This window comes from Rhinolophus sinicus, chromosome 6 (assembly GCF_057876585.1).
Source record: "Rhinolophus sinicus isolate RSI-liver-muscle chromosome 6, RSI-T2T, whole genome shotgun sequence".
Taxonomy (NCBI): Eukaryota; Metazoa; Chordata; class Mammalia; order Chiroptera; family Rhinolophidae; genus Rhinolophus; species Rhinolophus sinicus.
In genome coordinates, this window is record NC_142506.1 from 25,951,719 (window position 1) to 26,023,807 (window position 72,089).

At 35.9% G+C, this 72,089-nt stretch overlaps 1 pseudogene; it reads right to left on the minus strand.

The window, feature by feature from the left end:
* Nucleotides 1-15,559: 15,559 nt before the first annotated feature.
* On the minus strand, nucleotides 15,560-36,872 carry LOC109457585 (eukaryotic translation initiation factor 3 subunit E pseudogene; annotated as a pseudogene).
* Nucleotides 36,873-72,089: the final 35,217 nt, after the last annotated feature.

Consider the following 72,089-nt stretch of genomic DNA (forward strand, 5'->3'; position numbering starts at 1 on the left):
TTCAAACAATGTCAAACTACAGTCATAAAGCTTACATAAACTGTCCTATAAAGATGCTGGGCCAACTGGATGCTAATGAACATCCTTTGTAGGAGCTTAATTTGTTGTATTTCCTGTGACTCAGTCAACGCTCCCACTCCTGTGTAAAAGACACATGGACCATTTTGGAATAGTTTGGAGTATGCACCCTTTATGCTTTGATGACATCAGAAATATTTATATTTAGTTACTGAAATGCAAACATTTGCCCACAGAACCAGCCACAACATTCCCTTTTACCGAAATAAAATACTGTCCACCAACAATAGCAGCTAACTTTTACTAAATATTCACTGTGGTCAGGCCCTTTTCTGAGCACATTTCATCCACTAACTCATTTAATCCTCTATATAACCCTAGTGAGAAGATATCACTACTTCATTTTCTTCAGATGAGTAAACTGAGGCACAGAAGGTTGAATAACTTGCCCAAGCTCTCACAAAGAAGCTGGGATTCGAAACCAGGTGATTTAGCACCAGATTCCCTATGAAAGAGTCTCAATTTCTCTTTGCCTTCTCTTGCCCTGGCCATCATCTTTTGGTGCTTTATATAATCCGTGCTCCTGTCAAACTGGACTACTTTGCATTTCTCCAAACATGTTCCTAGTCCTTCAATTCTAAATTAGATTCCTTTCCTGTGCACAGACATTGCTCCCCAAGCTTGCCAAACTCTATTGGTTCTCTATGAGGGAGGTATATGCCTGCCTACATTTAAATCAAGGCGTTACGTAGACCTTTGGAGAAATTTTGTAGTTGGAGGGAGGTGTTTGGAAGACATCCAGAAGGAAGAGCTATTTTTCTTTATCTTAGTGCTATTCTGCTTAGTTTGCAGTGGTTTGTTGAGAGGAAGGATAAAAGAGAGAAAAATTACAGTAGAAATAGGTAGGATCAGAGATCCCCTGCTGCCCTAGGCATTAACCCTTAGTTGCTGGGGAGGTATAGAGTATTATAGAAGGAGCCAGTGTAGGTAGGACAACTCTAGAGAAATTTCAGGCAGGATCTGTTTATCAATGTGTATGACATTATTTATTTTTAATTTTTTAAATTACTTATTTATTTATTTTTTTTTGTATGACGTTATTTAAATATTTACATTTTTACTTAGGGTCCTACCAATGTATCTTGGCTAAAGATTCTTTCTTGGAAGCATCTTATGTTAGTGGTCTAGATGGGATTCTAAACCCCCCAAATTCTCTTCTTATTCTTCTCCTTCCCCTCTTTTATCACAAGTGAAATATTATTTTGTTTAGTAACAATCCATTCATATCCTTGTCTCAAAGAAGTGGAATAATTCTTCCCTGTCTAGTTTTACTGAGCAGAACACATTGAACTCTTGATTATTTCATCTTGGAGCCAATATTTACAGGAACAAAGTTCACAATACATTTCAAAATCTATGTCTTCTGGTCTTATTTTAATCTCTCTCAGAATTATAATTTTCTTTTACTTTCTGTATTAGAAATATAGTGCCTTATCCTTCGGTTGATAGATGACTTGTCTAATGTCATCAGTTAGGGCTGGAAGGTTAAGAACTGAAATCCAGATTCCAGAGGATGGATAACCCTGGTGTACTGATTTCTGCTCTGTTTGCTGTGTTTTCCCGAAAATAAGACCTAGCTGGACAATCAGCTCTAATGCGTCCTTTGGAGCAAAAATTAATATAAGACGCAGTCTTATTTTACTGTAATATATGACTGGGTCTTATATAATATAATAATGTAATAATGATAATATATTAATGTACTATAATATACCACATATAATATAATGTAATGTAATGTAATGTAATGTAATGTAATATAATATATAGCAAATATAATACCGGGTATAATATAATACAATATAATATAATACCGGGTTTTATATTAATTTTTGCTCCAAAAGACACATGAGAGCTGATTGTCCTGCTAGGTCTTATTTTCAGGGAAACAGGGTAGCTGGTGCTCTATGTCCACACATTTTCACCTGCTTAACTTCTTCCTGCTGTCAGTTACCTGGCTGCCCTTTCATCACCCACATTACTTTAATAGGTGATTTCTACTGGCATTAAGCTATGTTTTTGTATCTTTGATCCTAAAACAAATAATCAAACATAAAACCCTCATCAGCCTCTAGCCTCAGAACATCACAGTAAAACATCTCAACAAGAATTGTTGTTTTTAGGACACAGAGAAAAGGAAAAGGGCTTCACGGCACTGTCCTGTGTTGGCACTCAAAAAACGACCTGCTGTTTAATCCTACAAGTTCAAGTCAGGGGTTTTTGTATAGAACAGCATTCAAGAAATACTAAATGATCAAATACAAAAAAAAAAAAAAAAAAAAAAAAGAAGAAGAAGTGTTGCTACACGTTGTGCTAATTTCCTCACCTCTCATTCATATTTTAATTTATTCCAAACTGTTGCTATTTCCTCCAGTTCTCTTGTCAGTAATCTCTATGATAACTACTTCATTGGCCTTTCCTCACTCATATTACTCTACCTTTCAGCAACATCCAAAGTAGTTTCTCTTGAAGCACTCTCTTCTCTGGGTTTACATGACACCCTCCAGGTTTTGTCTGGACTTCACTGGCTGGTCCTTCTCAGTCTCCTTGACTGTCGCTGCCTCTATTTTCACCTTAAAGTTCAGTGTGCCTCAGACAGGCTCTCTACTTGTTATTCTTATTTTCTCTCACCTAAACTTTCTTCTTGCCTGATTATAAAAGATACCTTGGATAGAACCATGTGGAACTGATGTCTCCGTAAGTGAAAATTAGGTGAATATCAGCAGGTTTTTGATTCAACCTAATATTTCTAACCTAAACCTCTCCTATGAGCTCCATATCCAACTGTCTACCTGACATCTCCATTGGATGTGTAATAGGCATCTCAAACATAAAACATGTCCAAAATGGAATTTTTGTATCTATCCATCTTGCTTAATTCCAAGTTTTCCCTATGTCATTGAATGCCACTACCTAAGAGTTATCTGTGATTTATGCATTTTCCTCATCTCTAAAATGCAGTCTGTCACCAAGTCCTTTCCCTTCTTCCATCAATTTATATGTAATATTTTTAGGTCTGCTCTAAGCTCCTCTATTCAAGCGATCTTATATCTTAGGTGAGCACTGTAATAATTCCCTGCTTTTTCTGCTTCTACTCTTGTCCCCCTGCTACCCAATTTCCATAAAGCACCAGAGTGATCAATTGAAAATGTATGCTAGACTGTCTTACTAAACACCAACAAGCAAACAAAAAAATATCAGCAAGAAAAATACCTCTTTAAGAATTCACAAATGCATTCTGACTAATCGAAATTATTGCCATGGATTATACCAGGGGTGGGTGAATTACCATGTTTCCGCGAAAATAAGACCTAACCGGAAAATAAGCCCTAGCATGATTTTTCAGGATGACATCCTCTGAGCATAAGCCCTAACACGTCATTTGGAGCAAACCTTAATATAAGACCCGGTCTTATTTTCGGGGAAACATGGTTTATAGCCTGCAGCCACATTGAGTACACTGCCTGTTTTTGTAACAGTCTATTGAAGCAGAGTCATACCTACTTGCTTACATATTATTTATGGTTGCTTTTGCTCTAAATGGCAAATTGACTCATTGCAACAGAAATAATTTGGCCTGCGAAGTTTATAATATTTACTATCTGAGCCTTTACAGAAAATATTTCCTGATCCTGGTTTATAGTTCCTACCTGACTCCGAACTTCTCTAGCCACTCTGACCTTAGTACTTACACCTCTTCCCCAGCAGGCCTTATACCTTATACCTGTTACAGGACTAGGGCTAGTATTTTACCACCACGAGGAATTTCTTTGTATTTATTCTTCCCTCTACAGGAAATGCTTTTTCCTGGGATCTTTGATTGGCTGGTACTTTCTCTTTATCTAGCTCTTGCTTCCTTAGACAGAAGTATTTCTTGAAATCCTATATAAAGTTGCCCCTAATTACTCTCTATCTCCTTAGACATTTTTAATTTTCTTCACTTATCACAGTAATTAGCAAACTGACACAAACCAAAAAAAACAAACCAAAACAAAACAAAAACCCGCTAGTAAAATAATATCAGACAAAGTAGACTTTAAGGTAATACATATTACTAGATAGAAAGAGAGAGGACATTTATTGTCTATCTATCGAGAAGATTGTTTCTTTGTGGGTATACAGATACTTAAGTAGGCTTTAGAGCAAGAGAGAGAGTTATACAGAAACTTGAGGGATATTTCACTATGATAAAATGTCAATGTAATATGAAGATAAAGTGTTAAGTGTACATGTATCTAATAACATAGCCTCAAAATATATAAAGCAACAACTGACAGATTATAAGGAGAAAAAGAAATATCCAAAATCACATGACTGGGGATTTGAACACCTTTCTTTCAGGAGCTCATACAAATGAACAGATAAAATATCAGCAGTAAACCCTATACATTCCTATAGAATTGCTACGTTTCTTGTTCAGAGTGTTTGGTAGCCTTCCCAATATACATCTACAGCATCAAATATCTACCATTATTAAGTAAACATTCTATATTTATTTGTTTATTTAATAACTTTCCACACTAGACAAATTGAAGGTAAATATTATTAAGCCTATGAACAGGTAGAGAAATTGAAACTCAGAACTCAGAGAATAATTTATAGTTGGTTATGCAGAGAATAATCAGGCCATGTGGCTAAAACATTCAAATCTTGGTATTTCTGACCTGTATCTTTTTCCCTAGATTCTACTACCTCCCTGATGAGTGAGTCAGCAATTTACTATTCCTTTTTCCTATAATTGCTATGAATCATTTTCTTCCTCATCATATAATACTCAGATAGGGACTGGCAGAGATTAATATCTCCATTACAAACCTAGACCTAGAAGATGCTGGGGTGGAGGTCCCTAGCTTATCTGTTTAATTTGCCAGCCTGGCTCTTGCAGAATGGATGGATCCTGGAGAATGACTAGAGTATAGACCACTGCTAGCTCAAACAAGAAGTAACCCTTTCCACAACTGCTGTGCTAGATGAAGTGTCAGTGCTAGAACAGATTTATAAACCCTCCAGCTCCTATGGAATGAAGTCACTGATTTAGTGAATATATTCCTTCCTATTCCGGTCAGATAAGAGGATCAGAAATAGTTTGCATTTACGTGACTGGCATAAACGCATTCATCTATGCTTTTGCTTCAGGGCTGTGTGAAGTTACCTGCCCACTGTCATAATATAGTCTGAATAAATTCAGACTGAGTCCCTCAGATCCATTATACATCAATCCATTACATCAATGACATCATGCTGATTAGACAGAAAAACAAGAGGTGGCTAGCATACTATTAGTCTTAGTAAATTATACGCGCTTCTAGTGGTAGAAGATACACACTGTGAATCATTTACTTTGGAACACTCGTAAATTCTTTCTCTGCCTTTGAAATGTAAATTTTCTCCCAGCCTCTTGGCAGCTTCACAACCCAGGAATATCTTTCTCAAGAAAGGGGAGTCATCTCTTAAGACATACAGATGGCGAACAGGGCATGAAAAGATACTGAACATCATTAATCATCAGGGAAATGCAAAACCAAAATGCAATATCATCTCACACTTGTTAGAATGGCTATTATCAAAAAGACAAAAAATAACAAGTGTTAGACAGGATTTGGAGAAAAGGTAACCCTCACGCACTGTTGGTAAGAATGTAAACTGGTGTAGCCACTGTTGTTGAGAACCGTATGGAGGTTCCCCCCAAAATTAAGAATAGGATTACAGGGCAGCTGGTGGCTCAGTTGCTTAGAGTACAGTGCTCATAACACCAAGGTCATTCAGTTCGATTCCCACATGGGCCAGTAAGCTGCGCTCTCCACAACTAGATTGAAAACAATCACTTGACTTGGAGCTGATGGGTCCTGGAAAGACACACTGGTCCCCAATATTCCCCAATAAAAAAAAATGGAATTACAATACGATCCTGTAATTGCTCTTCTGAATATTTGTACCCCTGTGTTCATTGCAGCATTGTTTACAATAGTCAAGATATGGAAACAAGCTAAGTGTCCATCAATAGATATATGAATGAAGATTATACATATATATATATATATATATATATATATATATATATGTTCATATTATACATATATATATATATAACAACATAGATCTTGAGGTTATTATGCTAAGTGAAATAAGTCAGACAGAATATGTGGAATATGAAGCAAAAAAACAAATGAACAAACAAAACAAAAACAAACTCATAGATATACGAGGTGTGACGATTAAGTTCATGAACTTGTTACAATGAAGTTGCTAACCTTTTTTGATATCAGAGGGACTATTCATTATGAAATTATACCAACTGGACAAACACTTAGCCAAATTTACTATTTGGAAGTACTGAAAAGGCTGCGTGAAAAAGTTAGACGAGGTAAACTTTTCACCAACAATTCATGGCTTTTGCATCACAACAATGTACCAATTCACATGGCACTGTCTGTGAGGGAGTTTTTACCCACTAAAAAAAAAAAACTGTATGGGAACACCCTCCCTACTCACCTGATCTGGCCCCCAATGACTTCCTTCCTTACCTGAAGATAAAGGAAATACTGAAAGGAAAACATTTTGATGACATTCAGAACATCAAGGTAATACAATGACAGCTCTGATGGCCATTCCAGAAAAAGAGTTCCAAAATTGCTTTGAAGGGTGGACCAGGAGCTGGGGTCGGTGCATAGCTTCCCAAGGGGAGTACTTTGAAGGTGACTGTAGTGATATTCAGCAATGAGGGATGGAGCACTTTTTCTAGGATGGGTTTGCAAACTTAATTGTATGACCTTGTAGACAGCAGATTGGAGGTTACCAGAGGGTAAGGATAGTGGGGGGAGGGTGAAATGGGTAAAGGGGGTCAAATATATGGTGACTGACAAAACTAGAGTTTGCTGGTGTGCACACTACAGTGTACACAGATTTCAAATTATAATCTACATCTGACACTTACATAATGATATTAACCAATATCAGCTCAATGAAAAAGAAATATTACCAAATCCAGAAAAAAAAAAGGAAAGGCTCTGCGGGAGGGTAGGAGTGTAACTTCACTCTAAAAGCACCGCTTAGTAAACACATATTGCCTAAGCATATTGATCCCACCCACAGTGCCTTCCAGTACTTTTCCACTAACTCACCCTGGCATCTAAAAATTCTCTCACTTTCAATCGCTCTCCCCTAAAATAGTCTTTCCTCCACCCCAGTTTTATTGACATATAATTAGCATATAATATTGCATAATTTTAAGGTATACAACATAATGATTTGATATATGTATGCATTGTGAAATGATTATCACAGTAAGTTTAGTTAATATTGTCATCTCTCATAATTATTTTCTTTTTAAAATTTTGTATTAAAATATGGCTAACATATAATATTATATTAGTTTCAGGTGCACACCATAGTGATTCAACATTTCTATACCGAAAGAAGAGATCACCATGATAAGTCCAGCAACCATCTGACACTGCAACACTCTATCACAATGTTATGATTGTATTCTCTATGCTGTACATTACGTCCACGTGACTTATTTGTTTTACACCTGGAAATTTGAACCTCTTATTCCTTTACACCTTTTCTCCTCTTTTTAAATTTTTCAAATGCTGTTGACATTCAATATTATTTTGTTTTAGTTTCAGGTGTACAGGAGAGTGGTTAGACATTACTATAATTTAAGAAGTGATCCCCCTGACTAGTCTAATACCCACCTGGCTCTATACACAGTTATTGCATATTATTCACTATATTCCCTATGCTATACCCTACATCCCCATGACTACTTTGTAACAACCAATTTGTACTTCTTTTTTTACCCACTTTTTTACCCACTTTTTACCCTTCCATTTATTTACCCACTTCCCAACCCCCTGTCATGTGGCAACCATTAAAATGTTCTCTGTATCTATGAGTTTCTTTCTGTTTTGTTTGTTCATTTATTTTGTTCTTTATATTCCACATAATCAAAATCACATTGCATCTGTCTTACTCTGCCTGACATACTCCACTCAGCACAGTACATTTCAGGTCTATCCATGCCGCTGCAGATGGAAAGAACACATTCACTTTCAGGGCTGAGCAATATTTCATTGTATATATGTACCACCTCCTCTTTATCCATTCTTCTATCAATGGACACCCAGGATGCTTCCACATTTAGCCATTATAAACAATGCTGCAATGAACATATACTTCAAGTCCCCTTGAGGTAGCATTTGTGGATTCTTTGAATAAATACCCAGATATGGGATTACTGGGTCTTTGTCTCTTGTTATAGCCTTTGTTTTAAAGTTCATTTTGTTTGATATAAGTACTGCTACCCAGCTGTTTGTTTCTATTTTCATAAAATATCTTTTTTATCCCTTTACTTTCAGTCTGTGTGTCTTTTGATCTGCAGTGAGTCTCTTGTATGCAACATATGCAATGGTCTTGTTTTCTTATCTTTTCAGCCATCCTACGTCTTTTGATTGGAGCATTTAATCCATTTATATTTAAAGTAACTGTTCATAGATACGTAGTTATTACCATTTTATTATTCATATTTTTGACCTCCTCCTCCTCCTCCTCCTTCTTCTTTTCTTCTTCTTCTGTCCCTTTAACATTTCTTGTAATACTGGTTTAGCGGTGATGAACTCCTTTAGCTCTTTCTTGTCTGGGGAGCTCTTCATCTCTCCTCCGATTCTAAATGATGGCTTTGCTGCATCTGGTGGATTGCTTGTTTCCATTTTGTTTAGTTCTTTCTCTGTTCTTTTACTTGGGACATGTTTACTTGTCTTCCCATTTTGGTTGCCTCCCTGTGTTTGTTTCTATGTATTAGGAAGGGTTGCTATGTCTCCCAGTATTAGTAAAGTGGTGTTATGTAGTAGGTATTCTGTTGGGCCCAGTGGTGCAATCTCACTGGTCACCTGAGCTGGGTCCTCCAGGTGTGTCCCTTGTGTGGTTGTGTTTGCCCTCCTGTTGTAGTTGAGTCTTGATTACTATTTGCAGGTGAATGGGCAGGATTGATCCTCGGGCTGATTTGTTGTGAGGACTGGTTGTGAATACAGTGGAGGAGCTGTTGTGTAGGGGTTGACTCCACAGAGCAGGAAGTGCTTTAGCAGCGGTCTGGTGCCTGCTCTTTGGGTGTGTCATCCTTGGAGGCACCTATGTGATGGTATGGCTGGGTCCAAAGCTGCCCACTAGGCATGCTTGCCCCGGGGCCTCCTGGGAGGGGCCCCAGCATAGGCCAAATAAGCTGCAGCCTGTGCCCTGACCAGAGCCACCTGGCATAAGCCACAAAGCAATGCACACATGGATGCCATCTACACTGGGCTCAGAGGTGCCTCGAGAGGCCAACCCTTGAACTGAGGCTGGCTTCTGCTAGTGTCTAGGTTAGGGCTCTCAGAAACAGGTACAGGACGTGGTGACGCCAGAAGCTGCTTGTTTGGGTTTTGTGAACCTTTGAGAGATTTTTAGGAAGGTCTGCAGCATGATCTCCTATAGGCTGTTTATATAGAAAAGCCACTGGAAATGGTTTGGGTGTGCCCATATGTTGGGTGGGGCAGGGTCTCCGGGAATTAGCAGGGTAGAGGGAACAGATGGTGTTAGCCTGGTTGGTGGCGATTCAGATATGGTGGCTGACTGAGTTTGTACAATGCAAGTGTTCAAAAGTTTTTTCTAATAAATGCAATTTTGGTCCTAGACTTAAAATAGCACATTCATTTATTTCATTTTTTTGTATCTGGACAAAAATTGCACTGTTGAAAAATAGGAAAACACAAAGAGATGAATCAATTTATATTTTAAGATTTTAATTGGCCAAATAATGCAGTGATTTGTTTATTAGAAAAACATGGTAGAAAATCTCCATTTTACTCAATATTTAGATTACTCAGAAAATGTGCATAAAGTAATATAAATATAAAATGAATTCTTCTCTGTGTTATTATGATCATGTATATTTATTTTCTGATTTGCTAATGAACTTGTTTTCCATGTCCATATTATAGTCTATTTGGAATAATGCTAATTTTCACTGTGGCATTCATTGATGGCATTCATTCTTCTTTCCCTTCCTCTCTTGATTTGTAGCTATTTTTTCATTAACTAAATTGATTCAATAAAAACTTTTGAGCACTTGCATTGTGCCTGGAGCTGTTTTATTAGATGCCAAACATAAAGTGCTAAAAAGAGCCTCAATGGGAGATGGACAATAAAATATGCACAAATCACATAAACAACAACAAAAATATTAGTTTGTGATAAATTGCAGGTTGGGCGGGAGAAGAAAATGGGATAGTGACAAGGAGACTAACTGGGTAGGAGAGAGAGAGATCTAGGTTAGATTAGCTGGCCAAGATATACCCTCCTGAGCAGAGTAAGGCTAGAGGATTATAGACCCTGTGAAATCAACGACCGTTGGGGAGGAGAGAGTTTGACCCCACAGAAGAGAAGGAGGCTATTGAAGCTATAATACGGTGTGCAAGGAAGACAGTGGAATGAGATGAGGCTGGAACTGGAGAGACCTGATTAGTGGAGGGACTTACAATACAGCTAAGGGGTAATATTTTGCTCTAAACACCATGTATGGTTTTAAGGGAAGAAGGAATAGGATTGGATCAGATTTATATTTTTCAAAGATCAATCTGGTCTTTGGTGATTCCTGGATTACAGTAGAGAGACTGCTTTACCTTTTACCATTGAGGTTACATGCTGTTGGGGATGGGGATTTGAGAAAGTAATGACTTCCCAGATTTGGGAATCTGTAGTGAAATTTCTGGATACCAGAGGTCATTTGCATTTAACAAATGATTGGTTTAAAAGGTTTCTTGTTTATATTCTGGTTAGACTTCCAGCCAGATGGCTTATGGCTGAAACTGAAACAAAAAAAAAATTCTACCCAGCTATGCACAGGTTGTTTTGTTATTTTATTTTGTTCCACTGCTTTTTAGTAGGGCCTGAAGATATCACTGGTAAGGATTAAGAGCCATAGGGCAGTTTGGCCTCTGTAACCCAATATGTGAGGGCTGAGAATAAGAGAATCTTGGATGATGATGTGGCTATTTCTTTGAGGCACCAAAAAATCAGCAAGCACCACGGCACAAATTCCCTTTAGTTCAACGTTAAGTCTGCATTGTGCTTTTATTAGTTATGCACCCATCTTCTCTATATCAGAATTTTAAAAAATGTTGCACTTAAAACTTCTCGTTCTTTACGAGTATTACCTTGAAGTTAAATGAATTGGAATTAAATCATTCATGCATTAATTTATATGTAGCAGAAAATCCGAAATAAATGCTCTAATACTTGGCAAATTATTATTTAGGAGATGAAGCATATTTGAATAATTTAAATAATTAACATACTTTAAGACTATTCATACAGTATTGACATTATGGGAGAAGGGATTTAATCATCTGGGAAAAACTGTATTGGACAAGTATGGTTGATGATGAGTGAAACTCAGTAACAATTTTATTTATTTGCTTTCTTTTATGAGAAGATAAATGCATCTCAAAAGTTTGCTTTATGACATCCAGAGATGCATATATACTTGTGAAATATGCAAATATTTACGAGGTACACAGTTTTAAATGTTGTTGAATTCAACTGAAGCACTGTGAAAAATGAAACTAACATACTCCCAAATTCCATTTTTCATTTTAACAACCTTGGCTAAACATTTTTTAAGAATTGAAATTTTTGAAGTCAGTTTTAGTGACTATGATCTCACTTCCCCAAGTTATTTCTGCCAGGTTTCATGGGGCACAACTACAATCCTCAGTTTCTAAATAGGACAAGAGCAGGAAACTGGAGCTGGCCCAGCAGCTACAAAATCTACACTTATATACTCATTCTTTTAAAAAAATAATTTAGTTTTTTAAAATTACAGTTGACATATAATATTATATTAGTTTCAAGTGTACAACATAGTGATTAGACATTTATATAACTTACAAAGTGATCTCCCCAATACATCTGATACCATACATATTTATTACAATATTATTGACTATATTCCCTACGCTGTCCTTTACATCATAGGGACTATGTTGTAACTACCATGACTATTTTGTAACTACCAATTTGTACTTAATTCTTTCCCCTTTTTCACTTATCCCACCCAAACTCCCTCCCATTTGGCAACCATCACAATGTTCTCTGGGGGCAGCTGGTTAGCTCAGTTGGTTAGAGAGTGGTGCTCTTAACAACAAGGTTACCGGTTTGATCCCCACATGAGCCACTGTGAGCTGCATCCTCCACAACTAGATTGAAGTGACTATTTGAGTTGGAGCTGTTGGGTCCTGGAAAAACACACTTAAATAAATAAAAAAAAAAATGTTCTCTGTATCTATGAGTTTGTTTCTGTTTTAATTGTTCATTTATTTTGTACTTTAGATTCTACATATAAGTGAAATCATATGGTATTTGTCTTATTCCACTCAACACAATACTCTCTAGGTCCATCCATGTTGTTGCAGATGGCAAGATTTCATCGTTTTGTAGGGTTGTGTAGTATTCCATTGTATATATGCAACACCTCCTCTCTATCCATGCCTCTGGTGATGGACACTCAGGTTGCCTCCATATCTTAGCTATTGTAAATAATGCTGCAGTGAACATGTGTATGCACACGTTCCTTTGAAGTAGTGTTTTGGGTTTCCTTAGATAAACACTGAGAAGTGGGATTACTGAGTCCTTCTTTGTCTCTTGCTAAAACCTTTGTTATAAAGTCTATTTTGTCTGGTATAAGTGTTGCTGTCCCAACTTTTTGTTTGTTTGTTTTTATTTTCATGAAATATATTTTTCATCCCTTTACTTTCAGTCTGTGTGTATCTTTCAATCTGAAATGAGTTTCTTCTAGGCAGCATATGTAAAGGTCTTCTTTCCTTATCCATTCAACCACCCTATCTTTTGATTGCAGCATTAAATCCATTTACATTTAAAGTTGATAGTTAATTGTTGACAGATATGTAGTTATTGTCATGTTATTATTCATGTCTTTGATCTTTTCTTTCTTCTTCTTAAAGTAGTCTCTTTAATATTTCTTGGAATACTGGTTTAATGGTGACGAATTCCTTTGGCTTTTTCTTATCTGTGAAGCTCTTTATCTGTCTTTTGATTCTAAATGAGAGCTGTCACCATATACCAAAATTAACTCAAAATGGAGCAAAGACCTAAACATAAGACCTGAAACAATAAATTGCATAGAAGAAAGCATAGGTACTAAACTTATGGACCTTGAGTTCAAACAGGACTTTATGATTTCACCTCAAAGGCAAGTGAAGTAACAGCAAAAATAAATGATTGGGACAATATCAAATTAAAATCTTCTGCACAGCAAAACAAACCATTAACAAAACAGAGCAATCACTAAATGGGAGAAGATATTTGTAAACAATGCCTCCTTTAAGGGGCTAATATCCAAAATATATGAAGAGCTCATACAACTCAACAACAAAACAACAACCCAATTTAAAAATGGGCAGAAGACCTGAAGAAACTCTTCTCCTAAGAAGACATACAAATGGCCAACAGATATATGAAAAAATGCTCAATTTCACTAGTTTTTAGGGAAATGCTAATCAAAACCACAATGAGATATCACCTCACACCAGTTAGAATGGCTGTCATCAGAAGACAAATAATAACAAGTGTTGGAGAGGATGTAGAGAAAAAGGAACCTTCATACACTGTTGGTGTAAATGTAAATTGATGCAGCCACTATGGAAAACAGTGTGGAGGTTCCTCAAAAAATTAAGAATAGAATTACCATACGATTCAGCAATCCCTCTCCTGGGTATCTACCCAAAAAAACTGAAACTATTTATCCCTAAAAATATATATACCCTAATGTTCAATGCAGCATTATTCACAGTGGCCAACATAAGTAAACAACCAAAGTGTCCTTGGATCAATGATTGGATAAAGAAGATGTGGTACATATACACAATGGAATACTACTTGGCCATAAGAAAAGATGAAATATTGCCATTTGTAACAACATGGATGGATCTTGAGATTATTGTACTAAGTGAACTAAGGGAGACAGAAAAATTTAAGAATCACATGACTTCACTCATATGTGGGATATAAAACTGAAAGCAACAAAGGAACAAGACCAACAAAGCAAGAAACAAAAACACACAAAGAGACAATAGATTAGTTGTTACCAGAAGTTAAAAGGGGGGATGGTAGAAGAGGGGAAAAGGGGTTCAAATATATGGTGATATATTATAGAAATGTATACTTGAAATCTATATAATTTTACTAATCAATGTCATTCCAATAAATTAAAAAAAATAAAAGATAGCTTTGCTGAGTAATCTTGGTTGTATGTCCTTGCTTTTAATCACTTTGCATATTTTGTGCCAATCCTTTCTGACCTGCAAAGTTTCTGCTGAGAAATCAGCTTAGTCTTATGGGAGCTCTCTTGTAGGTAACTAACTGCTTTTTTCTTGCTGCTTTTAAGATTCTTTCTTTGTCTTTAACCTTTGGCATTTTAATGAAGATGTGTCTTGGTGTGGCCTGTTTGGGACTGTGCTTCCTGGGCTTGTATGTCTGTTTCCTTCACCAGGTTAGTTAAGTTTTCCATCATTACTTCTTCGATAGGTTTTCAATTTCTTGCTGTCTTTGTTCTCCTTCTGACACGCCTATGATGTGAATGATGATATGCCTGATGTTGTCCCAAAGGCCCTTTAAACTACCTTCACTTTTTGGGATTCTTTTTTCTTTTTGCTGCTCTGTCCAGGTGTTTTCTACTACCGTATCTTCTAAATCACTGATTCAATCCTCTTTTTCATCCAATCGACTATTGATTCCCTCTAATGCATTCTTTATTTTGATTATTGTATTCTTCATTTGTGACTGGTTCTTTTTTATTTTCTATCTCCATTTGTATATTTCCTATCTCTTTGTTGAAGTTCTGACTGAGATCATTGAGTATTCTTATAACCAGTGTTTTGAGCTTTGTATCTGGTAGATTGTTTCTATTTTCTTTAGTTCTGTTACGGAGGTTAGTTTTGTTCTCTCATTTGGGAATGTTGCTTTGTCTTCCCATTTTGGCTGCCTCCCTATGTGTGTTTCTATGTATTAGATAGGGCTGCTTTGTCTCCTGTTCTTAGTAGAGTGGCCTTATATACTAGGTGTTCTCTGGGGACTAGTGGTACAGTCTCACTGGATAACTGAGCTGAGTGCTGTAGGTGTGTCACGTTTGTAGGTTGTGTTTGCTCTTCTGTTGTAGTTGAGCCTTGGTTGCTCTTTGCACATCAGTGGGAAGGAAAGATGCTTAGGCTCATTGGCTGTGAGGATTGGCCACAGGGGAGGTGTTTTGCAGGGGCTGACACTACAGTGCAGGATTAACTTTAGCAGAGCTCTGGTGCCTGCCCAGTCTGCCCTTTGGGTGTGTCATCTGTGGAAGTGGCAGCTGGGTGGCCGTCTGGCAAGATCCAAAGCCAACCACCAAGCAGTAGGTGGCCCTAGGTCCTCCTGGGAGGGGCCCCATCACAGGACAATTTCAGCTGCTGCCTGTGCTCTCCCTAGCATGAGCTACACAGTGATTTGCAAATGGCTTCCACTTGCACTGGGCTTGGAGGTACCTGGGAGAAGCTGTCTCCAACTGAAGCTGGTTCCTGCCATTGGTAGGCTTGGGAATGCTTAGCAAGAGATACAGGGCATAAGAGATTCAAATTTCCAGGTATAAAACAAATAAGTCATAGGGATGTAATGTACAGCAGAGGGAATATAGTCAATAATATTGTGATACCATAGTATGGTGTCAGATGGTTGTTGGACTTACCATGGTGATCACTTCTTTAGATGTATAAATGTTGAATAACTATGGTGTATACCTGAAACTAATATATTATTGTATGTTAGCAATATTTTAATAGAAAACTTAAAAAAAATAAAGATTAATTATAATTTAGTCTTGTAATAAAACAAAATAAAATAACTGGGCAGTGATGAGAGCAGTGTGGTTTCTTGTGAATAACAGTGCTTACAGACAGTTTCTTCCTTCCTATGCAGAGGCACACTTTCCCTGGAGTTTTATTGGATAAGGATATTTACCACTGAATATCAGAATTGATGGCAGCAGAGCATTTCCTACCACCACGACTGTATGAGATGTTACTGTACATAAACTTAGATTAAAGAGTCTCAGTCATTACGGAATCCCCACAGAGCAGACCACAGGTGTCAACTGTGAAGTCTGTCACCACAAGGACTGATCTGAGGTACATATTTTTGCTTTTAGATTTTATGCTTAGACCTTTCATAGAGGCAACATCAAAAAACTTGTTCCATTCACAAGGTAAGCACAGACTCTTACCTTTCCAAGTGTTTGCCAAGCAGTCCTCTGACAGTTAGTTTTCAGATGATTTTATACACCCTTTGAGACATGTGGTGTGCTGTTTCCATGGCTACTCTTTCTGAAGAGTTCTTTTGGCAACTGTACAACCTGCATGACTCAGGATTTTTAGAGTTTCAGTAGAACAGGCCATCTTTGTGATGAGGCTGTGATTGCCAATGAACTGGGTATATCATATGTCATGGGTCTTACACTCATGTTAATCTCAAAGGTTTTCCTCCAAACATTTGCCTTTGATCAGAAATCTCCTGCATGATCATAGAAAGCTGATCTCATGATATGGAAGAGCCACTGAGTATGTCCATTTGATAGAACATAAACTAGAACTCCCAGCCCCTGACTTATACTTTAATGCCCTCTCCATCTATGCTGTGATACCCATGTGAGACTTTCTGGGTGGTCTCTGTTAACCCTGTGTCATAAATCATCCCACCATCACAGAGCCAAAATAGATGTACCTTTACAATCCACTTTTGCTATGGGCTCAGTGTTTGTGTTTCCCCAAAATTCGTATGTTGAAACTCTAATCCCTAATGTTATGAGAGTGGAGGCTTCATAATGGCACATGAAAGCAGTCATTTCCTGTCTTTCTCTCTGCCATGTGAGGATACAGCAAAAAGATGTCCATGTTCAAACTGGGAGCCCAATTGGCCAGTATCTTGACGTTGAACTTGCCAGCCTTCAGAATTGTGAGGAATAAATTTCTATTGTTTAAGTCATTCACCCAGTGTATAATATTTTTGTTATATCATCTTGAACTATAACAAATTGAGAACAATAGATTTCTTATTTATGATTTAATAAGGACAGAGTGGAAAAAAATTATCTTTAACATCACACCATAGAAACTTAATTCCCCATTAGACACCTTTCTTCTCTCCAAAAGGTCCTCCCTACTGCCAGACGTCTGATTTTTCCTAAGTTCTGAATAAAGACACCAAACTCAAGAAAACACAGGTATGACTGTCTTTAAATTCAGAACACTCTTTGGAACCCTAGACAAACTAAAGCAATAAACCAGGAAAAGTTCTCAGTTTGTCTACCTTCTTTTTCACTTACAATACCTGGAGAATATATAACCAGTTAGGTAGAAACCATTCAGTAAAGGAGGAGAAAAGGCAAGGTGAATAATAATCCAGCAGGAAATTTAGCTCGTAAAAATCAGCACCTCAAGAACAGTAATTTACAAAACGCTTTTAGGGCATGCTAGTTTCGTATATGTACATGCATTCTGCATATATGTTCATATGTACATATATGCAAGTTGATGATATATATTTGGGAAACTTGCATACTATAGTACTTACTGTGAATTATATAACAAAAGTTCTAACAATGTCAAAGAAAACAAATGTATTTAAGTTGTTTAATTCAGGATGTCCCAAACTTAGTTGAGCACAGAACCCGTCTTTCTTCCTCTAACTCCCATCTTTATCCTGTACACACACTGGCTCTAAAGGAGAGCAGGTTGAGTATGATGTCCTACAGATTTACAGACCACTCTAGCTGTAAGATTTCATGAGCTGACTCAGCTTGCTTTGAGAAACTTTTTGTTTTAAACTGAATGTTTCAATCACAATCTCCTGTACAGTTGTCTCCCAATCATAATTTAGCCACTTAATGAATGCTCACATTCGCACACTTTCTAAAACTTTCCAATGACTAAGAGTGAGCAGCATGGTGAGAGGATGTGGCTCTGGGTGTTAGATGAGACCAGAAAGCCAGGCCTGATGCAATTAATTATAGGCTTGGGAATTTGTGCGTCTGAACACAGAGGAAGTGAGAACAATGTCACTTCCTCCTCAAATCTTCTATGATTCTATAATACTGTCTTTGCCAATGTCCCAAAGCAAAGATCTGAAATATCTAGTAGCCTCAGAGTTTAGTAACAGAGTTCTCTGAGTTATTGGGTTTTTAGAGATTACGTCAACAGGAAGATTACAGGATATTTAAAGGATAACTATACCCGAGTTACTTCACAAATAGATTTAAGGAAACACTTGCAATTTCCTAGAGAAATGAAAGGATTGCGAAAGAGAAGGATGCTTCTGGCCAGTTTTCCAGTGAAATACAATGAATAGGAATTTAGTGGTAGATAATACCTCTGCTAGAATAATAGTTGCTATTTTAACAAATAAATTCTAAAATGTCAGCATCTCAGCAACACATTTTTCTTGTTTATTTAACAGTCCAATGCAGGTGTACCTAGTCAGCAGATAATTTTGGTTTATCCAGATGGTGATTCAGGTACGAAAATTTTTCAGTTTTGTAGTTTAGGGTTCTTTGCATCTAGACCCAGAAAAAAAAAGGGACACCTCCTACTTAAATGCTTTGGTCAAGAAGCTATGTGATTGGTACAAATAGGTCATATGGCTCCTCTAGATGCAAGGGGCTGGAAAATGAAGGTTCAGTTTAGGGAGTGTTAAAATTAAATCCAAATGGAGACCTGACTTGAGAATCCCTGAGTAGACAAAACCGTTTAAGCCATGTCAGTAGAATGGGTGAACTTCTAGATAATTTTGAATAGTAATGGTCACTTTGGGAAAACTTTAACTTAGATAACATAAGCCATTATAAGGGGCATTCTTGAAAAGAGAGGATCTTATGCCTCTCAGAGACAGTGGAATGCATTAATTGTTATGCAGAACCTTCTAAAAGTCAAAATGACTCCAAAAAATAGCTCTAAAAAGGATCCTTATAACATGCAAATTAATCTTTAGGAAAAAAAAATCGCTGTCTGTGTGGGTAACCTTAACTTAGTCCATCTGACAAAAACACAATTTGGATCTGCTATTTTTCAGAGCTTTGAATTATCATAACCGAGACATGTAAAATTTTTAAATGAAAACCGTAAGATCTGTTTGTATCTGTCTATATGTTTATGTATGAGTGTGTATGTATGTATATAATGTATATGTAATATTTTAAGTGTTTTATTTAATTGGCTTAAAGAAAAATAAGCATGTATATAAATTAAGTATTCCTAAAACTCCCAGATATATGGAAACTAACCCAAATGTTTTTTAAGTTCACATGATCTGGCATAATCTTTGATAAATAAAAGCTAGTTTAAGTTTCTTGGTTTAATAAAAGCAGAAATGTATTCATAATTGTCAACTTTAAATATAATGCAAACATATAACTTTTTCTATCTGGGTTTACTAGTCAAAATAAGCTCATACTGTTTCTATGTTATAAAATCTTTCAACAAGAAACATAACTCAAGATCATGGCTAGTTATTTGATGTCTAATCCAAGCATAAAGACAAGTAATTTAAATAAAGTAAATAAGATAAAATTTTATACTAAGTAATAACTAAATAATATTCATTGACTATCTAGATCATTTCCAAAAAGATAATATTGAGACATTAATTGCTAAATATGTTTAACTTTATCTACTTTGGGCTCCTTAATTTTTATATGGAGACAAAATATATTTGGATCTATAACAAATCTCTTTTGCCATAATAAAAATTGTAAATTTTTAATTATGTATAAATTTGCTATTCTACTCAGGATGTTAATATATGATAAGCAGTTCACTATTTTCTTCTTCCTGGTTTTCACTAGAAAGTAAAGGTTACTAACAGTTAAAATTAATAATCAATATGTAAAAATTGAACTACTAGAAACAATAAGAGTGAAAGGAAACAACTTTGTATGCAAAGTATGGGAAGGAAAGTGATATATTTTTATGTCAAGAGTATTATAAGATGTGGTTTTGTTAATCAAAAGAGTAATGTCTAAAATAAAAATACTGGTTATTCTAGAATACAAGAAGAAAAAGAGCAAGACAAAACCTAAATAGATATAAAGTTGGAAAACATTTGTGGAAAATAAATTTTATGTTGTGAGGTTAGGGCTGGCTAAATTGAATAGATTTATTTATAAGGGACTTTTAAATGAGCTCACTAATGTATTGATACAAAACGAGAGTTTAATTTTCCCTTTGTTAAAGCTGCTAAATTTCTGAGACTATTGGTCTACTCTTAATAAAAGTCTATAAAAGGTTTTTCTTTCATGTAATCTGCCTAGGAAACAAAGAATCTGTATCTTAGACAATATTTTCTGTGCTCCATGTTGTCTTTAAGTCTTTGATTACTTAGAAACTCTATTTAATATTAAATGAGCTAGGTTTTTTGTTGTTGTTTTTACAACTACATAACTTTCTGCATTTGTCTGAAATCTTTTCATTGTCACTTCAGTTGAATGAATAACTAAGTATTGTTTCACAGGACTTATGCTCCTATTTGATCAAATGTCTTGTATCTTTAGACATTTTTGACAAACTCCCCCAAATCAAATTCTGAATGAAGTCTTTTTTATTTCAAACTAACTTGGGATTTTATAGAAGATCTACAAATTATATTTGCTCTTTCTCCTTATAAAAGAAAAATGTTGATTTATTTAGGTTTATTTGATATGTTAAATTGCATAGGAAATATTATCAAATACAAAGTAATGTTTAACCTTCCCAGATTATATTTACATGGCATATATTATGCTTATATGTAACTCAGAAATTGTATGAAATTTCTAAGATTCTAATATGTCCTGGTATAATGTTACCAGTCAAAATTTCAGCTATTATAAGATATTGTATGTCAGAAAAACAACAAAATATACTTGTCAATTGCATCATTGTGTGTGTGTGTGTGTGTGTGTGTGTGTGTGTGTGTGTGGTGTGTGTAAACTCTCACCAGATCTTTAACCATGGCTATTTTGAAGCCTTTTGTCATTGACAGACAGTTACTGTTTTACTCTCAATTCTTCATTGTTGTACTCTGAATTCTTCTCTGAAAGCACTTGCAATCAACAACAGACAAAAATGCTTCATTTTCAAAGAAATTCATAGGGAAAAAACCCTGCCATGTACTCTTAGAATAAAGGTTTCTGATAACTTTAAGATCATAACACTGAACTGATAAGAATTTCTAAAACTCTAATGGAACACCAGTTGATTCGTGAAGCTGTTAAGTCATGATGAAGCAAAACAAGAATTAATTACAGAAGACTGAATAAGCTGATGAAGACAATTACTATATTCATAACTTCATTTATAACACTGTTGGTTTTTTAATGTTTTTCCACATTTAACAGACCCATTTTTTCTCCTTTCTTTTAAACTATCTATAATATGGGTTTCCAAACTGCGGCCCGTGGGCCAACTGTGGCCCGCAATCCATTTTTAATTGGCCTGCAGCAAATTCCAAAAATATATTTAGTTTACTTAAATAAACCAGGTGAGGCAATACGTACTTCACCTTGAGTGAGTGGCCCGGCTGTTTGTGTATTTTATCTCATATGGCCCTTGGTAAAAAATGTTGAAAAAAGTTTGGGCACCGCTGATCTATAATTTACAGCAATTTTGTAAAATATACTTTTGTAAATAAAAGCTGAAACATTTGTCTTTTGTTCCCTAGCTGACCCTTCCAGAATTTAGAAACTCATTAAATATTCCTATTTTTTATGACAATATATATACTTACATATGTTTAATAAGAGGATATATTTGAGAATTCATAGAATCACTATTCTTACTACATTTATCTCAATAATCAAACCAAGTTTAATAAGACTAGATTTATCTTATAAACTAGTTTCACTATAAATATCTTTGATAAAAATGGGTGGCTGTTAAAAATATGTCTCAATAGAAAACTATAGTGCACTCATTATCAGATTCTAGTCCTGCTAACTGTATTTGAAAATTTGTTATTTACTTGCAGACCACGAAAGATCACATATGGACAACCTTCATGCCGTTGTTATATGGGCCACTCAAGAGAGTTCACCCAATAACATCCAAGACAGTCCAACTGCAAACCAGGAAAATCAGACTGAAACTGCCATCCTCATTCCACCATTTAAAGATGCTTCCAGCTCAAATCTAGAAATGTTCTCAACTGGCTACACTCCAAACTTAGAAGCAGTTTGTAATTTGCTTGAACTTTAACCTTTGTTAACCTTTTAACCTTTCTTTAAAATTAACCTTTGGTTTTTCATTTGTTTCCATAGAAATGCCCTTTCAGGAAGCTACCTGATTGCTCAGATCATAAAGGCTTAATTTAGGTGGAAGCTCACCTGCAATGCCTCCTGAACTAAAACATCCTCATATCATCTTATGTTTAGTAATCATGAGGACATGTGATTCCTAATACATCATACAGTGCCTATGTAAATAACTAAAAAAAATGAAACCAGTTACACACTATGCCCCTCCAAATGTAGACTGATTTACAAAAGTAAAACCTGAATTTCATTCTAACCGTTTTATTTATTTAATTCATTAAATCTTGGCTCCTGGGAATCTCTGCTGTGGGACATTTTTCAACCTTGGCTATTATTCTCCTTTATAGTCATCTTATTAACCTCTCTAGGGCATTGAATCCTCTCAGGGGCTTTACATGGCTTTTGAAGCCACTCACACATCAAATGATATCAATCATGATTAGACAACTTGATGAGCTCAAGGATTTGACTTCCCACATCTATGATGAAAATGCAACTACTGGTAACAGTGACTACATGACCCTCTATTCTTACTTAACTCGTGGAAACAGCGAACATGTGAGTTTTCAGCCTGGCTATGACAACAGCAGAAACTGAGAGCAACCCTATACTAGTTGGTCACATTCTCAGCTTGCTGAGAGAACGACCGAAAAGAGAGCCATTGTTAAAATTAAATACAAAATGGAGACTGGACTTGAGAATTCCCTGAGTAGACAAAACCACTTAAGTCACTTAAGCAAAACTAAATCTCTTATTTCATGACTGTCATGCCGGGTATCATGTGGGGTCTCTGGTCCCACTCCCCACATAAGAACGCAAGACATGGTGAGGCCAAAAAGCAACACCCACGGAGCCATAGATAGGGGAGTCACACCACTATAGTCTCACTGGCAGCTGGGTTGGAGACACAGGAGCCACATTATCCACAACCTGCCGTCCACTTCTCTGCCAACCAACCTCACTTGCTAGCCACAATCCGCTGTGCTAACTGCAATCCGCTCTTGCTAGCTTAGCCCCCATCTTTTTGCTAGCCCCCATTTGCTGCTAGCGTAGCCACGGCAGTTATATTAGTGGCCAATGGCTCACTGGTTACAGCTGACAGCCAACTAGCCACAGCTGATGGCCATCCAATCACAGTTGATAGCCATTTACTACCTGAGCCAGCACCTTTCCATGTGAGGCCAAGAGCCTGGAAACTGCACTCCTGGCTCTGTCCCCACAATGACCATACATGAAACTTAGGTTATTTCTTGTAAATGCATCCAATAATAATAAAAAACCTCAAGTCATCGTCGTACAAATAGTATAAGATAATCACTTTTAATCAGTTCTCCGCCACCTGGAAACCTCCATTATGATAACCAATCATTGTAAAGCTTAACAGTTTCCTCTTTTTCACTTTATAAGCCATCCTGTAACATCATACCCCTGAGCTTTGCATCATCAGTCTTTGAATTTGAAAGCTCCCAATTTAAGAATTGTTCTTATATGCACAATAAACTCTTATTGATTTAGTGGTTTTAATTTGGCTATTTCTGGATTCTTTACAGCAGCAATTTCCTGCAAAAATCTCTGCACTATGAAGGGGGGGCACATATTTTTGTAGACAACTTTTTTGCATAAATAATAATAAAATAATTTAGTTTCCTGTTGTTGCTTTAAAAAATTACCACAAACTTAGTAGCTTATTTATTGTCTTACAGTTCTGGAAGCCAGAGACCTAAATTAATCTCACCAAACTAAAACCAAGATGACGGCAGGGCTGCAGTTCTTTTTGGTGGTTGTAGGGAAAAAAATCTGTTTTCTCACCTTTTTCAACTTCTAGGGGCTGTCTGCATTCCTTGGTTTCTGGCTCCCTCCCATCTTTAAAGCCAGCAATGTTGGGCCACGTCCTCCTCTTACTGCCATCTCTCTGGTGTTCTCTCTCTGCCTCCCTCTTCCACTGATAAGGACCCTTGTGACTACACTGGCCCTCCTGGATAATCAGATCAATCTTCCTCATCTGAAGGTCAGCTAATTAACAACCTTAATTCCATCTGCAAACCTTAATTCCCCTTTGTCTTATAACCTTTCTATTCACAGGTTCCTATGATCAGATCCTGGGCAATTTCAGGAGGCCAGTATTCAGTCTACCACTGTAACACAAAGATTAGTCATACAACATTTATTAAGTATTAGGTTAGTGCAAAAGTAATTGTGGTTTAAAAGGTTAAAGTAATTGCAAAAACTGCAATTACTTTTGCACCAACTTAATACCTGCTGTACACAAGAACCATTCATTATCTAGAGTAATTCATTTAATCCTTACTATAGCCCAATCAGGTATGTATTTTGATCACTGTTTTACAAATGAGAAAATTGAGAAAGAGAGAGAGATTCAGCAACCTTATATATAAAGTCAGGGCCAATGAAAGGAAAAAACAGAATTAAAATCCAGTTCGGTCTGACTAAAACTCCCATTTTATCCCCAAATGTCTACCTCCCTCCCCTCAGATCTTTCATTCCTTATTTTTGTGCAGAAGTCCTTGCCTCTTACCTTTTTGACAACAGTGAAGCCACATAACTTTCTCCTTTTAAAATATGTTTACATTTTTCAATGGTTGGAAAAAAATCAAAAGAACTGTAATGTTTTGTGAAAAGTGAAGACATAGGAGAATTAAACTTCAGTGTCTATAAATAAAGTTTTATTGGAATACGGTGTGCTTGTTTGTTTACAGATAGTCTATGGCTGTCTAAGTACCTATATCCTCTCACCTTTTCCTCAGTAACAGAGGAGGAGCATTCCATTGCCTCCAAAGGTAAGCAATTGAAGAAAAAGTTCTGCCATCAGTCTTCTCAGGTTCCCCTAGAAGAGCCTCAGAGTTTTCAATGAACAGACCAGTATTACTTCTTTCACTAGAGCACAAGTCTATTTGTAAACATTAGGAGTCCTGGGCCCAGAAAAAGCAGCTGACCAGGGCTGGAGAGGGTCAGGTGGTTTTGCCTTTGCTTTCTTACAGACAATTAATTACACTGAAAATCAGAGACCGAAAATTTAGAGGTGGAAGAAAACTTAAATGTGAAAAATTCATCCTTCTATTTACAGACAATAAAACTGAGGCCCAAAGGAAACATGTAACTGGTCTTGGGTGGCACAGTTATTTATAACAAGAATCTGGGTGTCAGTCTAGATTCCAGGTTGTAAGACTCTCAGCGTAGGTTCTTGTCGTGCAGGGTGTCAGGCGGGGTTTCTGGTCCCACTCCCCACATAAGAACGCAGAACATGGTGAGGCCACAAAGGAACACCGACAAAGCCATAGATAGGGGAGTCATACTACTATAGTTTTGCTGGCGGCTGGGTTGGAGACACATGAAGCAGGAGCCACACTGTCTGCAACCCGCCATCCTAACTGCAATCTGCGCTTGCCAGCCACCATCTTCTTGCTAGCCCCCATTTTTCTGCTAGTGTAATCACAGCAGTTATATTAGTGGTCAACGGCTCACTGGTTACAGCTGACGGCCAACTAGCCACAGCTGATGGCCATCCAATCACAGTTGATGGTCATTTACTACCTGAGCCAGCACCTTTCCACATGAGGCTGAGAACCTGGAAAATGCACTCCTGGCTCTGTCCCCACAGTTCTCTTCTCCACATTCACTGAACAAGTTCAGCCAACCATCTGTTTTTGTACCACCTGTGAGCTACGAATGGCTTTTATACTAAAAGTTATTACAAATATGTTTTGTGTAAAGTAAAAAAAATATATAAATTCAAATTTCAGTATCTGTAAATAAATTTTTATTGTGCTTGTTTATTTATATACTGTCAATGGCTGTTTTCTCCCAAGGACAGCAGAACTTAATCGGGACACAGACTATAATGCTAACGATACAAGTCCTTATAGAGAGTGTGCTGACCCTTGTTTTTCACCCTGCCGGTATCCACACACCCTCATTCTTAGTGACATAGTGCAGCCAGGTTCTGCTGGGCCGAGGAGTGGCATTGTTGTAGGGAGATGAATGTTTCACTCAATGCTTCAAAGTTGTCAAGGCAGGTAAAAAACTTTTTAATGGAAATCATATCAAATACCATTCTTGTAACCTTCGTCAGTCTGTGAACAAGGAACGATCCAGACTTTATCCATAGGGAGAATTGTCTACTCTGGGCAAGCATTGTGTGATAGTTCTTTTATTTATAATCTCATTTATTCTTAGCAACAACTTTAAGAAACATTTTATACCCATTTTATAGATAAAGCAACAGAGATACAAATATTTAACCAGTTTTCTCCAGATCCCAACCAAATGGTATTATATTATATTATGTTAAACCGGGTCTTATATTATATAAGACCAGGTCTTATATTATATAAGACCAGGTCTTATATTAATTTTTGCTCCAAAGGATGCATTAGAGTTTATGGTCTGGCTAGGTCTTATTTTTTGGGGAAACCTGGTACTATTCTGATTAAGTTTCTTCTCAATATTCATGGCCAACATTTGGCTTCTAAATGAAAGGTTTTTGATCATTTCAATCACTTGCTGACAGGGTGAGACTGCATTGTTACCCATAACCACACAACCTAATAATTTAGAATCAATCTTCTCATCTAGTCGTGCATTTCTAATCAAATTTACAACCCACCTTTCAGCTTCTTCTGGAGTCACATTCAGTTTATCTGCCAACATAATGCAGATACACTGGTGGATGCAACAAAAAGTCTCAAATATGAAGAGATGGTCATTTTCAATAAAATCCTCAAGACAAGCCCCCAAGAAGAAGTCATTCACAAGCACAGATTCACATGCCCTCGGGTTTTTCTGAGTCTCATCAAAGACAAAGTTAACATAAGCATTCAACAGACTCTGTAATTGGATCTTTACATGTGAAGACACCTGTTGAATAACTTTGACCAGATCTTTTGACCTTCTGGCCTTTGCGAACATCTTTGTTTGCTATGACTACTATAGTCAAACAGCGAAGAATATGTTGACACATCGTCTGAATTGCATTAAGACACAGTGGCTGGTAAAGGAAGACATCAACAATTATCGTGCCCTTTGTGGTGGTTGAAGAAAACAGAGACCAGTGAATGAGCCATGTTCACAGCTGAAGAGACTGAAGTGGAGAACTCACAGTTATTATCTATGGTCTCTTATCCGTGTAAGGTCTTTCATGGCTACATCTCAATTCTGCGTTAAAATTTCAGAAGCCAGTTTTCCCCAGAGTGAACTCAAAGAATTTCTATCTGTTGCTGGAACCAACACTCTAAAGAACTAAAGATATTCTGGTGCTCCGGAGTAATTCCTACATCCATATCGGAACTTTGCAAAGTACCTAAATATTTTTCCTTAAAACTGTGCTTGTCTGTGAGGCAGTCTAATAGCATCTGACCATCCTGGTTGACTGCATTTGCCTTGTAGTTTTTGGATATTCAAACAACTTCGAAAATGGTCTGTTTCTGTCTGAAGTTGTTTCAGCTGTGCAACTGTGGTTCTTTTTTTCTCCCAAAACATGAGGAATATCATCATAATAAAGTTTTTGTATACATCCATAGCATCATACCATGTTGGTATTACTAAGATCCAATTTCCCTTGTAATAATTCTTTCTCATTATATATCTCCTATACTGAGAGAAACTCAAGCAACGGAAAGACTTAATGTTGATTCAGAAAGTGCGCCATACGTGTAGTCAAGTTGTACTCCACGCTCTTGTCAAGGAAAAGGGGTACAAATATCTTTTAAAACCAAGTGGGGTATCATATATCACAGTGTGAAACAGTAGCAAAGCAAGATGAAGTCCTGCTTTTTCTCTTCACCAACATGGGACGAGGAAGGGCTACAGCACATTTTCTAATAGCTGAGTGAAGGAGGATCCTTCAGAGCTGCAAATTAAATCTGAAGTACTTTGCCAATTGACTCCCAATCGATTATTCTAAATGTTTGTGCTGCAGAGAATGTGATTTCTCCCAGGGACTCTGAAGAGTGGTGCTTAGTTATTCATCATGAAATTTAATTTCAGAGCTTGTAATCATGTAACTGTTTAAAATGGAATTTTTCAGTAAAACATGTTGAGAGGAAATAGAGGATTATTTAACATCTACTCATCTCACTTCCAGATTAGTTTAAAATTGGATGTATTTCATGATTTCACAACAGCAATCACATAAGGGCCATGTAAGCTAAACTCCTACATAGTCTCTGCTAATTTGGTTGATTTAGGTATTTTGTATCATGAATTGGAAAGGATATTACAGATTAAGAGGTACAGATACAAGTCTTTTCTTTCCTCCCAAAGGTCCAACTCCACAGAAACACAATTAACTTCCTCTGAGCCACTCCTTGAGATGCTTAGGACAATATTAGCTGACAAATTAAGTCTAAAGTAATAGATGAGGAAAGACATTAACTATATTAAATGTAAGGATGACGTGATGCAAATTAGTTTTAATCTTAAACAGAGGCAAAAGATGCTTTTGAATTTGGCAACATCAAAGATTACTGAGAAATAACTTTCATCAGAGAATTCCAGTCTTGGGGTGAGTATAGCCAGATACAGAGTGAGCCAGATATCATGTATAGATGTCTCATAATACCCTGCATGGACATAGATGACCAAGAACGAAAACCTTTCCACAGAGTATGAAAGAAAAAGAAGTTTAGTGAAGCTGAACTAAAGGCATTTTTTTTCTTTTTATCACCACTGAAACATAAATAAAATGTCAGGGACCTCTAGGAATAATGAAACAACTGTCATTCAAAAACAAAACAAAACAAAAAACTTAAAATTGTCTAATAACCAATTGTAAAAATTAAAAAATATCTAACTAGGCTTATATTATGATTTTCCATTATCTGAGATAAGTTCAATAAGTGACATAATTTTTGTAAAAACAAACAATCAAATAAACATTTTCTCCTACTGGATATTCTCTAATCCATTTTCCACATAGCCATAAACCTGATCTTAAAGAACAAGTCATTACACATCTTAGTTCAATAAGATCCACAGTTTTTTATACGGCCAATGATGTCCTGAATGATCTAGATTCTAGATTCTAGAATGACAACATCTCCATCCTTGTCTCATGCTACTCTGCTCTCTGACCTTGCTGGCTTCTCTTTTATGCTTCAAAGCTCATTTTTTTGCTTTTGTTCCCACTTCAAATCCTTTTCATATACTGTTTCCAGAACCTAAAAAGACCCACAACTCCTCTTCAAACAGCTGGCTCTTCTCTTCTGTATAAATGTCACCTCTCTAGCAAGATCACGCCCTTAGCTGATCTAAATTTTACTTTTTCTTCCCTTCACTTATGTTTCTATATCACTGCATCTTATTAATACCACAGCACTTATAATAACTTATAAATTAGATGCATATGTCTGATAACTTGTGTAGTATCTTGTTTTATTATTAAATTTATTGGGTTGACAATGGTTAATAAAATTACATAGTTTTCAAGTGTACATTCTATAATACATCATCCATATATCACATTGTGTGCTCACCACCCAGAGTCAGTTCTCCTTGCATCACCATACACATATTTGGCCCCTTTTTCCCCTCTTCTACCACCCTCCTCCCCTTACCCTCCGGTAACCACTAAACTGTTGTCTGTGTCTATTAGTTTTTGGTTTTTTGTTTGTCTTGTCCATTTATTGCTTTCAGTTTTATATCCCACATATGAGTGAAATCATATGGGTCTCGATTTTTTCTATCTGGCTTATTTTGCTTAGCATAATAATGTCAAGATCCATCCATGGCAGAATTTCACAAATGGTACTATTTCATCTTTTCTTATGGCAGAGTAGTATTCCATTATGCATATATACCACATCTTCTTTATCTAATCATCTATTGAAGGACACTTTGGTTGTTTCCACATCTTGGCCACCATAAATAATACTCAGTGAATATCGGGGTAAATACCATGTTTCTCTGAAAATAAGACCTACCTGGACAATCAGCTCTAATGTGTCTTTTGGAGCAAAAATTAATATAAGACATGGTGATATGATATGATATGATATGATATGATGACATGACATGACATGACATGACATTATATTACATTACATTACATTATATTATTTATATTATAAAAACCTGGTCTTATAGTAAAATAAGACCAGGTCTTATATTAATTTTTGCTCCAAAAGATGCATTAGAGCTCATTATGTGGTTAGGTCTTATTTTCGGGGAAACATGGTATATCTTTACAGATAAATGTTGTATAGTATCTTTTATTTCAATTTGATTGTAACTTCCATAAACTTTTTGGCAAAGAATTTTATTTATCAATGTCTACCCAGTACATGATAAAGAAGAGGTATGCAATGAAGATTTGTTTAAGAAATGAATGAGCTCAAATATCTTTTCTCATTTCCAAGCCACCCCTTCACACATATTTATGGGTAATTGGCTAAATTTGTGCCTTTAGAAAGTAGTTCTAAATCTAGTAATCGTATTCTGGATGACATAATGAGAAGTAATATAGGTGAAGTAGTGAGGAAACTAAAAGTGATTGTCAAAGTATTTAAAAGATTTAAGATAGGATATTAATTTGGTTAAGAAGAGGGTGAGGGGAAAGGCCCAGAAAGAATATTTTAGTTGGGGACACAAGCATGAGGAATGACATAAAAGGAAAGAATAACATGCTATGTAGCAAAAATGAGCACAGTCTGCACAGATTAGAGAACATCTGTTTGGGAAGTAGTTTAGGTGGATTTGGGTGAATACAGAGGGTGCTAAAAGCAAGAACAAAGGAAAAAACTGTATTAAAATTGTAATACTCAATATATACCAATAATAAAAGATGAATACAAGTCACGTGTATACATTGTTTTGGCACCCCTGGTAGTGTAGCCTCATGGGCTACATTAATGCCAGACTAAGTTGTATCTGTGTGAGTTCCTGATCAATAAGTTTGTCATTGCAGATGTAAGAAAGAAAGATGATATGATAAAACTGGAGTTCTAGAAGACTCATCTAGTATGACACATTGGAGGACAAAATGTTATCTGTGACAAGATAAATAATGAGGTAATTGAAGCAATGCATAAAATATGGCAATGAAGGTGAAGAAAAAGGAATCAAACATATATTAAAGGTTATCAGTAATTCCTTTCACTTCAAAATGGTTTTATCGTGTTGGAATAAGTGACCGAGAAATTTTAAGAGACTTTACAAATTGAACTTGTAATTTTTGTTAAGCTTGAGAACAAACTTCAGTAATGCAAAATCAATTTAAAGGAAAATTTACCCAATTTGAATAACCAAATTGTATGTTGACTTAAATTTTGATAGGTATTCCTCATGCATTCACTACAGAGGGTTTTATCAGTTAGCATGAGCATGTAGTGAATTGACATTGAAAAGAAAATAAATGGGCAAGGTATTTGGATTAAAATTTCTTTGACGCAGAACACTTCAGCTTTTTTTTACGGAATGGACTTACAAGTTTTTGGCCTGTGTATAATACAAGTTTTCTTAGCTTGACATCATTCTTGGATGTCATCTCATGCCTCTTAATTTATACCAAATTCAAAATGTCTCTGAGAAGCTAAGTACATAGGTCTTTTTAATGGAGACAAGCGATGAGGGAACACAGTGTTCTTTTGAAAATTACAACAGGACTATTTGAACCTTTTCTTTCCCCTTCATTTTGCCTGTTTTTTTATAAGTTTCTATTCTATTTCAGTCTTTTAGTTTGTAAAAGTTATTTGCATAAAATCATCTTCAAGAAAAATTGCTTTTGGGTCTTAGAAAAAAGGTCTGCTGCATCATCTTAAAGCATCATAAAAAGTCACAGAAAAAAACAGAAGCCCAGAAAGTGCTATTGACTCTATTCAGCAAAATCTCTTTTATCCTCCATGTATTATAGACACTTAGAGGTCTGCTTTCTGCAATAGACCACAATATCAATAAAGCATGTTGGTACACTTCTTTAAAAAATAACATACTGCTATTTTTTTAATTAAATGTATTGGCTTTCCCTCCTATTAGAAAAGCACTTCTAGTCTTCTGAAACACATTTGCAAAATTCAGAAAATGATAAAGAAGAAGAAAATTATTTGTGATCTCAACACTTAACCAGTTGATCTGGCTCTCTATATAGATAGAATTACATTGCACATTCTAATGCATAACTTGATTTTCCCACTTGGGAATTTATACTAAGCATTTGCCGTGCTTTAAAATATACTTCTCAAAAAAATTTTAATGGCTGCCTACCGCATCTTGTGTAATTGACACATACTGTATTTTACTAATCATCTATTGTTAGTTTTGTGATATTCCTTTATTATAAATTATACTGTAATTAACATCCTTGTGCAAAACACTGTGTATTTTTTTTCTTTAAAATGAATTTCTAGGATTGAAATTGCTCAGTCAAATGTTACTTGTATTTTATTTACTTTTAGTATATTTTGCCAAGTTGCCTTTTTAGTGTTATAGAATATAGTCACTCATTTCTGACTATGTCATACGGCGCTGGAGTTTTCATATGCTTTGTTATTTTGCCCTTGGAGCTGGACTTTAATGAAAACTACCTTCTGTTGGGGTCTTGCATACACTCCAGGGTATGAACACATACTACAGTTTAGTTACCTAGTTGTTTTTCCTGGGGAAAGCCAGTGGAATCATGATGCAAGGTGATATTAAAGAGGTAGCAAGGGCCAGATTACTCAGGAACTGTGGGTCAAATTTAAGGACTGAGCAGGCATAATAGAATTTAAAGTGTGTGTGTGTGTGTGTGTGTGTGTGTGTTTGTGTGTGTGTGTTCATTAAAGATCCCTTTTGTATAGATGTGAATGTGTGAATGATTGGGCAAATATATTATTGACTATTATGCACCAGTATGCATCAGTCAGTTTTCAACAGTGCAACCATACAGCTTGTTAAAAAATGGACATAATTTGATTCTTGTTAGAAGTAGCTGATACCCTGTGCCTCAGTGCCCTCCTGCATTTGGGCTGTCCTACCTCATGTCAGAATGAAGCAACCAAAGAGTGAACACCTGGTGCACTGGTGGGTCTCCAGAATGCTATTCTAACAGTGCAGCCGTCATCAGCTCTTAATAGTTGATGCCTATTCAGGGGAGACTGTACATATTTTTAATGTAACTCCTGCCCAGGGGGACAATTAAGGACATTTTCATAGTAGTTAAAGAAAGAGGTAACAGTAACTTGTCCCACGTTGGCTAGGGTCAGGATATTAAAGAAAAAGAGAAACAGCTAAAACCGAGAGTTATTTAGAAACTAAAATCAGTGAGATGAATTGGATGTGGAGGTTTAGGGGATGTACTCTGAAATAGTTGCCACAGAAGGCTTCTCTTAATTGTTGACATTTGAGCTGAGCTCTGAATGAGAAAGAAACATGAAGAAGAATATTTCTGGCACAGAAAAAATAATTATAAAGGCTCTGAGGTAGGAAAGAGCTTAGTACGTTTGCAGACATCAAAAAAGAACAAGGTCAACCCATTCCAGTAAGTATAGTGGGTAAGGGGAGAGAGAGGAAATGTAAAAGATTACCAAGGTAGGAGATAGGTATATTCCTTTAATGGCAAGAATGACTTCCCTTGAGTAGAGAAGGAAAAGACCTCTAGATGGCAGAAGTGTTGATCCAGGTGCATATAGGTCAGTAGATTTGGTATCAAACCTTGAATGTATCCCATTGGCTCCTGTATTTTTAAGTAAAGTAGGAAGCAAGATAATCTGTCCAGTCCAAGAGAAGTGAAGAGATTTCAAAGAAGTGGAGAAGATCTGAATTGCCATCTGAGAGAATAGGAAAACATATTGACCAGGAAGATGCAAGAGAATGTGCCATCTTTAAATGAGGCAAATTCTCTACAGGCAATTTCTTAGGTCCAATGGCATGGATATTCTCCATAATAAGGAATACAATTCTGCTTTAAAAGTCATTCCAACAAATTATGAAACAGTACCCTTTGCTCCCCACATTGTGACATGAATAATGGCATGGTTTGCTGGATCCTGTGATTAATTAGTAGCTGTGACAGTTTGTTATGACCACAGAACAGTTTGTCAAATCTGTCTCATTGTATTTTCTTTCATGTGGCCATCTTATGTCCAAAAGTGCACATTTTGCACTGTTGCATACCTTAGGATGCTTTTCTCCATATTCATTTGTAAAAGATAAGTAAGCCTATGAATAAAATTATCCAATCAGAATCTTTAATAGAGATAGCTCCTCATTGTTTGCCCTTCCTTTTGTATTCTAGCATATTTTCACAATTTCGGTTGGTTTATAATTTTTCTTTAGTCATTATTGAGGAAAAAAGCTTGTTGTTGTAGCTTTATGTTTTTGTCCCTGTTTTACCACTGAATGTCCTTCTCAGATATGCAGCCCATTTGATGAAATTTGTAGCCCACATGTACTACATGAGCCTGAAAATATATATGAAGATTCTATTTTCCTTCTTGGTTGATTAATGCAATGCTACTATCAGTCAGAAAACTAGGTAATTATTCCTGTACTATGAGGATGCTTCTTTCTTAGACAGCCCAGAAACAGAATTTCCTCTCACGTCCTACATGAAGAGATTGCAAATGCTCATCACCATCAGGACAGAAAGTTAGAGTAGCATGGAATAAATTAACGGGTTCAAGTAGGGCAGAGACAGGAAGGCCACCGATAGCATTTATCATCTGATATACTTTTTCAGATATTCCGTCTGTCTAGCGTGTTAGAGAGCCAGACTAAGATCCCACACGTGAAGGCTTCATTGGATGGAATCCTGGTAGAAGCTGGCATTTAAGTTAGAATAGATACACAATTAGGTTCTACTGTTCGCTGAATTCAAGTAGACAGGGCCAGAGACATGAATCTCAGGGTCCTGAAAGAGCCTCATGAATATAATAATTTGATAGAGTCATCCCTAGTAACCTCGGAGAAATCGTAGATATTAGATCTCAAAGGGCAAAAAAACTGGATACAGACACATGGACCCAAATAAACGGCTATTTGTAGACTCGAGTACCTGGAATTTACATGGTTGCCTGAGATCAGGATTACTAACCTGATTTTGTCTTTAATAATGTTTTTAAAGTTATAAATTAGCAACTCTCCAGATACATAGTTTATCTTGATTTCTTTAAACAATGTTTCTTACAATATTAATGTAGGCAAGCCAAAGAAATATAGACTGGATCACTACCAAGATATTATTATATTATAGTTGACTGTGGAATACACAGTCAACTATAACATCTATAATGTGCAATAATTAGTGGATCAAAGTGAGTTTGCATCCATTCATTCAACAAATACATACAGAGGGTGCCAAAAAAGTGTACACATTTTAAGAAAGGAAGAAACTGTATTAAAATTGTAATACGCAATATATACTAATAACAAAAGATGAATACAAGTCATGTGTATACATTGTTTTGGCACCCCTGGTATTTATTGAACACCTACTGCGTCCAAGGCACTATGCTAGGTGCTTGCTTTACAGTAGTAAAGAAAATCAGGCACACATTTCTGGGAGAAAACTCTATAGTTCACTTACAGCAGGTTCTTTCTGACAACAAAGCCTGCTTACTTATTGGTAGTTAACTTTGGGAAAAGATCCTAGGAAACTAGAGTGGGATAACAGAGAGGACTGAAACAGGAAAAGAAAGAAAGGCAATTCAAGGATGAATTATTGAGCTGGTGGTTATGCTGGGGCCCCTTGAGGAACGTGCAGAAGCACCTCATAAATACCTGCCCTAGAAATAGCAGTGAGGAGTTTTAGCCATTGACCCCTCACTCCCATTGGTCAAAGGTGGCCCAAGGGGATATTGACTCTGTTGCAATTCCAAGAACACCATGTACAGCTTGGCTAAATGGGCAGTTTCAGTTCCCCATGTTGAGTAACAAAAGAGCCCAGGACAGAAAGTAAAAAATGTGCAGGTAAGTTGCTGTAAGAATACACCTACGTGGAGCTGGTTGACACAGCAATAGCCAGGAGAAAAAAAAGATGTGCCAAGAGGATGGGTGAGAGCCTCCATGGTTCACTCCTTACCTTGCTTGAATACACTCATTATCATAGGCCCTTAAAATATGTAGTTGGCTACAATCTCTACAAAAAGGTCTCCAGTCAGAGGGTGTATTAGTTTCCTAGGACTGCTGAAACAAAGTACCACCAACTGGGTGGCTTAAAACAACAGAAGTTTATTCTCTTGCAATTCTGGATGCTCGAAGTCTGAAATTAGTTAATTTAGTGTTAGTTAATGGGGACTTGCTCCCTCTGAGGCCTCTAGTGGGACTTCCTTGTGTCTTCCAGCTTCTGGTTGCCCTAGGTGCTCCTTGGTTTGTGGCAGCATCACTCAATCTCTGCCTCCAGCATCTTTACATTCCACCTTCTCTCTGCGTCTGTGTCTTCGTATGGCCTTCTCCTTTGTGTGTCTTTGTCTCTGTGTTCAAATTTCCCTCTTCGTGTAAGAACACCATTCATATTGGATCAAGGGCCCACACTACTCCAGCATGACCTCTTCTTAACTAATTACATCTGCAACTATTCCATTTTCAAATAAGGTCATGTGAAAGGAAAAAAAAAAAGTCAATTAGGGAGACATTACAATAACTACAGTGTGAAGTACCAAAGTCCTAGCTAATGAGCTGATGGTGAGAAGTAAAAGAAATTTATACTTCTGAGAAATAAGAGACAGGTAGAATGGAAGTAGGAGATTAAAAAGAGGAGGTTGTTTTAGTGGAGGGGTAAAAACTGAATTCAACTTTAAACACTGAGATAAAAGGTGTTGAGGGTATTCAATCATATACTTACTATGTGCCCAGTATTGTCTAAGGTGTCTAATATACCATTATATCATTTTCTTTGATGAGTCCACTGGTTTGGAACTCTTATATACACATTGTAAATAAAGCTTCAGAGAGTTAGTACTTTCTCCATAGCATAAAGGTTTCAATGATTATGATATCTTTGAAGTAAATAATTTAACTTCAGGCAAGTAAATAATTTTCAACACGCTTTCTTTTCTTACTCCTCTTTCTCCTCCTTTCTTTCTTCTCTCTCTCCTTCTGTTAATATATCTTTGTCTTGAATTAAGCTTTCATTGTAGATACAAGTGCTCATTGCTTATGGATAATGCTTCATAAATATTTGGGGGAGAAAGATCCATGAATTACTCGTCTTGAACTCTTGATTTTGAAGTCACTTCCTAAGTAAAATCTTTGAACACTGTTATTGTAATTTAAATTTCTTTTCCACATGCAAAAGTTTTAAAATATGACATTTACCACAGCACAACCCCTCTCTCCTGGTTTAATTTTGTATTCTAAAGGCTACATTTCATCCTACCTGTTTTGAGCAAAAATAATTGAAGCCAAATATGCTTTACTTTGTCATAGTCCCACATGCACAATTTTTAATTAAGCATAATTAAATTCAGCCTCTTCTGTCTTATTTCATATTCCCATCCCATATGCTATGTTCTATTTTCCCAGTAAAAAGATATAATTTTAATAAAAAAATGACTTTTGCTCCTTTCTTTACTGCTAAGATTTTTTAGCTATTAAGTCCATTATTATTAGGTTCAGGTGATAGTGATTATTAAGTTCTCCATTCTTTTTTTCATAGTTAAGCCTCAGGTAAGATAAAGGTAATGACAATTTCTAACCTTGTCTATGCTTGAGTAAGAAAGCCCAGAATAATATTGGTGCGACTTGCCCTGGACTGACACCGGATGTGAGCAAAAACTTGTGTTACATCTTCCATGAATTCAGAATGAAGGATGAATTTGTGTCAAGTGGGACTCCAGAAGTCCCCTGAGATTGCTTAAGTACCACAGGCCAATTCCAGTCCATAAAAATCCTATTCTAAATGAGTTCTAAACTCAACTAGAATCTAAGAACAGGGAAACATAAAAGCTTTTTAGCTTTTATTTATAGTTTTTTATTTACTGTTGATATTCATTGACTCTAAATATTAGTGCAATTAGGCAGAGTATATCAATCTTTCAGTTGCAAAGAATCGGTTACTGGAGTACTTTGATATTGAGCTCTGATCCCCTTTGACCCTGGAGTAGCCTGGCTCTAATCAGCAGCTGAGATTTCCAGGCAGGTTACTTCTGCTACACATAGCCTTCTCTATTTACCCCCAGGGGCCCACACAAAATGCCACAATATTCTAAGTATACCATGATAGCAGGAGGACAGGAAACATTGGTTTAAATTACTATATCATAATGAGGAAAAAATGCCAGCTACAGACAGACCTACTATAAGATAACCCCAGTATACTCTCATTTAAAAATAACTTACTTGTATCAGTGGTTCTTAACTTTTGCTTCATATTGTATTTACCCACAGAGCTTTTCACATCTTGATGCCCAGACTACACTGCAGACTAACTACATCAGAATTTCTGAGAGTGGAACCTCGTTGAGAAATAGTAGTTTATATGACTTCTAATAATAAGGGACAAATATGGGGTTCTCTCAACCAGCCCTGATTTCAATTACTCTTTTATGGTAAAGCAATTTATTAAATCTGTTGCTAAATGTGCAAATTATGTGCATTCTAAATATGATTCAATTTTTATAGTTTAATACTATTTTTCACCTAAGAAATTCACAAAACAGGAACAAAGATAGCTCTGACTTATCTGCCAAAGTAATATCCAATCAACCAGAGTGATAGATACACAAGCTTTGTGATCACTTTAGTTCAATGAGTTTTTGGTTTTGGTACGTAACAACTGAGCAAAATGTAAAATTATACATTCTGTGCTAATTAATTATTTTATTTCTAAGGCCTATGAGTCTTGCTGTTAATTAGGAAGGAAGAAAAGGCATTGGTGGGAGTTCTGGTCAAGATGATGGAGCACATAAATACTGTGCTTTCCTACTCCCACAACCACATCAAAATTACAATTTAACTACAGAACAACTATCATTGAGAATCGTCTGAAGTCTAGCTGTCCAGAAGTCTTACAACTAAGGACACACAGAAGAAACCACCTTGAGACTAGTAGAAGGGGTGGAGATGCATAACAGGCTGGTCTCACACCCTCATGTGGGGGTAAAAAAATCAGAAAGGATATCTTGGCTGTGGAGGTACCTCCTGAAGAGCAAGGTGTCCAGCCCCACACCAGGCTTCCCAGCCCAGGTTTCTAGTGATGGGAAGAGACTTTCCCACAACTTCTGGCTGTGGAAACAAGCAGAGATTGTGACTGAATGAGACAGAGGGCTGCTGGAGTCCCAGGCGCTCCTCTTCAAGGGCCTGGGCATGGACTTACTCACTGATGGACTCACTCGCTCTGAGCTGCAGCATTGGGGCAGCATATCTAAAGGTGCCAGGGACATGCAGGGAGGAACTGAATTGTCTGGTATCAGGGCGAGGGCTGGAGGGGCAGCTTTCTCCCAGACAAAAGTGCTGGCAAAATCTATTATTTCTTTTTTGAGCCCTCCCACTCCTGGCATGCAGATGCAGGCAGCCACCATATCTGAGTCACCATCCACCTGGCTAACACTGTTCACCTTGCCCTGGTGATTCCCTGAGATCCCACTCCCCTCAACTTTCGGACCCACCAAGCTAGTGGCTTTTTCTATAAAAGGCCTGTCTTGGCTCCAGCCTTGGACTTTACCTGAGAATCTTAAAAGCACAAGAGAAAAGCAGTTTGTTACCCACAAGGAAGTTCCCATAAGTCAATCTACCATTTAGAATGGAAGGACAGATAAAGAGTTTCCCAGACAAAAAAAAAAAAAAAAAAAAAAGCTAAAAGAGTTCATCACCATTAAACCAATATTATAAGGAGTGTTGAAAGGACTTTCTTAAGAAGAAGGAGAAGGAGAAGGAGAAAGAGAAGGAGTCAAAGGGAAAGGGGAAGGAGAAGAAGAAAAATATGAATAAAATGGCATTAACTACATATCTATCAACAATTATTTGAAATATAAATAGATTAAATGTTCCAGTCAAAAGATAGGGTGGCATAATGGATAAGAAAACAAGGCTCTGCTCTATAGCAAGCGCAGAGCCTTACCCAAGTCTGGGGGTGGCCAGGTGGCCCTGGGGAGTTACGCACAGGCCCAATTCAGCTTCCAGAGCCACACGCTTATGCTCAGGACAGCATGGGGGAGGGTGTCTCTGCTACAGCAAAGGCAGCTGTGAGCCGAGTCCCAGCATCCTAGGGATGCATCACAGACGGGCTGGTGGCTTCTCAGAACCTGTTTATTGATGCCAATCCAGGAGAGCCTTGGACTTTCTCTCAGATGGTGACAACTGCTGCTCTCTCAGAACAGCAGGTAGCACTTCTATTCAGCAATGGTGAGAGGGCCAGGGAACATCACTGGGGGCTGCCAGCCCCTCACACTGAACACTGGGGATCTTGCATCCTGCCTGCCCCCTCTTCGAACAGAGGGGAGCTCCATGTGAAGAAAAACTTTAATCTGCATTAGAAAATACTCCCATCTCTGAAATTAACTGAAGAGACTTTATTGTCTGTAGTTTCCAATTCAAGCAGAAGCATCAAATTTGTGCAGTTTGCCCTAAATTAAATTGTCAAGACCAACTCATACTAGCTCTTGTCTTTGACCCCAGTTTGGGTTCTAAATTGCAACTAAAAGCCATTTTAGACAATGTAGTTTTAAATATATCTCATTCTAAAAAAAAGAAAAGAAGACGCTTACATATGCTGCCTACAAGAGACTCACTTCAGATTGAAAGACACACACAGACTGAAAGTAATGGAAAAAGATACTTCATGAAAATGGAAACAAATAAACAAAAGCTGGGGTTGCAATACTTATATAACAAACAAAATAAATTTTAAAACAAACGCTATAACAAGAGACAAAGAAGGACCAAGTATTCCCCTTGCTGGGTATTTATCTAAAGACCCCAAAATGCTACTTCAAAGGGACATGTGCATCCATATGTTCATTGCAGCATTACTTAGGATAGCCAAGACAGGAGGCAACTGAGATGTCCATCAATGGATGAATGGATACAGAAGAAGAGTTACATAAATACAATAGAATATTACTCAGCCCTACAAAAGAATGAACTCTTGCCATGTGTGGCTACATGGATGGACCTAGAGGTTACTGTGCTGAGTGGAGTATATCAGACAGAGAAAGACAAATGCCATATGATCCCACTTACATGTGGAATCTGAAGAACAAAGTAAACAAACAAATACAACAGAAACAAACTCATAGATACAGAGAATATTTTGATGATTGCCAGAGGGGAGAGTGTTTGGGGGGAGATGAGTGAAAAAAGAGGAAGGGATTAAGAAGTACAAATTGATAGTTACAAAATAGTCATGGGGATGCAGTGTATAGCATAAGAAATAATCAGTAATATTGTAATAACTACATATGATGTCAGATGGGTACTGGATTTATAGGGATGATCCCTTCACAAGTTATATAAATATCTAATCACTGTGTTATACAGCTGAAACTAATATAATATTATATGTCAACTGTAATTGAAAAATTAAAAATATACTTAAAAAACAAGAGAAGGCATCGGTTTCGGTGAAGGAAACCTTGTCACCCAGCACTGTGAGCACTTTGTAAACTATATACATGCATCCTCATTTTGTTGCACTTTGCTTTACTGTGCATCACAAATGTTGCAATTTTTTTATAAATTTAAAGCAATACCCTCCACCAGCAAAAAATTACGACTCACTTTATTGTGATGTGTGCTTTATTGAGGTGGTTTGGAACCCACCCCACAATATCTCCAAGGTATGCTTGTAAATGGCAAAGTACCTGGGTGATGACAGATTTGATTAAAAGAATTGATCTTTTTTTTCCCTCTAAGTTGTAAACAGAAGAACAGGAAACATAGTAAAACAAAACATAAAAAAACAAAAAACAAACAAACAAACAAACAAAAAAAACGAAAACCTGAGTAATTATCTTGGAAGACTGTATTATAGAAAACAAAATTGAAACTCATTTTCAAGAAATGATTTTCCTTGAATTCAGCTCTTTTCCCTAAGAATATGTATCACTTAACTAGTACAATCACACTCAAGAATCTGTGACTGTTCTTTTAGTCACAGAATATATTTTGTTTAAACCAAGTATTCTTATCTGTTCTACAAATTGGTTTTAGTGGGCACATAAATCTTCTAAATCTATTTATATAATCAAATTTGGTATTATTTCCCCTAGTGAGTTTGTTTGGAGTAATAGTTCGTTGTTTTTCATAGAATTATCTGACCGAAAAGTATTAGGCATCAAATTCTAATGATCCAAAATTTATCATACTGATGTACTAGACTCCAGATTTCTATTTAAATTTATGTCCTCAAGGGCTGGTTTGTCTGCATTTGTCTTTTATCTCCTTCCCAAGTTTAGTAATATTTTAAGTTAATGTAATAAACATATTGTACTTTTAGGAAATGAAATACAAATTATGAAAGTTGGCGCGAGCCCTGTCTTTGGCTTAATTTTGGTAGAGAACTGCCGAGGGTCAGTAAATGTTTACTCTGAAAGGAGAATGATTAGCATGTTCCCAGAACCTTCTTTTGTGGTGTTCTCCAAAAGGAACATACATCTTCAGATGCAACATACTAAGAAGAATAGGAAGAAAAATACCCATGAGACCGCTAAAGAAAAGCAGCAAGAAGGGTGTTAGAGACTGGAAAATGAAAACACAAAAACATGTGCTGAGAATCCTCAAGCCACCCATTTCGGTTCTTCTGCTGTTTTTATTTCTTTTTGTTGGTTACAGTTTTGTTGGTTATAGGCTGCATTCTTTGACTCATGAGCAATTGCATAGTGTTGTTAATTTTAATTTAACTGGTGAATCACGGTGATTAAGAGATCTATAAGCCAGGCGTGCTAATTAAGTGTCCTCTGTATGAGTTGTAAGAGTGCAGAAGAGCCTTGGGTCCTATCAGCTGTGTTTTGTGAGCCCTTGACCTCATCTGGCAATGATGACATTTCACTGGGTTTTATCTTCTCATGTCAATTTTACAACCATGTCCCTGTCCATGTAAGACTTTTTAGAAATATCAATGGAATTGGAGAAAAATATCTTAAATCAACTGCCTTTTTCGTCTTTTTGAGGAAAAGAAGCTATGTGCATGACAAATAAGACTGCCTGCACTACACATGTCAAGGCTCATTTATTTAAAGATTTATCATTCATCATTGTCAGAGACCCTGAAGGCTAGAGGGTATCAATGTCAATGTCTCATGCTCATTGTGAGTTCTTCCAAGTGTTTAGAAGACTAGTCAGAGTGAAACTTAAGGCAAGAGGAGGAAATACTTTGGTTTTAATTTTTTCTGAAATTCATTTTGTTGGTTTAAATACAGAGATTTCTGTATAGAGATTAGTTACATAGATCACAAATTATGCCCGTGTCTAGAGGTTTCCGATGCTTTATAATTTTATTTTTTTATGTTGACACCCCTCCCCCATCCCCCCACATACAGAGCGACTTGGGCAAAACTTATGCAAGGAGTAAGTAATCAATACTTGCTTTTGACTTGCTAGGTATGTGTGGATGTATGTATGTATGTATTTTCTATAATTACATTTTTTTTCTTGTGATAAGAACTTTTAAGATATACTCTTTTAACAATTTTCAAATATACAATTCAGTGCTAGGAATTGAAATCGACAAAATATGTATCTATTTGCAAACACTTCAAGGATATGACCCACAAATCACCAATTGATGTTGAATTGTTTGTCATAGGTTTTTCACAAAACAGGCATCTGCCAACAGGGGCTGGCAAACTAAATCAATTTATTCTTCGAAATTTTGTTCTACATTCTTAGATATTTATCATTTTCTTCAAACTTTCTGTTGTACCTTGTTTGGGCAACATTTTATTTATTTATTTATTTATTTATTTATTTATTTATTTATTTATTTATTTATTTATATTAGTTTCAGGTATACAAAACAATGTAGTAGATATTTACACCCCTCACAAAGTGATAACCCCCTTTCCCCAATCTACTACCCCGCTGACATCGTATCTAGGTATTACAATTTCATTGACTCTATTCCTTATGTTATACTCCACATCAAAGATAGCCAACAGACATACAAAAAAATGCTCAACCTCACTAATCATTAGAGAAATGCAAATTAAAACCACAATGAGATATCACCTAATTCCAGTCAGATTCTCAATATATTTTAAATGTCTAAGAACTCTTTCTTTTTTTAATGGCCCTTTTTTTTTACTATCCAGTTTTTACTTTACAGTGTAGAATCTTTTGGAATCTCCCTGAGGATACATATTTTGTTTCTTAAAGTTAGATACTGACAAGAGAAAATTCTGAGATCTCCTTAATCACAGCTGGCCGGCGAGTGGGAGAGACAAGGGAGGTTAATTAAGAGTGCTGTGGGCCGAAAATAAAATACCGCTCACATTCCAGGAGGTACGTTAAAATTTTGAATCAACTTCCAGGTGGCTATTTCACCCCTTATCTAGAGAGAAGAGACCACCACCAGATGCCACGTCATCCTGCTTCCGCTTGAACTTTCTGGACTGTTCCCCACAACCGATCTAAAAGCTTCAAATACTTCCTCCTTATGGACTGTACATTTATCCCAGAACTAATCCCACTTCAACTTTTCCTGCCCCCATTATCCATAGCCAATGTGAATTATTTCAAAACAACTCACATCTTTTCTCTCCAAAATCACTGTAATAAAAGAGCCTCATCAATCCCAGGATGGTGGACATGTTTGTCTTCTCCATCTAGTCGTGCTGCTGACGGTGTAGGCTCTATGCCCCAGGACCTGGTCTTTTTTCTGGCTAGCACATGGCTTAATAAATCCTTTCTTTCAGGACAAATGTCAGCCTCAAAGAATTTTGTTTAATAATATTTCCCCCAGTTAAAAGAAAAAATATATATGTATGATATATATTATATATACGTGATATAGATATATATCATATGTATATGATATATATATATATATATATATATATCCTATATATAGAGAGAAGTATAAATAAAACTATATAGATGATATATATATCATCTATATAGTTTTATTTATACTTCTCTTTTATTTTGAAGACTGTTTTTGTAATATCTGGTGACAGCTGATAATTTATTTATCTTTACAACACATAAGGATATTGACTGAAATCTTTGCATGTATGGGCATTTATCACCTGTCAACTTTGTTTTAGGGTTAGCAGGCAAGATCAAGCCATTTTGGATTAAGCCTCACAAGTACCAGAATGTCTGAGTGGGGCTGACTCTGGGATATTAGTAGGAAAAGAGCTTCCATCATTCTCCCCAGACATTTTTTCTAGCTTAAAAAAAAAAACACACACACAAAATAACAACAACATCAACAAAAACTACTGATATTTTGTCTGGCAGAGGGAGATAATGTATGCTCATTGCGATTTACATTATAAAAGAAATTATCTGAAACTTTTAAAAAGCAGAAATACTGTTAAATATTCTTTTAGTGCACTGCTGGGATTCATATATTATTGCATGTGTTATTTTACAATTATTGGGGACAATTAATTTTTACAATTAATTTTTAGATTCATATTTAGTAAAGATGCAAATAATTCCTTTCCAGTAGGACAGATAATCCTAGAGACTCTGGTTTATGTCTTGGGTGGACATTAACAAGCTTTGTATCTAACCTAGCACTCCTACCCTACCATATTTTTTTTTTATTAAGCTGCCTCTCTATAGCTTCATTAGTTCCCTCATTGAGTTAAATATCTTTGACATGTAAATTTATATATTTGTATGAGAGTCATGCTCTTACCTTTTTGAATATTATACTTTAACAGCTATTAAAGCTTAATTAACCATGGTCTGATAAAAAAAGATTTATTGATTCTCAACAAGGGAGTGCACTCCAGAGGAATTCTGCTGGGCAAGAAGGAGGGAAGTATCTTTTGCAAGATTTGCTTTTTACTGAAGGACTCTGAAGAGGAACGAAGGGAGGTAGTAATCAGTTCTGGATTGGTTGTTTTTTCTGAGGCAGGATTATAAGTGTGATTAACTAGGCGCTGGGGGCTGTCATAAGGAGAGTGAGATTTAGCCATCTAGTACCCCCAGTAATAAATGAAAATTGTAAAATGGGTCAAGAGCATCATTCATAAGACAGCATTAGTCAGCCCAAGAAGGTGTTGTTATAGAATTTTACAACTGCTATATGATCTTGAGTGTCAGGGGAAGCAAAATATGCCTTGTGGGATATTGATTATTTTAAACTGAGTGTTTTCATGAAACAAAAGGCTCAGGAAAAAAACATTCCCCTTCCCCCTAACTGCCTAAAAGAATTTAGATAGAGGACCTCCTCCAGGAAGGGAGCTACCATCATAGGTACCTACTGTTTAATCATTTAAATCTCATTTCTCTCGTGGGTCATCTATACAATATTATATTTCTGAGGCTAGAGCAGAGGGTCAGCAAACTCTTTCTATAAAGGGCCAGATAAGGAATATTTCAGATTTTGAAGGCCAAAAGTCTTTGTTGCAACTATTTACTACTGCCATTATGACATGAAAGCACCCAAAGAAAATACCTAAGTGAATAGATATAGCTGTGCTCTAATAAAACTTTGTTTACAAAAACAGACAGCAGACTAGATTTGGCCCAGGAGTCACTGCAGTCAATCCTGATCTAGAGTCTCTCTGTTTCTACCCTAGTGATCAGCTCCCTACTCCCCACATCTTTGTAAGCCGTTACTTCCTTTACTGATTCATCCTACAACACTCCCATTTGATTTTAAGGTTCTAGAAATGTGTTTAAATCTTTCAAACATTTCTGTTTGGCTACCGATTATTGCCCTTCTTCTTCTCTAGGTTCTTTTATGAAGATATAGATACAAGATGCCAAATAAAGCTCAATGTATGAATTTTGTAAATAGCAGTCCATTAATTATCTAAAGTGCACAGCTTTCTGAAAAATCTAGATTGGAGAGCAAGTCTGGGATCTGAGACCAAGGTGAGGACCTGCTACTGTGTATAGAAAATCTGTACTTTGACATCCACTTATGGGAAGAGGTGACTTTTCAAAGAAAACTACATATATATTTACCTAACTAGCGCTTGTTGCAAGGTTCCACAGGAACCCAGTCATTTTCAGAATAAGGTATATAAGAGAATATATTGGATGTCTAGGCTTGCTTCTAGAAGGAGAACTGCAGAGGAAGTCTTGGCTTGTCACAACAATGCATGAGACAGGCAGTGCAAGAGAGAGTGGGCTAGCTCTTACTTTTCAAACACAGTAATGTTACTGACTGCTAAAAGGACCTAATAGATACTATGCACCATAACCAGTTAGATTAGTTGTTCTTTCAACCTTAAATTGCAAACTCTTCTATAAAGGGCCAGAAAATTTTCAGCAGTAAATCAGGTATGGAAATAGAAACAAGGACTCTGTTCAGTATTTTCACTCTTGTGGGGAGAAGTGGAGATCTCTTTGCATATAGTAAAAGAAGATGGAGCTAAGAAGAAAATGACTCCCCATCCCCCAAAGTATCACTAAAGAAAATCAGATTATATTATTATGTAAATGCAACTACCATTCTATGCAATGGGTTACTTAATCTATAATACAAGATACAGTCATGTCAAAAAAAAAGTTTTATCTTAAAACGTGGAAGATTTCACAAAGGAAGCTTGAGCATTTTAAGTAAATAACTAAATACATAATGCAATTAAATCAGTCATAAACCAGTTAACAATATGCATATCTTAATGACCTGGACTTAAAAAGGTCATCATTTTAGAACTAGCAAATGGCAGCCTAAACTTACATATATAGAAACATCAAGATATCTTTTTCTGTAGCACTTCAATAGATAGTATTTAGGTTTCGATTCCAACAGTCTGCAGCTGAGGCTGTGTCATATGACGAAGGATGCTTACGCACCACAGCATGACTCACAGTAGGTAAAAAGTCAAATGAATCATCTCAGCTCATTGTCCTTAATTTGGGAAAAAACAAACAAACCCACAAAAAAACAAAACCTGAAACAAGCTTCCACTTGAGATAAAATTGAAAGTGAAGCACCCAATGTCCTATGATAAAAGCAGCATTTTAAAAGAGGATTAGCTTTGTGAATGTAGCTAACATCTAATCCAAAATTACACACTTTATCAAGAGCCAATCAACCACTAAATTGCACTTTTTCTCATTGAATCAGTTCTGCGTCATACAGCAATCTTATTATATGCACAATACATACATTCACAAAGATACTCTTGTATGTTTAAAAGCAAACAAAGGGCAAAATAATTGAACTCTGTCTCTTTATCCAAGCTGTAATTACTGATGTAGAGTAAAAACTAAATATATCATTCCTTTGTGGAAACCATTCATTTAATTCACCCTTTCGGGAAGTGTTATTTATATTATTGATCCACAGCAAGTTGACACTGACTGACTATCCAACATACACAACCCCACCCCACCATAACCATTGTACTCAATTTAGATGTTATCAAGAGGAAACAATAATTCATTGGATTAAAAAAAGGTATGGTATAAAATAATATTTTAAATGTACAGCAAAATCACAACTCTGACTCAAATTCAAAATGAACATGTATAAAATATTATAAATTATTAATTATAATGTAAATTAAAAGGCATTAAAAACTTGTTTGAAGGAGAAGCCAAAGAGAAGACATATCTATAAGCAAAAAGCAATGCTGACATGATTTAATAGATGCAAACTGGCTTCTTTATTAAAGGTTGGGGGAATCAATACACCTCCACTGGAAAATATTCAGTTGCCTGTCTTTGGACAGAACTAATTTGCATTAGAATCCGTTTCCTACAACATGTAAAGTTATAAAATGACTCATGAAAAAAATGAAATGCATGAACAATTCTAGATTGAGGTAACCCTGAAAGGTATGCTAGATAGTTCCTAGCATTCCATAGAACATGCAATCTTTTTTGTTTTTGTTTCCTGATAGACACAAGATTAAATTTAGATTTCAGTTCAACAAAGCCACTAAGGAGGATATTATGTACCTGCTCCTGACCGTACAAAAATTATTAATGTATATCAGATTTTTGAGTGGTTGTTTTCTCCCTCCTTTGCCTTTATTATAATGTTTCTATGAGAGACAAAACACCAGCAAAATTTATTTCATTGAAATGGGTGGGCCAGGGCAATAGGGAGAGGGAGAGGAGGTTGAAGATTGAGTAAGAGCTGCAGTAGAATAAGTTGTGCTAAATTCTCATGCTAGTTTTAGCTTGATTGAAGTCCTAATACTAGGCTTTTATACCAATAAATATGGTGCCAGACAAAGTGATAGAATCTGAAGAAGCATGTGATATATTCACAGAAAAATGTAGGACTTTCGGCCTCTGTGAGTTTACACACACACACACACACACACAATTATATTATATTAAATTATATTAAATTATATATATATATATATATATATATATATATATATATATATGTAATTATTTTAGAGAAAGGTTAGAATTATTCTCTAGATTCACCATAATAAGTCCATAGCCTCAGGAGGTAACTGTTCCTTTTTCTGTAGAAACGATATATTTGAAACTTGAATAAGATCCCACTGTGGGCAAGGTGAGCAGAAATGAGAAAACTACTGGGGGCCATAGATAAGATACTCTTTTAAATGTCCTGGGGGCAAAAAACAGCTAGAGGAGCTATCTTAGCCAGGGAAGCACAAGTGAAGGGTGACATGAGCTTTGGCAACTGTAGCAAAGACACCAAATCCCATGATGATACCTATCAATATTAAATGATAATAAGGTCCTAGAAGTGTGATTTAAACTTGGCTTCAGAATCTCATAGTACAGCGGTTTTCTGCCGTAGGCTTCATCCCAGCTATTCTGATTCCAACAGTCTGCTATGAGACCAGGGTGTCAATACTTTCGAAAATATTTACACTTGACTCTAATGTGATGCCATGTTTGGGAAATACTAACATAATAAAACCCTGGATATGAGTGGTGATGAATAGATTGAAAAGATTTGGAAAGGAGAACCCGACATTTGCTGCAACTACTCTCATTCCATCAAGTAGACATTTTGTGTTTATTAATGAGTTGCATAAGCAAAGGAACCAAAAGGGATTTAATTTTAGGCTTAGTAATAAGTACAATGTCACAAAATGTTCCTTTTTGCGCTGTCCTTAAAAAGGAATATGTATGTGTAGCTCTCTCTACGCAGCCGATTTCAAGCAAGTAATACTTGTGTATATGTACATGTGTGTGATTATACTCGTATGTATATGTATGTAAACATTTACACTTTGGCAAGTTTGAGATCTGCTTTGATTGACAAATTTTAGCTTGGAGAAATACACCTAAGACAATTCTGACCTGAAAATATGGGTTTTTGTTTTTTTGTTTGTTTGTTTACGTCTACTTCATTACAAGTAACTCTAACAGTAGAAAAGTACAGACAATGCTCTGGGCATCCTGCTGAATTGTAAACTCCACTTTCTTATCTGCTAGTTTCCATATTTGTTGAACAACTTGCCAAGGTATGCACAAGTATTTCAAGGGGCCACAGATGTGAAAAGGTAGGCAATGGGAAATCAGAGTTCTAACAGAGATGTTTTATTTTTCCCTTGTTTGTCCCTAGTTTCTATATGGGCAACACATCTTTATGCACAGATGTCAATCTAGTTGATTGTGTATATTTCCCTGAGGGTGTCTTCGTATGCTTCAGTGGGATTATGGAGGACATTTTTTTCTCAATAATTTTGTCAAATTCTGCAAGATGGGAAAGGGGAGATAGGGGAGGCTGATGAAATCATAGCAAATATTATAGATTTTTATTTCTCTTGCTATACTCTTGGTATTATTTTAGTATAAGACTGGGTCTTATATATTATCATATCATATCATATCATATCATATCATATCATATCATATCATATCATAATATAAAATAATGGGTATAATATTGTTGCCACGCAACAGCTTAACCGTTTGTACCTGCCCCCAAAGAAAGGAGAATATGTAAGATGGATCCTTTCAGGGACTTTGCTAAACCTTTGTGTTTGCACCTTATGCCTCCTTGTTTGGTCCCAGAAAGATGACTGGACAGTCAATGATGAGTAAGATTCCTCATGGAAGGAACAACTCAAGCCAGACGCAGTCGTGGGGAACAACAGGAAAACCCACGGGGTTCATGGAGGTGGGCACAGCCCCCCACCTTCCTCAGGTTAAGGAGAGCCTCTGCCTCTGTGGCTGCATTCCTTCCCAAAACCAGCAAGGGAAGTGATTCAATGAGGTGCTCTCCATCTATTCATATGCATATAGGTTTTGTCCCTTGCGGAAGTTGAGACTTACAGTCCAGCTGTCTGCAGGCAAGGGTGATTGACTTGAATCGGTTTCCTATTATGATGTATAGGATTCACAGATCTTGAGATTGACAAGTTTATCTCCTTTGCTTCCCCACCTAAGTAATAAAAGCTCTTGCGCAGGCCCAATTAGGTGCCACAGCCCAGACCTTGAGGCTGCTGGTCCCTTGGACTCTGCACTTAAACTCTATTAGTGGCTGTCTTTTCTTAACCCTGCGCTGCCCTCCTCACTCCCCACAACTCTCGTCTCGCGGGATGCAAAATAATATAATACAGGGTATAATATAATATAATACCCGGTCTTACATAGTATAAGACCGGGTCTCATATTAATTTTTGCTCCAAAAGACGCATTAGAGCTGATTGTCCGACTAGGTCTTATTTTTGGAGAAACACAGTAGTGAGAAATCATCATGTGTTTCGCCTTTAGAGTCTGTGTTCTCTCCTATAGACAGAATGTGACATCCAAGGGACACCATGGTCTTTCCACAAACTGAGCTTTGCTTCAGGGAACCTTTAAAAATAGGAACTTAGCATTTTAGAAACGGTGTGTGGTTAGGTATAAAACACAATTTGTTCTAAGCCCTAATGTTTTCTCTCTGTGATACTGAACTACAGATCAATGGGGTGTCCATTCTCTTACCTTTAAAATAGGGGAACAATGCCTACCTTAAAGGTCTATTCTGTGAGTTAGAATAGTGTCTGACTTATAAAATGGACTCACGCGTTGATGGTCAATATAGCATGAACTCTTTAATCGTGGACCTTTTACTTCTTTTCTAGCATTGGGTTTTTCTATACTTGATTCCCTTAGCTTGTCATAAGAATTCCCAGTATGTTTTGTCGGACAAAGATCCTCAGGTGTGCCTTTTCATTTCCTCTCTACACAAGTGATCAGCTCTTCAAAATATTTTATGATGTTTTTATAAATACGAGGTATGACAATCAAGTTCACAAACTTGTCACCATGTGCTTACATTGGCAGCATTGTACAAACAGCTAGGAAAGGTTTCATAATCTTGGTACATCAGTGTCTCACAGCTGTGTCCATGTCGACATGTGGTGGTATCTTGCTGAGTGGTGTTCATTATTGTTGCATTTTTTGTGTGCTGTCACAAGAATGTCTGAGCTTGAATTAGAGCAATGAAAAAACATTAAATATCTTGTTAAACTTGGCAAGAGTGGAAGCGAAGTCAGGGACGTGTTAGTCCAAGTTTATGGGGATAATGCCATGAAGAAAACAGCAGTGTACAAATGGATTCAACATTTTTCTGAGGGGAGAAAATGTATCACTGATGAAAAGAGTTCAGGGTGGCCACTATTGAGCAGAACTGATAAAAACATTGCAAAAATTTGTCAAACTGTGTGTGTCAAAATCATTGGCTGACTGTGAGAGCATAGCAGACCAAGTAAACATCAATAGAGAAACAGGAAACTCTTAACTGAAAATCTTGACATGAGAAAGGTGTGTGCAAAAATGGTCCCGAAGGAGCTCACTGATGATGAACAAAGGAAAAGGAGAGTCAAAGTTTGCCAAGACATTTTGAAGAGGCAAGACCATGTTTTGGGCCATGTTATCACTGGTGATGAAACATGGGTGTACCAATATGACCCTGAAACAAAGCATCAAAGTGCGCAATGGAAGTCAGCCAATTCTCCATGACAAAAAATGTTCCGTCAGTCCAAATCCAGAATAAAAATGATGTTGCTAACCTTTTTTGACATCAGAAGGATTATTCATTATGAATTTGTACCAACTAGACAAACAGTTAACCAAGTTTACTATTTGAAAGTGTTGAAAAGGCTGTGTGAAAAAGTTGGATGAAAACAACCTAAACTTTTCGGCAACAATTCATGACTCTTGCATCACAACAAAGCACCAGCTCACACAGCACTGTCTATGAGGGAATTTTTAGTCAGTAAACAAATAACTGTATTGGAACACCCTCCCTACTCACCTGATTTGGCCCCCAGTGACTTCTTTCTTTACCTGAAGATAAAGAAAATATTGAAAGGAAGACATTTTGATGACATTCAGGACATCAAGGGTAATACGACGAGAGCTCTGATGGTCATTCCAGAAAGAGTTCCAAAATTGCTTTGAAGTGTGGTCTACACACTGGCGTCAGTGCATAGCTTCCCAAGGGGTGTACTTTGAAAGTGAGCATAGTGATATTCTGCAATGAGGTGTATAGCATTTTTTCTAGGATGAGTTCGTGAACTTAATTGTCAGGTCTCATAATTTTTCTAAGTTTCTAAGAAAATCATTTTATCCAAGTTACTTTATGACCTAGAGGTATTTTCTTTGAATGTTGACAGATTTAAAAACAAGCAGCTATTTAGTTTGTGAACCGTTAAAATGCAATGTTAATAATGAACCATGACAGATTCGGTTGTTTTTTAAAGCACAGCAGAAATTTGAAGATAACCAAATATCTTTAATTTTTGGTATCACCTGGATTATAAATGATGCCCTATAATTATAAGGACAATGGCTTCCAAATACATAGGCTCAGGTGACTCTGCACCACCTGTATATTACACTAAATTAGATGTAAATTTTATTCACAGTAATATTCATCTGTTTATTGTAACAATTGGCCTAGTATGTTACAGATGGTAAGTACATTACAAATAACTGCTGATTAACCTTTCTATTTGCATATAAATTATTAAATGAATGGGCAGTTCAGCTACAGTTTTGTGCTAGTAGTGTAACTAAATCATTTTCATAGTACTTTGATTATACATAGGTGTATATAGCCATTTCCAGCTTTGAAAAAACATCATGAACTATAACAAAACAACACAGGAGAAATTTAGCCAAAGACATGTACTCACACGGATGTGATGAAATCCTCTCTCTTACTGCTCATACTGGTCTCTGAGTGGTAACTTTCATTATGGTTCCATCTAAGAATGGCCCTGGAGCTCTGGGACAATGGAATACCCAATAGCAGGGGAATGGGCAAAAGCCAGACTGTGTGCTCAGCTGGTACAAACTATAAGAGGGCAATGTGTCCCTGTTTGAGAGGTAATTAAGACCATGCTTTCCATGTGTGGAAGTCTCTAAACCACAAACACCACGAAATAATGCTTAAAGCATTTATATTTCCAACAAACACCTGTTTGGGTTAACAGTTTGGCAATGTTTCCATTGAAAAATATACTTGTACATTAAAGATGTCCAGAGAAACATCTTCACCCTTGTATAAATTACATACGTTGTGAGTTGAGCCAAAGTGATTTTTTTCTCCAAATAACATTATTTACATAGAATATTTTAGTAGAGTATTTTTCAGTTATAAAATAAGAACTGTATTCAAAGAAATTGCTTCCTTAATATTGATTACATGTAGAAGAACTGGATAATTACATAAACATTCAAGTTGAATCAGGAAAACAGTTTTCCAATTAACCTTGTGCTGAATGTAATTACAAGATGAATATTCAAAACCAACTGAGATGGCCATTTACAAATTATAATTATAATACTTTTATCTTGGGACTGGAAGAAACAAAGTTTATACTATGTATGTTATAATAGCATCCCAAGGCTTTGAAAGGGGAGTGTCTTTCCTTTCTTATATTGCTGCTATTGTTGATACTATAAACAAAATTGGACTATGCAGAACCTGAATCTGTTGTTATAAAGAAACTAGTGATAATCATATTATATACAATAACCTTATAGTATTTTTTCTGATCCTTGCAGATACATATTGTCAATGCTGAACTGTAACGCCTGGTGCATTTAATTCATACATGGAGAAATAAATATTTTTCTGTAAAATGCACTCAATCTTTCTAGAGAAACTGAATAAAATAAAGGGCATTTTTTAGATCTCTTTTACAAGTTGGGAAATAAGTCTCAGGCAGGTTAAATAATTTGTGAAATGAACCAGAGAATTGTAGCAGAGCTAGAATTCAAAATTCCCTGTGTAAGGAACACCAAAAGAAGACAGTTTTTCAAAGAGAGTGCCTTAATGTATTAAAAGCTGTTGGGATATTAGCCAAAAAATGCATATTAGAATTGGTAAAATGGAGGTATTAGAAATCGTAATGAGAATAGTGTTAGAGGATTGGTGCAGGTTGGATTATGGGTTGAAGAGGAACTGAGGGTTCGGGAGGCAGCAATCTCAAGTGCACGAGGTCGGACAATTGAGTTCGTGAACTCGTCCTAGAAAAAGTGCTACATACCTCATTGCTGAATATCATTATGGTCACCTTTGAAGTACTCCCCTTGGGAAGCTATGCACCGACACCAGCGCCTAATCCATCCTTCACAGCAATGTTGGAACTCTTTTTCTGGAATGGCCATCAGCACTGTCGTAGTATTACCCTTGATGTCCTGAATGTCATCAAAATGGATTCCTTTCAACATTGCCTTTATCTTCAGGTAAAGAAAGAAGTCATTGGGGGCCAGATCAGGTGAGTAGGTAGGGTGTTCCAATACAGTTATTTGTTTACTGGCTAAAAACTCCCTCACAGACAGTGCTGTGTGAGCTGGTGCATTGTTGTGATGCAAGAGCCACAAATTGTTGGTGAAAAGTTCAGGTCGTCTAACTTTTTCATGCAACCTTTTCAGCACTTCCAAACAGTAAACTTTGATAACTGTTTCTGCAGTGGTACAAATTCATAATAAATAATCCATCTGATATAAAAAAAAAAAAGTTAGCAACACCATTGCAACAAGTTCACGAACTCAATTGTAACACCTTGTATATACATTTCAACAAGGGTGCCTGTGAAGGTATAAGGGTCTTAAAATAAAAATCAAAATGGAATAACAAAGCAAAGGCCTTTATCTGCAGCCTTCTCACAGTTAGCAAGGTGTTATATGTTGTAGGCATTTAGACTAGTCTGAAGTAAAAAGGTATAAGGACAGAAGAATGTGACATAAGGCAACACAACTATTCTGGCTTCACTTCTCAGAATTAGAGATGGCCGGTGGATAAGCAAGTCTACAAAAAATGCATTCTGTGGGTTTGAGTTTAGCAGGACAATGAACAGGTGAGCAATCGAAGAGAATATACTCTTTAGTTTTCAGTTTAGCAATTAAAAAACTAAGGGTAGCGGCTTGCAATTCTGGGTGTAGGGGGTCACAAAACTATAAATGAAATCGTAACTGGAGGGCTTTTTAAAAATGAGAACTATTAGAACATATTTCCTGCTGTTGAAAATATCTAACTCTGAAGAACTGACTGACAGTGCAAGCAAGAAAGGACTAAGCAGTGAAGTGAGGACTTTGAGGAGGCAAGAGATAAAATCTAGAACACAGCAGAAGGCTTGGTTTTGGGTGGCAGGAGACTTAAGTTTTGCATATTAGGTACAAGATGTAGGCCAAGGCAAAGGATCTACAGGCTCTAAAGTTTTTTTTGTTTGTTTGTTTTGTTTTTAATCTATAAAATGCAATAGGTGGATTACATTTTTTCAAAAGCCGCTTCAAGCACCTACAGTTTATGATGTTATGCTAACAAGTTGTCCCCTCAGAACTTGTAAAACTTTTTAACACTCTTATGTTCTTAGCTATTTTTCATGCCATATGTAAAAGCTCATCAAGTCTTTCGGACTTCGTTGTTGGAAGTAAGATTTTACCACTAACTTTGTTACCTTGGACATGCTAATCCATCCCAGTTTTCCAATTAGTAAAATAAATATCTACCTTCCATGATTGTTGTGAGACTTAAATAAGATAATCTGCCTTCTTGGGATAGTGCCCAGCAAATAGTAAGTGCAACAAATGTTAGAGACTAACACCATTTTTACTCCCAGGTTAACCTAGGTAGGTCTCATTTTGCTGTCTCAGCACCTAGAAAATCCCTTCGCCATCTAACAAATTATTACTCTCAAAGCTATCTACTTAATGAGTTAGTGAAAGATTCCCTCACGTTTGGTTCTGTGTTTAAAAAGTACATATTAAAAGGCAGGGTGCGAGAAACGGTGAAGAAAAGTAGATTGACGAGACTAAAAAAATAGAATAGACTGAATCATTCATGCAATGATTAAATCTTTCCTGTTTTCTGCAACTAAGGATAATGATGAAAATTGGACAGTTCCTGCTTTCACATTGCTCACAGCTTAGTGGTATAAAAATGGACTCTTCTGTAAACCTTGTTGGTTGATTAACTGTGTAGCTCTCAATGAGTCTTAAACTTTGGTTCTTAGTTTCTTAATCTGTAAAATGAGGATAGTGTTTATAATGCCTGCAAAGCAGCATTTTAGAGAGCGAGGTCTGAAAATAAAATGCATGTGAAAATGCTTAGCACGTAAACTGTATAGTGCAGTGTTTCTTACTTGTTAAGCCTCTTCATGTGAACTTTGAAAGTGGCTGAAACCACTTGGAGTTCCCACAGGCAGGGTTACCTAGAGGAGGGGAAAAAAAATGATGGAACTCTATAAAATAAAAATGTGAGGGTCATCAGCACAAGAAGCTGTTGGAAGCAATAGGACAGATAAAATGAGATCACTGTGTCCAAGAGAAGAGAGAGAGAAAATAAGAGGACTGGGTCACGAAATACTCCAACATTTAGATGTCAGATGGGGAGGAGAAGTCAGGAAAGAAGACAAAAGGAGAGAGGGGAAGAAAAATGAGAACATACCATCACCTCCTGGAAAAAAATATTTCTAGGAGGAGCCAGGGGTAAACCACGTCAAAAGCAGCTAAGAGGTCTACTAAAATGAAGACAGATAATCGACCACTAGCTTTGGTAGGACATAGCTCACTGTTAACCTTGATAAAGCCATTTCTGTTGAGGAATGAGTCAGAACGCATGGAACAGCTTGAAGAGAGAAATAATGGAAGGTATGAAGGTGAATTGAAAAAGTAGAGCAAAGAGATTATTAAAGTAGTCAAGGTCATATTGCACTGACAGAATTAAAGGTATTCAGATTCAGGGATAATGCATTCCCATACAGTAATATAACCATGAAAATGGTTGCCTTTTTGTTTTTTTCATTAAGTGACAGGTTTGGAAAAGTTCCTGTGAAATAAATCACTAGTTCATTTAGGAACTGAAGGTAAAATTACTATATAGAATTTTAGACTACTTGGAAAGAATTATGATCTGAAGTCATCAGTGAGGATTATAAAATATTATTAATTCATATCATAAAACAATTCATTTTCATATATACGCAGGATCGATCTGAAACACCAGGCTAATTCATACATAGAGGATCTGCTTAAACATCTCATGCTTACCAGGAGCATTTTCATCTATGGTAACAAGGGTCATCAATCTAAAGTTTTGAGTTTTTCTTTGTAGTATTGTCTAGTCTTGCTATCTGGCTTATTGAAATGAATTGAAAATATTCCCTTCAATTTTTTGGAAGAGGTTGTGCAGAATTGTTATTTCTTTTTGAAATGCCTGGTAGATTTCACCAATGTAGCCAGCTAGGCATAGCATCTTCTTTGAAAAAAAAGTGTTTAACTATCAAATCAATATACTTAATACACACAGGATTATTCCGTTCACCTATTTCTTCTTGAGTCGGTTTTGGAATTTGTGTCTTTCAAGGAATTTTCCATTTCATCCAAGTTGTTGAATTTATAGATAAAAAGTTGTCCATGATATTCCCTTATTATCCTGATAATATCTTTAGAATCTTTAATGATTTTTCATATTCTTGATATTGCTAACTTGCATTTTCTCTCTATTGTTCTCTCTTATTCTGGTTAAAGTTTTACCAATTTAATCGATTTTCTCAAAGAATCAGCTTTAAGCTCCTTTTATTTTCTCTGTTGATTTTCTTTTTCTATTTCATGGATTTCCACTGTGATTTTTATGATTTCCTTTTTTTATGCTTACTTTGGCTTTCCTTTGCTCTTTATTTCCTGGTTTATTAAAGTGGAAGCTGACATTGATTTAAGATCTTTCTTTTTTTTTTTTTTAATATGGGCATCCAGTGCTCCAAATTTTCTTCCTATTACTGCTTTAGCACACTTTTGATATGTTGTGTTTCAATTTTCATTCAGCTCAAAATATTTTCTATTTTCCTCTTGATTTCTTCTTTGACCTATTGGGTTTTTATAGCAATATTATTTAATTCCACTTATTTGGGAATTTTTCAGTGACCCTTCTGTGATTAATTTCCAATTAGTTTTACTGGGCTCAGAAAATGTATTTTGTTAGAATTGAATCCTTTTACATTTATTGATACTATTTTTGGTGCAGTATATAGTTTATCTTGGGAAACATTTTATTTGTGCTTGAATTAATGTGTACATTTTTGTTGTTTGGTGGAGTTTTCTATAAATATCGATTAAGTCAAGCTGTTTGATACTGTTGTTCACATTTGTATCATTTGTCTACACTTTTTAAAACCAATTATTGACAGAGAAACATTGAAATCATCAGCTCTAAATTTTTGTTTATTTTTTTAAATTTTTCCTTGAAGTTCTATACATTTTTACTTTATAATTTCTTGTAGTGTTGTGTATGCTGGTGATAAATTCTTTGAGCTGTTGTATGTTTGAAAAGGTCTTTATTTCACGTTAGTTCTTGAAAGATACCTCCGCTAGCCATATAATTCTAAATTGATTTTTTTTTTTATACTTTAAAGTATTTGTTCAATTGTCTTCTCCTTTGAATTGTATTGGATCCAACACTTATATTGCGTCCTCTATATGTAATGTAGTTTTTTGTTGTTTATTTTCATTTTTTGTTTGTTTCTTTATAAGATTGTCTTGTTTTCAGTGGTTTTGTGCATCTTGATTATAATGTGTCTTGGTGTGGTTTTCATCTTTCTAGTGCTTAGATTCTTGGATCTGTGTTTTATAGTTTCCATCAAATTTATAAGGTTTTGGCTATTTTCTCTTTTAAATATATTTCTGTCCCCTCTCTCTCCTCTCTTCTCCTGTCTGTGTGTCAATGACATATATATTAGGCTACTTGGTGCTATCCCTCAGCTAACTAACGCTCTTTTAATTTAATCTTTTTTTTTTTTTTTTTTTTTTTTTTTTTTTTTTACTTTTGACACTTTCTATTGCTGTTTTGAAGGTCATTAATCTTTTTTTCTATTAATACAATATCTAATCTACCATTAATATCAATCAGTGTGTTTTTCAACTGAGAGTTTTCATTTGGATGCTCTATTTAGGACTTTTTAATATTTTCCATATTTTTACCTAACTTTTTGAACATGTGAAACAGAGTTTTGTGACTATTTTCATGTCCTTGTATGCTATTTCTAACATCTATGTCAGTAGGGGGTCATTTTTTATTAATTGATTTTTCTTTTTATCATGGATCATATTTTCCTGTTTCTTTGTATGTGGCTGGTAGTCTTTGATTGGATACCAGAAATTATAAATTTTATCTTGTTGGGTGGTGCATATGTTTTCATTCTGATAAACATTTCTGAACTGTATTTTGGGATGCCATTAACTTATTTTAAATCAATTTTGTTCTTTTTCTTTGGGGCTCATGTGGAACAGATTTTTATTCTTGACCCTGTGTGAGCATTATGCCCTGTTACTTTTAATCCATTCACAGTTCTTTTCCAATCTTTGGTAGTCCCCTTACATGCATGGGCCAGACAGCATTCTACAGAACACTAAAAAAGGACCTTCTGCAGATCGCTCTCTCTCTCTCTCTCTCTCTCTCTCTCTCTCTCTCTCTCTCTCTCTCTCTCTCTCTCTGTGCAACTTTCTCCTTTCTGTCACTCTGTCTTATAAACTCTAAGAACTCTGTCTCCTGGGATCCTGATTTCATCTCCTCAGGTAAGGGTGTCTGCATGAATCCCTTGGGGTTCACTTTTCTGTGCCATGAACTGGAACTCAAGGCAGTAAACTGGAGCAATAGTAGAGCTCACCTCATTTGGTTCCCATTTCTCATGATCACTGTCCTTCATTGTCTGATGTCCAATGTCTTGAAAAATACTACTTCTTATATCATCTTTGTTTTTTCTTTTGACTGATTTAATGGGAGGCTATATCTGGTCCTTGTTACTCCATCTTGTTATTCTATCCAGTCCCAATTTGTATTTTTGATCTTGGATTTCTTTCTTAATCCATTCATGTTATGAAGTAAGGTAAGATATTCCTTTAGATTATAGTACGTCCAACTAAAGCATCAGTTAGCCCAGTTGTCTGACATGTCAAAATATTTCAGACTACCGTGTTTCCCTGAGAATAAGACATAGCAAGACAATCAGCTCTAATGCGTCTTTTGGAGCAAAAATTAATGTAAGACCTGGTCTTATATTATAGCCTATATATTATAGACTATTACTATAATATAAAACCAGGTGTTATATTAATTTTTGCTCCAAAAGACGCATTAGAGCTTATTGTCCAGCTAGGTCTTATTTTTAGGGAAACACGGTAAAATGTGATTCACCAAATATTTACCAATGAAATTCTGTCACCTATGTATGTAAGGAGGAAGTATCTTCCAATTTTCTCAAATTCATTTATGAAATAAAAGGATGACAATATCTTTGGATAGAAGCTTGTGGTAATGTATACTACAATAATTATCTACATATGGGAATTCATAATTCAAATAGCTTTTATTTATGCCCATTATTCATCAAAAAGTCAAACTGTAGAATGCTAAAAACTCCATATGCTAGGAAAAAAAAGCATTTATACCCAGAAGACTAAATTATTTGTGCATGTTTGTATATTTCTTCAAACATGAGGGGGGAGGGTGGGTTTCTTTATGTATTAACCTACTGTACAGCCAATTGCAAACTAAAGTGTATAGCATATGCTTTAACTTTGGGAACATAAATCCCAAATGTTAAGAACTTCAATGACTATATTAGACTTTGTTTATAACACCTTTATATTAAATATTGTCCTCGATGGCAATTTGAAAATTGAATTTTTCTTCAGAAATGTTAGTCAGTTAGAAACTGAGATGACTATTCACAAACCAGCACACTAAAACAAAATCTGGGACAGTTGATATGCCATATTGCTTCTGGAACTAATACTTAGAGCAAACTCAAGATAAACCTGCAATTTTTCTTCTTGGGTGTCACTATTATGAACATTGAAAGTGGTGAGAGAAAGGCAGTAAAATTGTTTAGTAAAGTGTCTTGAGGGCATCTGCCTGTAACATTTTGTCACATTGAAATAGATGTGCTAAAAATGTTCTACATTGTGAAATGAAAAAATGCTTTATGAGAAAGCTCTATGACCTTCCTTTTGATCTTATTTCTTTTCTGAAGTCTTCTGTTAGTAATTACTCTAACAGCCCTATCCACATGCAGTAATTAAATCCTTCTCCTCTCTTCATGACACAATGCTCACAGCTTTCAACATGTAACCCACTCATGACTCACACCAGACATAATGTTAAAAGATAGTACAACAGCAAGTATGTTAAATAGCTCCATTTTTCAACATACTATTGAAAATAAAAAATAAAATAATAATTCTAAACAAACTAAGAGGCAATAAGGCTCTGACTGGAGAGTTCTGTTCCCAAGTGATATTCTACACATAAATTTTAAATTCCTCTTTTTCCGTTGCTCAGTTGAAATGACAAAATAAATGAAGTAAAAAAAAAAAAAACAATACTAGCTTCAATTTAAAATTAAAGATTAATTTCATTGACAGAACTATGTTAAAATTAAAAAATATATATTTATTTAGTTCCTGATGTATAGCATAGAAGTTAGACATTTATATAATTTATGCAGCGATCTCCCCAATAATTCTAGTAACTACCTGGCACTACACATATTATAGTTATTGAAATTTTATTGACTATATTCTTTATAGATCTCCATGATTATTTTGTACCTACCAATTTGTATTTCTTGATCCCTTCACCTTTTTCACCCAGCTCCCCAAACCCCCCTCCCCTCTGGCAACCATCATCTATGAGTCTATTTCTATTCTATTTGTTCATTTTCTGTTCTTGCTCTTCAGATTCCACATACAGGTGCGATCATATGGCATTTGTCTTTCTCAGTCTGATTGATTTTACTTAGCACAATACCCTCTAGGTTCAGTCATGTTGTCACAAATGGTAAGATTTCATTCTTTTTTTTTTAAAAAAATGGCCAAGTAATATTCCATTTTATATATGTACCACTTATTTATCCAATCATCTATTGATGGGCACTTGGGTTGCTTTCATATTGTGGCTATTGTAAATAGGGCTTTATTGAACATAGGGGTGCATATATCTTTTTGAATTAGTGTTTTTAGTTTTTTCAGGTAAATACCCAGAAGTAGAATTGATGGGTAATAAGGTAGTTCTATTTAATTTTTTGAGGAACTTCCAACTATTTTCCACAGTGGATGCATCAATTTGCAATCCCACCAACAGTGTATGAGGGTTCCCTTTTCTCTGCATCCTCTCCAACACTTGTTGTTTGTTGATTGACTGATGATAGCCATCCTGACAGGTGTGAGGTGATACCTCATTGTGGTTTTAATTTGCATTTCTCTGATAATTAGTGACACTGAGTATCTTTTAATATTTCTATTGACCAGGTGTATGTCTCTTTGGAGAAATGTCGATTCAGGTCCTCTGCCCAGTTTTTTGTTGTTGCTGTTGCTTTTTTGGATTGTTGTGGGGGGAGGGGTTTGTGTTGAGTTGTATGAGTTCCTTGTAAATTTTGGATATTAACCCCTAAGCAGATGTATCATTGGCAAATATCTTCTCCCATAGAGGTATGTTGCCTTTTCATTTGTTGATGGTTTCCTTTGAGGTGCAAAAACTTTTTAGTTTGACATAGTCCCATTTGTTTATTTTTTTCTTTTGTTTCCCTTGCCGGAGAAGATACATCAGAAAAAAATATCACTAACAGCAATGTCAGAGATCTTACTGCCTATATTTTCTTCTAGGAGTTTTATGGTTTTGGATTTTATATTTAAGTCTTTAACCCATTTTGAGTTTATTCTTGTTTATGATGTAAGAAGGTGGTGCAGTTTCATTTTCCTTTGTATGTATCTGTTTTTTAGATACTGGTTTTCCCAACATCATTTATTGAACAGACTGTCTTTACCCCCCTGTATGTTCTTGCCTCTTTTGTCATAGATTAAATGACTATATAGGTATGAGTTTATTTCTGGGCTCTCTATTCTGTTCCATTGATCTATGTGTCTGTTTTAATGCCAGTACCACGCTGTTTTGATTACCATAGCCTTGTAGTATAATTTGATATCAGGTAGTGTGATGCCTCCAATTTTGTTCTTTTTTCTTAAGATTGCTGTGGCTCTTCAAAATCATTTGTGGTTCCATATAAATTTTAAGATTATTTGTTCTAGTTCTGTGAAAAATGCCATTGGCATTTTGATAGAGATTGCATTGAATGTTTAGATTGCTCTGGACTGTATGGACATTTTAACAATGTAAATTCTTCATATCCATGAGCACAGTATATGCTTTCATTTATTTGTATCTTCAATTTCTTTCTTCAGGGGCTTATAGTTTTTGGAGTACAGATCTTTTACCTCCTTGGTTAAATTTACCCCTAGGTATTTTTTTTTTTTTTTTTATACAATTGTAAATGGGGTTGTTTTCTTAATTTCTCTTTCTGACAGTTCACTGGTGTATAAAAATGCAACTGATTTCTGAATATTAATTTTGTTTCCTGCTACTTTGCTAAATTCATTTATCATTCCTAATAGCTTTTTGGTGGAATCTTTTGGCTTCTCTGTATATGGTATCATACCATCTGCAAATGATGTTGTTGTTGTTTGTTATTGTTTATTTATTTTTCTTGATGAGTCTGGGTAAAGGTTTATCATTTAAAACAAATATTTTCAAAGAATCAGCTCTTGGTTTCATTAATCTTCTGTATTGTTTTCTTAGACTCTATTTCTAAGTTTATTTCCACTCTGATCTTTACTATTGCCTTCCTTCTACTCACATTGGGCTGTTTGCTGTTCTTTTTTTTGTTCTTTTAAGTGTAAAGTTAGATTATTTATTTTTCTCGGGTTTTTTTTTTTTTTTTTTTTTTTTGAGTTAAACCTGTATTGCTATGAATTTCCCTCTTAGGACTGCTTTTGCTGTGTCCCATAGATTTGGGGTTATTGTATTTTCATTTTCATTCAAGGTATCTGCTGATTTCTTCTTTGATTTCCTTGTCAACCCATTAATTATTTAGTAGCATGTTATTGAGCTTCCATGTGTTGGAGTGTTTTTCAATTTTTTTGTCTTGTAATTGATTTCTAGTCAGAGAAGATGTTTGATATGATATCAATCTTCTTAAATTCAATGAGACTTGTTTTGTGGCCTAACGTGGTCTATCTTGGAAAATGTTCCTGGTGCACTTGAAAAGAATGTATATTCTGCTTCCTTGGGGTACAATGCTCTAAAAATATCAATTAAATTCACTCTGTTCTAGTGTGTCATTTAAGGACACTGTTTCCTTGTTGATTTTATCTCTGGTAGTTCTATCCATTGGTATCAGTGGGTCTATCTCTCCTTTTATATCAGTCAATATTATTTTATGTATTTAAGTGCTCCTATGTTGGTTGCATAAATGTTTACAAGAGTTACATCCTCGTTTGATTGATCCCTTTATCATTATGTAATGTCCCTCTTTTTCTCTTATTATAGCCTTTGCTTGAAAGTCAATTTTGTCTGATATAAATACCGATACCCAAATTTTTTTGTTTCCATATAATGCTAAAATTTGTATGCTTAAAATGAAGACTGGAAACACTGAGCAGTCACCATTCACCACACAGATTAGGAAAGCCCAGCTGAAATAACCAATAAGGGTTATTTTTCTAATGAAACCTGTCTGCTTATATGGGCAGGAGGACTCCCTGTGAAAGATTGGAAGCAAATGTACACATTCTCCAAACACCTGAAAAGTTGGGAAACCTAGATTTCCACTACCAGGTAGGACGTAGATGGATATAGAATACATTTTAATTACACTGAAACAACAATAAATTACTTCATAAACAAATCTAGATAGATAGATGGATGGATAGATAGACAGATAGATGTGCATGTAAATGTTTTCTTTACAGATGTGTGGGCACAAAGAATTCTGAAACTTAAAAGCACTGAATTCAAAGAGATGAACCCTCCTGCAGTGACAAGGAAAGGACACAAAGAAACAAGGACACAAAGAAAACTCAGTCTTTAGACCCATTGCCAAAGTTGCAGCGGGGTGGAGGGGGGGATGAGGAGGGGTGGAAAGGACAGTCAGAGATCTAGCCTTCTGAACAATGAAAATCTTGCTTTGGATAGGCAGAAACCAGGCGAAGTTCTGACAAAGCTGTAGGCTAGTGTGTCAGGCTGTAATCTGGAAAAAGTTCAAACTACAAAATAATGTTCTCTGCCAAGTCATGTATTTATAGCAATATTTTGCTGAATAATCAGAGGATAGGGACAGCTAGAAAGATCTCTTTGATTTCACAGTATTATAATTTTGATATCTGGAGATCTCAGAGTCTCTTGTTTTATCTTCTCACTGTCACTAAGTCTCATAGAGCTCGGTCCATCAACTCCACAGTCTGTTGTCTTGCTTGCTATCTCATAGTGTCAATACCTGATAGTTTCACAGCCTCATGGTCTGGAAATCCTACAGCCTGTGGTATGGAAATCTCATAGTCTGTAAAATACTTCATCTAAGAATCTCGAGATCTCACAGTCTCCCAAGTCTCAGAGACTCAAGGTCTATCTAACAGGCTCAAGGTCATACAGTTGTTTGTTTTTTCTCCCCTTCTTCCACCTCCCCCCACACTCCGGTTCAAGCCGTTGTTTCTTAGTCTATTGTGTAGGACACAGCTCCCTGGCCCATGCTGGTATTATGAGCCTTGCACATGCCCCCATCCCCAGTTGAGGCATTCGGTAGCCAGAAGGTAGCTCACAGAAGCTCACGCTGGCTGCCAGCCACTCACGCTGGCTGCCAGCCTCTCACAGTAGCCCATGGCAGCCCACAACAGCTCACGACAGCTCATAGCAGTCCAGCTCCAGGGAGAGCCGTTGTTCACAATCTTAGCTGTACAGAGTGTAGCTCACTGGCCCATATGGGAATCAAACCTGCGACCTTGGTGTTAGGAGCATAACGCTCCAACCACCTGAGCCACCGGACTGGTCCAAAGTCACACAGTTTTGCAGTCTAACAGTATTTTAATGTTTAGTTCCAGGGCCTTCCTGAAAGGAGAGCTTGAATTCATTTCCAAAATGTTTTTGAAGCTGTTGTAACTAAATTCTGATACAACTCAGTTTATGATATTTAAAACTATCTGCCCCTTTGGCAGCACAATAAATTGAGGACTGGGCTGGAAATGTCTGAGACACTTGGTACTTAAATTCTAGGCACATTTGACACAATATCAGGAAAATTAATGAACTTGAGTACAAGTGAACCGAATTCAAAATTGTAGCATAGAAAGAAAAAAGATGATAAAATAAGGAACTTTGGGTAGGTAAAGATTTCTTAAATAGGACACAAAAAGCACTAATGATAAAAGAAAAATTAAAAACTTGTAGTCTTCAAAATACACTGTTAAGAAAATGAAGTCAAGCCACAAAATGAGAAAATCATTTTCAAACATTTATGGCAAAGAACTCATATTCAAATATACATTGCAATTTATATAAAGAAAAACAACCCAATAAAAATGGGCAGAAGATTAAAAAAAAAAAAAAAAAAAACTTCACAAAAGGAAGATATGTTAATGGCCAATAAGTACATCATAAGATACTCAATGTTAGTCATCAGCAAAATCAAATCAAAACAATAATGTCATACCACTTGATGCCCATTAGAAAAACTGACAAGACCAAATGCTGGCTAGGATTTAGAGCAAACAGAACTCTCATACATTGCTGATGGGAGTTAAATGGTCCCACCACTTGGGAACACTGGTAATTTTTGGTAAAATTAAATATATAACTATCTTATGACTCAGAATTTCCACTCTTAGGTATTTACCCAAGAGAAGTAAAAACATGTGTCCACAAGAAAATTTGTTTATCAGTTATTTATTTTCCAATCGGAAAGTCACCCAAATGTTCATCAACACGTAAATACAGAGGGTGCCAAAAAAAAAAAATGCATACACATTTTAAGAAAGGAAAACTGTATTAAAATTGTAATGCTCAAATATATACTGATAACAAAAGATGAATACAAATCACGTTTGACTTCTGCAATTACAAGAAGTGCTCTAAGTAGTTACCATCAGGGTAAACTGTCCCAACACCACAGCAGAAGAAGCAGGACTTGTTGCTGTGTGAGGCCTCCTAGATCTTCCCTTGTGCCCATCACACACAGTACCATGCGTCTCAAACTTATCATGAATGTGTGCAGTTGTTAGGTGTGTTGGAAGTTCAGTGCATACTCATGCCTCCACTGTCGTTGTACTTCCACAACGTTCTTGAATTTCAAATACCACTTTAAAATGGTTTTGCACTCCTCGAATGACAACCGTGCTTCTGCCATTTTCTTTGACTGTCTTGCCTGTTGCATGGTGACACTAACATTCATTTGATTAATGCCATCTTTTGAGTGAATGTCATACTACACATTGTTACTGTAATTCAACTTCGAAAAGTAATACATAGGTAACATCTCTTATGTTTTGGCACCCCAGTAAGTAAAAAAACTGTGAAATATTCACACAATGGAATGTTCCCTGGCAATAAAAATAAATCTCAACATAAATAAATCTCTAAATAGTATACTAAGGGAAATGTCAGACAAAAATGTAATGAAATACTATTCCAATTCTTGAAATTCTACAACTTCAAAATGGTAATAGAAATAAAATCAGTGTTTTGGGGTGGCGGATTGACTCCACCCTAAAATGGGCATGAAGAAACTTTCTGTATGGTGGAAATGGTTTGTATTTTGAGTGGGGTAATAGTTACATGGTGCATATACAGAGGGTGCCAAAAAAATGTATACACATTTTAAGAAAGGAAAAACCTGTATTAAAATTATAATACTCAATATATACCGATAACAAAAGATGAATACAAGTCAAGTGTATGTATTTTTTGGGACCGCTGATATTTGTCAAAGTTCACTGAACTATTTTTTTGGGGGGGTCCAAATTACTTTTTTCTTCATTGAACTATTTGTTCACTTAAAATATGTGCATTGTTTGTATGTAAAGTATATTCAATAAAATTGATAGAAAAGTAATAAAAAGAGAAACCATTTTAAGCAATTAGAACATGTGAAAAATATTTTCAAGATACTTATTAATTATATTTTTAATAAAATATTAGCTATAACTGCTATTTATTGAATGTTCACTACCAGTCAAGGACTGGGATACACATTATATACACACAATCTCATTTAAAACATCATGATAAAACTATAAGTTTATGTTAGTTTGAAATAACTGGATGCAATAACTTTCAGTAAGTCAGAGGGAAAATATCATAAGACACACATATAGGCTTTTCTTTTGTAAAAATACTACTCAAATAATAGTGTTTTTTGTTTGCCTCATGGACTATGTCCTTCACATTTACTGCCAGGTAATCCTTATATTAACTAATTTGTAGCCTAAAACATTTATTTCACCAAGTTGGTTGCTGTCAGCAGAAATAGTCCTACCATGTTTTTCATTTGTTTGATATCATGTCACCTCAACCTCCATAGATGAGTAGGTCGGGATTCCTGCGTAACTGTACTGACAATTTGTCTAACTAGACAATAAAGACAAATCAAGGATACCACTATCAGCACAAGATTAAATCTTGTTTTGTCTTCTATTATGATTATGATTATTTCTTTTTACTCACTAGGTTATCAACTTATAGCAAAGGATATTAAAATATAAGAACAGCCAGATGAAGAGATGCACAGGACAAGATGTGGGGAAGGAGCATGGAGCTTCCTTGCCTTCTCCAAGTGGACCACTCTCCCAGCAACTCCACGTGTTCACCAACCTGGAAGCTCCTTGTCTTCTACTATTATTTCATAGCAAGTGACTAACAAAGGTCAGTTTTGTTTCCTCTATTTCCATTCTTAAATCTAGCCTTCTGGAAAGCAGAGGAATGATATGTTCTTCAAGTCCTGCCAAGTTCTTAAAAAACTCAATTTGTTCCTTAGACCAAGGTACCTTTAAACATTTGAATTTTAGATCGCAGATACAGCCCTGAAAAGTTATCAAATGTCACAGTCCCTACTTTCTCCCAATACAGTGAATGCCATATTTGAAAGATGACTTCTCATCATAGCTATCCCACATGAAATAGTACGACTTGTCTTTCTTCTCTTTCTGTTTAAGTTATTCGTCAATCGCACTGTAAACAAAATTGGAGCCATCAAATTTCTATGGCAATGACACAGCAGCCTGACTATTTCAAAAACAACAGCAGAATTTGCCTTTCAGCGTACATATAAAACTCTCAAGCTCTTTTCTCTTCATCATTACTGCACTGAGATATAATTCACATCCATGTATTTTTTTTAATGAGAACAAGGTTAAAGATGATCAAATTCTGGTTGGTAAGAGCAAAAAATATCTGAAGTCAATCTTTAAAAAAATGTTTAAAAATTTTTATGATGTATTCTTTAATGTAGAAAATTACATATATAATTAGATTATGTTTTGATTGTTGCTAAAGAAATCATGTTGACAGTAACATAGTCATATTTGAAATACAAGAATGGAGCAAAAATAAGTTGTAAACTTACACATGCAATAAAACAGAATATCTTGGCCTTGGGAGAGCTGAAGTGTTCACTCCAAATGAACTTGAGTTATAGGAATTTGAAGAAAAATTGGCAAGTTTTTGGATTGGGATATTGCAAATATTACATTCTGTGATGATATTTTCATATTTAGGACTATAAACCTAAATATAATTATTTAAAAAACTCTTATAAAGCTAAGTCTATATGACTGTCTAGTTCATCTCTCTGAGAAAAGTAATTGACTGATATGATTTTATTATTCCCACAATCTCTTCCATACAGCATTAAAAATTCAGTGTTATCTCACAGAGGAGATCTCAAATTATATTGCATATCTATGTCAAAAAAAAAAAAAAAAAAAAAGAAAAGACATATAAAAGCCACATTTCAGTTATTAAGATTTCAACAAGAGTGAATTGATGCTTTGCACATTTTGGTGAAAGTAACATGAATATGACTGCTGTGTGTGTGCATGTGTGTTGATTGACTATACATAGAAATTGAACATATGTATGTATAATTTATGCGATAGAAATTGTATGTACATACGAGGTCTGACAATTAAGTTCACAAACTTATTACAACAATGTTGCTAACCTTTTTTGATATCACAGGGATTATTCATTATGAACTTGTATCAACTGGATAAATAGTTAACCAAGTTTACTATTTGGAAGTGCTAAAAAGGCTGCATCAAAAAGTTAGATGACCTGAACTTTTCATCAACAATTCATGGCTCTTGCATCACGACAATGCACCAGTTCACACAGCACTGTCTGTGA